The following is a 72,089-nucleotide window of genomic DNA, read 5'->3' as shown; positions in this document are numbered from 1 at the left end:
GACTCTCTTACAGTCTTCCTAAAACAACTCTTTGAACTTAGATTACTATTATTATCTTCATTTTATAGATGAAGCCAAAGAGGCTCCAAGAAGCTAAGTACCTTTCTGAAGGTAACAAAAACAGTCAATAGTATGGCTGGGTTTTGAACCTTAAAGCTTCATCTCAGAGCCCTCGCTCCTAACTTTTAAGCAATACTGTCTACTGCATGAGTATGTATAATAAAATATTGTACATACTCTTTCGTTACTTGCTTTCTTCAGACAATTTTTTAAAACTGCAGTATTACTGTGGTTAATATATACAGATCACATGAACTTTTTCTGTGAAGAGCCACACAGTAAATATTTTAGGCTTTGTTGGTCACGAGGTAAAATCAAGGATATTATGTAGATACTTACATAACAGGAGAGAAAACAAATTTCCATAAATATCTTACTAATTCAAAATATAACAATTGAGTATAATTTTTGTAATACAAGTCTTCTGATGAAAAAAACCCTGCAATTCCCTTTCAGTGGGTAACATTTTACTTAACTAGGGCTCAAAGTTTAAGTGTTCCTTAGTATCAAATTGATTGAAAATCTTTATCTGTAAAAATTCTTCTTAGTTCACTGGCCACATAAAAACAGGCAATGGGCTGAGTTTGGCCAGCAGGCTGTAGTTTGCTGACTCCTGCAGATCAAAAAAGACTTTTAAAAACAATTTTTATTCAAATATAGTTGACCTACATATGTTGGGTTTCCCCAGTGGCTCAGTGGTAAAGAATCCACTGCAATGCAGGAGATGCAGGTTCAGTCCCTGGGTTGGGCAGATCCCCTGGAGAAGGAAATGGCAACCCACTCCAGTCTTTTTGTCTGGGAAATTCCAAGGACAGAGGAGTCTGGCAGGCTATAGTCCATGGGGTCGCAAAGAGTCAGACATGACTTAGCGACTAAACACACACACATACACACACTATGTTGTGTTAGTTTCATGTGTGCAGCAAAGTGATTCAGATATATACATACATAAATATAAATATTCTCTTTTTTTTATTTTCTTCCATTAACAGAGTCCTTAGGACCCCCTTTTAATTGATGAGAGTGAAGTTGCTCAGTCGTGTCCGACTCTTCGCGACCCCATGGACTGTAGCCTAACCAGGTTCCTCTGTCCATGGGATTTTCCAGGCAAGAATACTGGAGTGGGTTATTGCCCCCAATGGATATACAAAGATCTCAGTTTTCTAGTGTTATTTTTAAAAATAATACAGAAATAAACTTGAGCTCAACCCCCAGCTATACTGTTATGAATTTCAAATTATGAAGGTATAAATTAATAATGCTCTCCTGTAATTTGTGTAAGATTAGCAGTAGCAATTCTATAATCACTGCTTTCCAGAAATAAAACCAAACCAAATAATTATTAGTTTTGTCTGCATTTATAACTATAAACAAATCCAATAATAAGGTAGGATTCCTACACTGCATTTTAGAAGACAGAGGTAATTATTAGATAGTGTATACTAAAGACATATTATGTAAAGCACTCATTTTATTAAACAGTAGTTCCCAGAATATGGAGGACAAAACTGTACAAAGTAATTTTGACAAATCAGCCAACACTTAATATTTTTATTTATAGACATTAAATTGGTTTAAAACATTATTTAAATTAAATTTATTTAAAACATTATGTTGATGATTTCACATTAAAAGGAGAATAAAAACCAATACCCAACAAACACAAGTTAAAATTACAACATTCACAGCCCTGAATAAAACATTTAATCCGTTATTTCATTACTGTTTGGTGGATTCAATAATATAAAGGAAACAAATTATGGTTTCAGATTTCAGTCTGACTTTTGAGATTCAATACATTATCAGAAAGAAATACTTTTAGAAGCATTTAATTATAATGACAAAATGTTGGCTTCTTCAGATTATGTTTTCAAAAAAGTTTTTAAATTTATTTTTAATTGAAGGATAGGATAATTACAATATTGTGTTGGTTTCTGCCATATATCAACATGAATCAGCCATAGGGATACATATGTCCCCTCCCTTTTACATATACATATGAGCCTCCCTCCCACCTCCCACCCCATCCCACCACTCTAGGTTGTGAAAGAGCCCTGGTTTGAGTTCCCTGAGTAAAAGAAAAAAAATTTAATAATGTTTCATACCAGAAATCTTTGGATTACAAGGTAAACTCTTTTTTTGGAAATATCAATTCTAGAACATTAAACCTACTAAAGTATCAAGGTACTTTAGAAAAAATACAAAACCAAAGGTCAATTTTTTATTAAAAAACTTGATTTTTAAAATGAAAATTGAAATATTACTATGGTATGAAAGTTATCTCAAAGTTATACTACTACTATGCTCAAAATATTAATTTGGAAAATAAATCTTTGAAAAAAAGTAAGTATACATGAACACTCATTTCTCCCAATTTCCTCTAATAACTTCAATGTATTTTCTCTTCTATCTAATTAAAATACTTCAGAAAGAGTCCCTTCATAGGGATTTACTAAATATTTCAACAAATTTTCAAAAAGAACAAAAAGTTGAACAATATTTTTAGGGAAGCTTCATTTACTCTTAAAAATAATTTCTACTTCACAATAGCCATAAATCAAACAATGATATCCTAATCTTGGAATTCTACTGAAATGCAGACTTTGGTGCTATACAGATCTGGTATTAAACCCTGAGTGCATCATTAACAGCTATAAAATCCTGATCAAATCATTTTAATCTTGCTGAACTTCAGTTTCTTCATATAACATGAAGTTAGAACCAACCTTGCAAGACTGTAAAAACACACTGTGATGATGTGACTTCCACTTTCACACTCAGGTGGTGAGAATGCAATTTACCACAACCACTGTAAAGAACTTTGGTATGACCGAGAAAAGTTAAATATTTGAATATCTTGCGTGTGCATGCTCAGTTGTGTCGACTCTGTGCAACCCCACGGACTGTAGCCTGCCAGGCTCCTCTGTCCATGGAACTCTCCAGGCAAGAATACTGTGGCTTGCCATTTCCTCCTCCCCCAGGGGATCTTCCCGACCTAGAGATAGAATCTGCATGTCCTGCATCGGCAGGTAGACTTTTGTTTTGTTTTGTTTTTTTTAACAACTGAGCCCCGTGGGAAGTCCCTTGAATATCTTATGGCCTAACAATTCCAGTCATAGGCACTGTGTTGTTATAGATATAAAGAGCATATCTGTAAGGGTAAAATAAAATACATCAATTTTGAAGACAGCATGAAGAAAATGCATTTCATTAGTAGCTTTTAATACTGAGTACATCTTAAAATGATAATATTTTCAATATATATACTGGGCTACATAAAATATACTATTAAAAATAATTTTATGTTTCTTAACCAACACAACATTGTAAAGCAATTACCCTCCAATTAAAAGCAAATAAATTTTAAAAATTAATTTTGTTTCTTTATACTTTTTTAATATGGCTATTAGAAAATTTTAAGTACATGGTTTGTAATTATATCTGCATTAGACAGCACTGCTCTAGAGAAACTCTTGCATCTGTATAACAGTTTTATAAGAATCTTTCTAGTTATATTATTTATGTTTGCCCCAAACTGTAAACAACTCAAATTTACAACCATGGAAGAGTATGAATGAATTTCACAAACAATGAGCAAGGGGTGAGTCAGAAAAAATATATATAACTTTTAATTTCATTTATATAAATGAAAAAACCTAACAATTCATTTTTTAGGAATGCACTGTGGAAAAAAATTAAGTGAAACAAGTACATGATTATTACAAGTTAGGACAGTGGTTACCTCCTGGTGGAGATGGAATCACAGAAACTCATTCACAGAACTTCTAAGGCAGTGTTTTTCAAAGTATTGTAATTACTGTACCCCAAAAGAGCTTTTTTAGACCTTTTTGTCCCTGTTAATCATGTTCTCACCTTACCCCTCCACATGAAATTTTAATACCCCAGTTTATGTACTATGGCTTTTTGGAGGGCCACGAACCATTGTATTGTTAATACCTAACGGTTTTTGTGGGGGTTTTTTTGCCCTCTCACACCCACCCAACAAGAACCAATTTTTACTGACTTAAAGACAATCATCTCTGTTGAGAATGCATATTTTAAACTTTTGGCAATGCTTTATTTCCTAACCTGAAGGTTGGCAAATAGCTGGGGAAACAATGGAAACAGTGAGACTTTATTTTCTTGGGCTCCAAAATCACTGCAGATGGTGACTGCAGCCATGAAATTAAAAGATGCTTGCTCCCTGGAAGAAAAGCTATGACAAATGTAGACAGCATATTAAAAAGCTGAGACATTACTTTGCCAGCAAAGGTCCGTCTAGTCAAAGCTGTGGTTTTTCCAGTAGTCATGTATGGATATGAGAGTTGGACCATAAAGAAAGCTCAGTGCCAAAGAACTGATACTTTTGAACTGTGGTGTTGGAGAAGACTCTTGAGAGTCCCTTGGACTGCAAGGAATCCAACCAGTCCATCCTAAAGGAAATCAGTCCTGAACATTCACTGGAAGGACTGATGCTGAAGCTCAAACTCCAATACTTTGGCCACCTGATGCAAAGAACTGACTCCTTGGAAAAGACCCTGATGCTAGGAAAGATTGAAGGCAGGAGGAAAAGGGAACGACAGAGGATGAGATGGTTGGATGGCATCACCGACTCGATGGACATGAATCTGAGCAAGCTCCGGGAGTTGGTGATGGACAGGGAAGCCTGGTGTGCTGCAGTCCATGGGGTCGCAGAGAGTCGAACACGACTGAGCGACTGAAATGAACGGGATCAATTGTTTGCTTGATTATAATTTGTTTATATGTACTTATGTTTTATATAGCCTTTTTATATGTATTAGGCTCCTCTGTCCATGGGATTTTCCAGGCAAGAACACGGGAGTGGGCTGCCATTTCCTTCTCCATCTGCTATGTATATGTCACAATAAAAATTAAAATTAGATAAAGTGACTTAAACTGTGTCAAGGAGTCAGTAAGAGGTGATTAATTTCCATTTCAGAGCTGCTCAAATAAGAACAGCAAGGAAATTAGTTCAACAAGGAAAGAACATGTAATCACTAATATTTTTCCCCACCTCATTCTATCTGTGTCTGAAGTGAACCTATAACTTTGGTGAAGATCAATCTCCACTCAAGGGAGCTGGCTCTAGTACAGGAAGAGTGCAGGCGTACCTTCCCTAAGAAGGAAATAAACGGGTAATGCCACTTACAATATACATAATTTCACAGTTTACCAAAGACTTTGAATTATATGTTTCAATTTCTCCTCTAAAAAATTGTTATTACCATCGGAAAATTAGAAAATTAAAGACAAATGAACTGGTTTCACCTTTAGTGTTGCTTCCAGTCCGTGCATCTGTGTATAGGCAATTTTAAAAGAGTAATCACACTAAACATTAATGTGATGACTTTGTATCTCCTTTTCACTTTAACTCTGTGTCATAAACATTCATGCCAGAAAAATCTAATTAAAAAGTTACTACAAGGACTTCCCTGGTGGTCCAGTGGTTTAGAATCTGCCATGCAATGCAGAGCAACTAAGCCTGGTGTGCCACATCTGCTGACTGCCACAACACTGACCCCAAACACTGCAACGAAAGGTCACGCATGACAAAACAAAGATCCCATGTGCTGCAACTAAGGCCGGACTGCAACCAGATAAATAAATACTAAATCTTCAAAAAAAACAAATAAATAAAATTATACTATACATCCCAGGTGGCTCAGCTGTAAAGACTCCGCCTGCAATGCAGGAGATGCGTGTTGGAGCCCTGGGTCAGGAAGACCCCTTGGAGGAGGAAATGGCAATCCAGTCCAGTAATCTTGCCAGGAAAAATCCCACGGATAGAGGAACCTGGTGGGCTACAATTCATGGGGTCGCAAAGAGCCAGGGACAACTGAGCAACTCCCATGTGGCTCAGCGGTAAAGAATCCGCCTGCAATGCAGGAGATGCGGGTCCTGGGTCGGGAAGATCACCTGGAGAAGGAAGTGGCTACTCACTCCAGTATTCTTGTCTGGGAAATTCCATGGACAGAGGAGCCTGGTGGGCAACTGTCCATGGAGTCGCGAAAGAGCCAGACACGAGTTAGCGACTAAAGAACAACAACAAACACAGGTTCGTGAGGCAGGCATTGTAAATTTACAAACTTTCAATTCGAGGATGGTTGTGCCATCATTCGATTCAAAGGTAAACCAAAAAACACGGGGTGGCCGAGGAGGAAAAAAAGGGGTTTGGACTTAACTATAGTGATTCTCACTGCATCCTACAGCCACCCCTCACTACTCCAGGACTTCATTGTCCTCTCCTGATAGTTCTTCGATTCTTTCCCTCTTGAGCACTCTCATCATCCTCCATTTAGTCTCTCCCTTTTGACAATCCTCAGAATAGAGTCTCATTCTTATTCCCGAGCGAGAGATCTCCCAACAGCTCCCCAATTTACCTGACAGCAATCTGACCTCTCAGGACACTCAAGATTCACCCCTCCAGCCAGCGGCAACCGGAAACGGAAGTTGTCACCTCGAGTTACTTACGGCAGGAAACCAGAGGAGAAATTAAACATTTTTGTGCTGGGTCACAGATTCCTGGACCAGTGGAGGTGACATGAAGCCTGCCTGAAGTGGACATTTCCCCCGCATATCTGTGCATCTGTAGTTTGGCCGAGGTAAGGGAAACTGGAGGACAGAGGGTGAGGAAGACGCGACGTCGTCTTGCTAGGAGGCCGGAACCTTTAGACGCTGCACAGAAGGAGGGCCGCGGGCATTCTGCTACCAATCAGCGGCACCGTTGTTGGAGCGTGGAATCACCCAATGAGAGGGCGGGTTGTTGCGCTGCAGTTGGCAGCCTGCTGTGGGAGGCGGTGGCGGTAAGAAGCCCGAGGCAGCGGGGTGACAGGTAGGCGGCGGCGCTGTCTTTGGGGGACGCGGAGTGCCAGATAGGAAGGATTTTCTTCTTTTCGGCCACAGGAACTATAGACGGGATCTGCCGAGGGTGGTCTGGGAAGGCGTTAGCCCTAGTTTTGGTGGTTCCGGAACCACTAGGAAATAGGTAGCCGCTTGGAAGGGTCGCGAGGAGGAGAAGCAGTCGAGGCGGGTGGAGGCTGAGCCCTGCGGGGCGACGTGGGAGCCTCGGGCGTGGGGGGCTGCGGTGGCCCTGGCGGAGACCGGAGAGAGGCGGGAGCAAGACGGTGTTGTGAAGGCTGGAGGAATTCCTTGTATGGAGCTCAGAGAGAGAAGAGGACGCGGCATTGCAAACACCTGAGAGAAATCCTAGGGTTTGCTTCTTCCTAGGGCCATTTCTCAGAGTGGGAACGCGGGTAGCGATGAAGAAAAATATATATTGGCAGTGAGATAGTTGAGACTTCATAGCTGTACATTATGTAAGCCTTGGCTGTTATTTACGCAAACAACTAGGTTGTCCCTCCTGGAAAGAGGAGGTCTTGCAACCTATTAATGTGTCTGAGTAGTTTTTTTGTTTTTTTCCCCCTGTTGGTTTGACTGTTTTCTATCCCGGCAGGCTCTGTGGGCGAAGAACCATGAAGGATAGAGTAGTCACGAAGAGCTTATCCCAAATATGGACTTGGGTTGAGAGATGTGTTAGTTTGAGATGAGGGTGGCCAGGTTCACGTTTTGTAATTCGTGAATTTATTTGTTTTAAGGGTCATGACTGACTACAAATTTTTTTTTTTCCCCAAATCTTAAGGGAAGTGGAGACGCTCGAAAATCTATAGCAGAAGGTAAGTACAACTTGGAAAATGACTAGAAAATTAGTTGGTAATTTTTTCTTTTTTTACTCCCTAAATATTGTGGACGTTAGAGACTGAAAATGAGATGGTGGTCTGATTTTTTTTGGGGGGGTGGGGAGGGAGGGGAAGTTATCTTTAAGTAATTTGCTCCCTAAGTCTGGGAAACTAGTTATGAATTATTTATTTCTTAGGTTTAAAAAGTATGTCCTTTGACCCTCTCCGATAGAGGTAAACTGTGTTTACAGATATAATTCTAAGTTTCTGTCACTCATTTGCACTTTGAAATGTAAAATTAAAGTGGAATTCCATTCACTGTATTATGGAATGACACATTACATTAAAAAGCTTGATTTTTTATAGCGCATTGGAAAGCAGTTTTAAAAGAGGCATTGTACATTTCTAAAATGTAAGCTGATTGAAATGTTGCCTTTAGCTTGGACTATAAAGACTAATGTAGTATTTATTAGCAAGTATATAATTTTTCTGAGCTTATTTTAATACTGCATCTCAGAAGAACTTTCCAAAATTCTTTTTTTTCCTATTATTGATGATTTATATTAGTATATCCCAGAAACTAAATTAGGAACTTTTTTTCCTCTAAATGTCATTTGGTAAAGAGTGTTGGATCATTAAGAGTTTGTTCTGAAATGTTTAGAGTACGGGGATATTTATCTGTTTCAGATAAAATTTTGATACTTGGTATTTCATTCTTCCTTATCTTTTGGCAAGAATAATAGTCACAAAGAACAGTTCTGCTTCTATTTTGGGTGCAGTTCTGTAGTGTAAGTACCTATGAACAAACCTCTGTTTTCATGCAGGTTATGTGTATCTTGTGTGTATATGTATGTGTTTCTTCTTATATAACCAGCCTACTAGAGATGTCTTAGAGAATGGCTGATTCTAAATGGCCAGTAGGTGTCATTGTTGAATGCAATAAAGTTGAACATTGAATAGGAAATAAGCAAGTGATTTAAGGAACACTAATCCAAATCAGAATATAATAATAATTGGCTGATTATTTATATGTGATTAGAAATTATCTTTTCTAGTACATTTCAATATTGAAGCTGTTTATAAGGGATTTGGAACAAAGGCCGTGAAGGAGTATTGTTTGCTCAAAAATGGACCTTGAAAGCCTGTTTTTCTAATCCAGCTCTTAAACTGTCTTGACAAGCAATATGGATTAGGATTGTTTGATTTTTTTTTTCATACATTTTTGGCATTCTGTAGTAATTTATTAGGTTTTAGAACGATTAAGGTTTTTAGCTTGACTGGGTTTTATAATAGAAAAATAATGCTACATACTGAAAAACTAAAATAATAAAATATGAGCAGAAAGTCTCCAAACAAGTTATCAGCTGCACAAAATAATACTTTGTTATTGTTCTTTTAATGCGGGAACAGAGGAATTTTTGTCTTTCTTTTTCTATGGCTTAGTTTTTTGATGTCCAAAATAGCTTCTTTTTACATTTTTATCTGACTAGTAGACTATGTGTTTTTTTCAGGATGATGAGCTGAACATTCATCTAAAATGTAATATAATGGGTTCTGGAGGGAGCTGGCACAGAAAACTCTAGGTTGCTTAGGGCTGCTGTTAGTACAGCCCCTTACCTGCTTATGCTTTCTGCTGTGCTCTTGCCCCTTTGTAGCTCTGCTTCTTTTGTTTGCTGTTGATACAATGTTTAAAAATACGATTGGAAAATATTTTTAAAATTTAAAAAAGCAGAGTTGGACCTAATTCAGGAATTCTCCATGAAAGTGAGGAGTTACATATATATCAGAATAATCTTAATAGTTAAAAAAAGGTACACATGCATCTCCATTATATCATCTCCACTTTGCTGAAGAATCTTAGTGGTAGGGAGAATATGAGGAAGGTAGATATATTTTGAAGGAAAAATAAATCCCCTAGATGATACGGTTTACCACAGGCTTCCACTTGAGAATCATTGATCTCATTTAAGGCTCTCCCAATGTGGTGTGAACCAGAACAGTAGTTTTAGCTTGAGACAAAGGGCTTCTAAATCTATCAATATATTATAGCTCAATAAATTTTTACCATTTATTGTCATAACTGGGATGGACTTTCTAGCCAGGAGCTAAAATTGCCAGAAATTAAAATTGTGCTGAATGTTTTGATTGGAATTAGTTTTTACTTGGCACTTAGCTCCTTTACATAAACCAGCTAATTTCTTTCATTATTCAAACCTGTTCTCTTAATGTCTCTGAAAGCTACCTAGTTCTAACACTAGAATTGGGAAATAAGAATTTGAAGTTTCTTTTTTTTGGTTGTGCTGAGTCTTTATTGCTGCACAGGCTCTTTAGTTGTAGAGATCAGGAGCTACTCTCTTAATTTTGGTGCGAGGGCGTCTCGTTACGGTGGCTTCTCTTGTTTTGGAGGGTGGGCTCTAGGGCTTCAGTAGTTGTAGAGCACAGGCTCAGTAGTTGTGGCGCATGGGCTTAGTTGCTCTGCGGCATGTGGGGATCCTCCTAGATCAGGGATCGAACCCTTGTCTCCTGAATCGGCAAGTGGATACTTTACCACTGAGCTACCAGGGAAGCCTGGAAGTTTTCTTGATGAAAGGGTTTTTCTTGCAATATTGCTATGGTATGATGAAGATATAAACTCATCTTTTGGTAAAAAAAAAATATATATATATATATAATATAAAAACTTGAAATTGTGAATGTGTTAACTTTGACACAGGATATGTTTAGAAATTCATGATTCATTCTTATAAATCCTAGATGTTCTGTTTAGGTATTTGTCTTCATGGAGACAGGTATGAGAAAAAATAAATGTGTAGACTTTATTTTTAGAGAAAGGAATAAAAAACTCAATTATGTAATATATTAAGAGGTGTGACTTTGTTTATAAAATTATAATTTCTCAGTTTGAGATACAACTGCAAAAAATGTAGTCATAAAATAATGGTATGTGGCACTTAAATTGTTAAATGGCAAAGCATAGATTCCATAATAGTTATTTTATTCTATTGCAAAATACTGAACTTCCAAAAAGGTTAGAATCAAACTTATCTATTGCTTTTATCATTATGAATCTTTGGCTTTTTTTATTGAGGTATAATTGACATTATCCATTGACCCTTGGTATTGCTTGATTCTTATTTAGCTCTAAGATTTGTCAGTTTACCTCTTTAAATTCCTTTCTACATATCTTTTTTTTTTGAAAAATGGGTGGAGGGAGTTGGATACTGAGAGAGGAGTGAAATTTATGCTTTTTACGTATTCTTTTGTACTGAGGCTTAATTTTATTTTTTAATTGACTTTTTAGAGTAGTTTTAGGTTCATAGCAAAATTAAGTAGAAAATACAGAGAGTTCCTATACACCCTCTCACACATGCATGGCTTCCAATACACCCCACAGAGTGGTGCATTTGTCACAGTTGATGAGCCCACGTTGACATCACCCAAAGTCCATGGTTTGCACTAGGGTTCAGTTTGGGTATTGTACACTGTATGGGTTTGGACAAATGTATACTGACATATTAAGACTTTTTAATCAGCTTGTATTCCTTTTATATTTCTTTTTAAATGAGAAAGAGAGTGGGGGAGGGGAAAGTCTCTTACTCTATACCTCATACTTTATAATAGTATTGTAAAACTGATAAAGTGGACATGAAGTGCTGTAAGGTCTAAAGTTAATATGAATTTTCAGTCTGTCACAGTACCTACTGTTTTATTGATTGTGGGGAGAAAAACTAAAGGGGACAATTATTTCTATTCTCCAGGGTTCTGTTGTCAAATCTCTTGTCATTTTGTACCCTCTCTCTGATGTTACTCAGCATCTAACCTAGTTGCCTGCAAGATGGGAATGATCTGCAGATTCCCTGTGAATGTGTGCTCAGTCATGTCTGCTGTTTGCAACCCCATGGACTGTAGCCCGCCAGGCTCCTCTGTCCATGGGATTCTCCAGGCTAGAACACTGGAGTGGGTTGCCATTTCCTCCTCCAGGAAATCTTCCCGACCCAGGGATCAAACTCGCATCTCCTGCTTCTCCTACGTTGGCAGGTGTATTCTTTACTGCTATGGCCCCTGGAGAACCCTGCATATCCCCTAAATACAGCATATCTAAAGTTCAGTTTATATTTTACCATCTATCTAATGTGCTGTAACTGGAACCTAGTGTTAGTCTTGACACTTTATTCATACACCCCTCATCTGAGCAATGCTAGGTTCTGTTGACTCTACCTCCTTACTGTTTCTTTGATTCCATTTATTTCTCTCAGTTTCTACAACCACTGGAAACAGTGTGAAGAGTTAGGACCTAGAGGCAGATTATCTAGATTAGAATCCCAGCTTCACCGTTTATAGCTTCAATTTCTTTGAAAAAACAGAGTTGTACAACCCAGAAACTGCACTACTGAACGTTTATTCCAGGGAAATCGAAACTTAAACTCATATAAAAACCTGTACCTGAATGTTCATAGCAATTTTATTCCTAATCTCCAAAAATTGGAAACAACCCAAATGTTTTTCAACAGGTAAATGGTTAAACAAATGGTGGCACATTCATAATATACAGCAGTAAAAAGAATGAGCTATTGATACATGCAACAACTAGGATGAGTCTGAAGTGAAAAAAAGCCACTCTCAAAAGGTTACATTCTGTATGATTCCCTGTATATAGTGTTCTTGAGATACCAAAATTACAGAGATGAAGAGCAGAGTGGTGTTTGTCAGGAGTTAGAGATCAGGGAGATGGGAGTGAGTGATTATAAAGGATCTTCTTGGTGACAGAATAGTTCTGTGTCTTGATTGTGGTGGTAGTTATACATGTCTACATCTTTCATAAAGTTGTATAGAACTACACATACACATGCACAGGCAAATGAATGCTTGTAAAACTGGTGATATCTGAGTAACCTGAGTGATAGTATCTGCGGACTGTACCAATGTTGGTTTCCTGGTATTGGTATTTTACTGTAGTTATGCAAGTTGTTACCATTGGGGAGAGGATACATGGGACCTTCTGGCACATAGTTTGGGCATGTGAGTCTGTAATTGTTTTCAAAATAAAAAGTTCTTTAAAAGGGTTGTATTAAGGATTAAATGAGCAAATACATACAAATTTCTAATTACAGTACTTGGTTCATCATAAATGTGTTATACCACTAGTATATATAAAATAGATAACAGAGACTTACTATTTAGCACAGGGAACTATGTTCAGTATCTTGTAATAATGTATAATGGAAAGGAGTCTGAAAAAGAATATATTTCTGTATATACACATCTGCATATATGTAACTGAATCACTTTGCTGTATACCGGAAACTAACATAACATTGTAAATCAACTGTACTTCAATAAAGATAACTTTTTTTTTAAAGAAAGTCACCAAGGTGACATTCTATAAAAAATAAATACATAATGCATGTAATAGTAGGAATAGCAGTAGCAGTAAGTATGGTCTAGGCACCTAATTTCCTACTAGACCTCTCACTAGGACCATTCCAACAGTATTCTTAATGGTCACCCGCCTTTGTAGGTCTTTTCTCCCTCTAGTCCATGCTACATTGTAACCAGAGTTCTCTTCCAAAGTGCCTATTAGGTATTACTCAGTACATACAAAATCCTTTAATGGCTCTCCATTGTGTTTTCACACAATTTTTTTTTTTAATTGTAGTAGAATGAAGTGTTGGAGTCAGCATGGCTTACAAGATACTATAATAGGTGAACTAAAGATAAAACCAGAAAAATCTCAAGCAGTTGTTCTCACCTTCAAGAAGCTATTGTTTTAAGTATTATCTTAAAGTTTGTTGCTGCTGCCTAAACCAGTACCGCAAGATTTAATGACTCAGGACTAAAAGATTTTTTTATGTTGCATGATTCTGTAGAAAAACTAGCCCACCAGAGGATGAGAAGCCACACTGAGAAGAACTGAAGCCCTTTAATGAACAGCCAGCTCCGTGTGCAAACATATGAGTGTGAACATCTTGGACCTTCTAACTCAGTCAACCCTCCAGGTGGATTCAGCTGCATGAGAGAGCCGAGTGAAACCAACAAGGAATTGTTGAGCCAACCTGGAAATGTTGGCACTTGCATGTTTGCACATGGTGCTGGCTGTTCATTAAAGGGCTTCATTTCTTCTCAGTGTGGCTTCTCATCCTCTGGTAGGCTGGTTTGGCATCCTTACAGGGCATTCTTAAGGTAGCCTTCTAAAAAGGTAAAGAATCTGTAAGGCTGCAAGGCCTCTTTAAGGATTAGGCTTTGGAACTTATTTAACAGCCCTTCCACCATATTCTGTTGGTCAAAGCAGTTCAATAAGCTAGTCCAAATTCAAGGGAGTGGAGAAATAGAAAAGGACCTTTCTCTCCATCAATTTAGGCTGCTATAATAAAGTACCATAGACTGGGTGGTTTAAACACCAAACATTTATTTCTTACAGTTCTTGAACTTGGGACGTCCAAGATCAAGATGCCAGAAAATTTTATGTCAGCTGGTGACCCATTACCTATATCAGAGATGGCTGCCTTCTCATTGTGTTTTAACATGTGAGAGAGCTCACTGGGGATCTTTCTTATAAGGGCACTAATCCCATTCATGAGATGCTACTCCGTGAACTAATCACCCACCCCACCAAAGGCCCCACCTCCTAATCACATTGGCAGTTAGTATTTCAGTGTATGAATTTTAAGTTCAGTCGTTCAGTCATGTCCGACTCTTTGCAACCCCATGAATCGCAGCACTCCAGGCCTCCCTGTCCATCGCCAACTCCCGGAGTTGACTGAAACTCATGTCCATTGAGTTGGTGATGCCATCCAGCCATCTCATCCTCTGTCATCCCCTTTTCTTCCCGCTCCCAATCTCTCCCAGTGCAACGCCATGAATCGCAGCACTCTAGGCCTCCCTGTCCATCACTGACTCCCAGAGTTCACTCAAACTCATGTCCGTTGAGTTGGTGATGCCATCCAGCCATCTCATCCTCTCTTGTCCCCTTTTCTTCCCGCCCCCAATCCCTCCCAGCATCAGAGTCTTTTCCAATGAGTCAGTTCTTTGCATGAGGTGGCCAAAGTACTGGGGTTTCTGCTTCAGCATCATTCCTTCCAAAGAACACCCAGGACTGATCTCCTTTGGAATGGACTGGTTGGATCTCCTTGCAGTCCAGGGGACTCTCAAGAGTCTTCTCCAACATCACAGTTCAAAAGCATCAATTCTTCAGCACTCAGCTTTCTTCACAGTCCGACTCTCACATCCATGCTTGACCACTGGAAAAACCATAGCCTTGACTAGACGGACCTTTGTTGGCAAAGTAATGACTCTGCTTTTCAATATGCTGTCTAGGTTGGTCATAACTTTCTTTCCAAGGAGTAAGCGTCTTTTAATTTCATGGCTTCAATCACCATCTGCAGTCATTTTGGAGCCCCCCAAAATAAAGTCTGACGCTGTTTCCACTGTTTCCTCATCTATTTCCCATGAAGTGATGGGACCAGATGCCATGATTTTAGCTTTCTGAATGTTGACCTTTAAGCCGACTTTTACACTTTCCTCTCTCACTTTCTGCCATAAGGGTGGTGTCATCTGCCTATCAGAGGTTATTGCTATTTTTCCCGGCAGTCTTGATTCCAGCTTGTGCTTCTTCCAGCCCAGCGTTTCTTATGATGTACTCTGCATAGAAGTTAAATAAGCAGGGTGACAATATACAGCCTTGACGTACTCCTTTTCCTATTTGGAACCAGTCTGTTGTTCCATGTCATTTCTAACTGTTGCTTCCTGACCTGCATACACATTTCTCAAGAGGCAGGTCAGGTGGTCTGGTATTCCCATCTCGTTGAGAATTTTCCACAGTTTCTTGTGATCCACATAGTCAAAGGCTTTGGCATAGTCAGTAAAGCAGAAATAGATGTTTTTCTGGAACTCTCTTGCTTTTTCCATGATCCAGCGGATGTTGGCAATTTGATCTCTGGTTCCTCTGCCTTTTCTAAAACCAGCTGGAACATCAGGAAGTTCACGGTTCACGTACTGCTGAAGCCTGGCTTGCAGAATTTTGAGCATTACTTTACTAGCGTGTGAGATGAGTGCAATAGTGCGGTAATTTGAGCATTCTTTTGCATTTCCTTTCTTTGGGATTGGAATGAAAACTGACCTTTTCCAATCCTGGGGTCACTGCTGAGTTTTCCAGATTTGCTGGTATCTTTGAGTGTAGCACTTTCACAGCATCATCTTTCAGGATTTGAAATAGCTCAACTGGAATTCCATCACCTCCGCTAGCTTTGTTCGTAGTGATGTTTCCTAAGGCCCACTTGACTTCACATTCCAGGATGTCTGGCTCTAGGTGAGTGATCACACCATGGTGGTTATCTGGGTTCTGAAGATCTTTTTTGTACAGTTCTTCTGTGTATTCTTGCCACCTCTTCTTAATATCTTCTGCTTCTGTTAGGTCCATACCATTTCTGTCCTTTATCGAGCCCATCTTTGCATGAAATATTCCCTTGGTATCTCTAATTTCCTTGAGGAGATGTCTAGTCTTTCCCATTCTGTTATTTTCCTCTATTTCTTTGCATTGATCACTGAAGAAGGCTTTCTTATCTCTTCTTGCTATTCTTTGGAACTCTGTATTCATATGTTTATATCTTTCCTTTTCTCTTTTGCTTTTCACTTCTCTTCTTTTCACAGCTATTTGTAAGGCCTCCCCAGACAGCCATTTTGCTTTTTTGCATTTCTTTTCCATGGGAATGGTCTTGATCCCTGTCTCCTGTACAGTGTCACGAACCTCCGTCCATAGGTCATCAGGCACTTTATCTATCAGATAGAATCCCTTAAATCTATTTCTCACTTCCACTGTATAATCATAAGGAATTTGATTTAGGTCATACCTGAATGGTCTAGTGGTTTTCCGTACTTTCTTCAATTTAAGTCTGAATTTGGCGATAAGGAGTTCATGATGTGAGCCACGGTCAACTCCCGATCTTGTTTTTGCTGACTGTATAGAGCTTCTCCATTTTTGACTGCAAAGAATATAATTAAGTCTGAATTTGGCGATAAGGAGTTCATGATGTGAGCCACAGTCAACTTCCGGTCTTGTTTTTGCTGACTGTATAGAGCTTCTCCATTTTTGACTGCAAAGAATATAATCTGATTTCGGTGTTGACCATCTGGTGATGTCCATGTGTAGAGTCTTCTCTACTGTTGTTGGAACAGGGTGTTTACTATGACCAGTGCGTTCTCTTGGCAAAACACTATTAGCCTTTGCTCTGCTTCATTCCCTATTCCAAGGCCACATTTGCCTGTTACCCCAGGTATTTCTTGTCTTCCTACGTTTGCATTCCAGTCCCCTGTAATGAAAAGGACATCTTTTTTGGGTGTTAGTTCTAGAAGGTCTTGTAGGTCTTCATAGAACCGTTCAGCTTCAGCTTCTTCAGCGTTACTGGTTGGGGCATAGACTTATATTACTGTGATATTGAATGGTTTGCCTTGGAAACAAACAGAGATCATTCTGTCGTTTTTGAGATTGCATCCAAGTACTGCATTGCAGACTCTTTTGTTGATCATGATGGCTACTCCATTTCTTCCAAGGGATTCCTGCCCACGATGATAGATATAATGGTCATCTGAGTTAAATTCACTCATTCCAGGCCATTTTAGTTTGCTGATTCCTAGAATGTCAATGTTCACTCTTGCCATCTCCTGTTTGACCACTTCCAATTTGCCTTGATTCATGGACCTAACATTCCAGGTTCCTATGCAATATTGCTCTTTACAGCATTGGACCTTGCTTCTATCGCCAGACACATCCACAACTGGGTGTTGTTTTTGCTTTGGCTCCATCCCTTCATTCTTTCTGGAGTTATTTCTCCACTGATCTCCAGTAGCATATTGGGCACCTACTCACCTGAGGAGTTCCTCTTTCAGTATCCTATCATTTTGCCTTTTCATACTGTTCATGGGGTTCTCAAGGCAAGAATACCGAAGTGGTTTGTGACACAAAAATTCAGTGTACAATAGTCCACAGAGAAATCAGATTATTTTCTATTTTCTTAATGTATGGATGAAAAACAACCCCCAAAATTATACAGTCACTATAAAAATGTGAAAATTTTTGTAGATTTAACAAAAATAAAAACACAATTAGCAAAGACATAAAATGGCAAGCCAAGAAGAACAGGTTCAAAATCTTTATGAAGTAGAATATTGATCATAATATGAGAGAATCAGCCTTATCAAACTTGTGCTACAGTAGTATTTCTTGGAAATTTGAAGGGGTTAATATGTAGAAAATTCACTGGTTTTTATTTGAACAGGTTTTAAATAGCTGATTTAACATTTTCTATTAAAATGTTTATTTTTCCTAACCTCCTATTTTCATATAATTTACTTTTGGCCAGTCACAATAAGTCACATTACTTTTCTAGAACATAACTCCTAAATGTTGGCAAGAAATTATAGTACTGTATTATGCAGTCTTTTCAGTGTACTGAACTATTATGAAGAGCTCTCCATCTGAGCTATAATGGTGGTGTGCTTTCACAGAGTAGATTCTTTAGTCAGTCTTTCTTCCTATACTCCCCCCCACAACTCCCCACCCCCCCCATTTCAGTGAAGATGAACACTTTATTAGCATTGAAGCATAACTGAGATGGCTTATCGGTATCTTAGACCATAGATTTGTTGCTGGAATCTCTTTCTTACCTTACCAGGTAGGAATTGTTTGGGCTGCTAGAAAGAGAGGTAAGAAATAACCATTGCTTAAATAAGATAGTAGTTAATTTCTTTGTCTTGTAAAAACAAATTCAAAAATAACAATCAAGACTGATAGAGCAGCACCATAGGCTTGTCAAGGACCAGTCTCATTCTTTTTTTGCTTTGCCATCCTTAGCATGTGGCTTCTATTTTCAAGATCACGGAATGGTTGCTGTATATCCAGCTGTCATATCCATGATCTAGGCAGAAGAAAGGAGGAAGAAAAGCAGAAGATAAAAGGGGCATACCTTTCATCTTTTAAGAAACCTTTCTAGGGATTTCCCTGGTAAGCCAGTAGTTAAGACTCAGTGCTTTCACTGCCATGGACCCGGGTTAAATCCCTGATTGGAGAACTAAGATCCTGCAAATCATGTGGCGTGGCCAAGGGGGGAAAAAAGGAAAGAGAGAAACCTTTCTATAACTCTGATCTTGATGACCAAAACTTAGTCATTTGGCCATACTCAGCTGTAAATAAGATTCAGAAATGGCTTTGGCTGACAGTATAGACTAGATCATTGCGGATGGAGCGTGGATCTATATCAGATGGGAGCTAGTAATCTTTGCCATACTTGCCTTCCTGTCTCCTCTCCTGAAGGGCTTCCCAGGTGGCTCTGATGGTAAAGTATCTGTTTGCAATGCAGGAGACCTGGGTTCGAACCCTGAGTCGGGAAGATCCCCTGGAGAAGGGAATGGCAGCCCATTCCAGTTTTCTTACTGGAGAATCCCATGGACAAAGGAGTCTGGCGGGCTACAGTCCATGGGATCACAAAGAGTTGGACATGATTGAGTGACTTAACACTTTCACTTTTCACTTTCATTCTCCTTAGTCTGCTGCTGACTGACCACTTGTTGCTGTTAAGCACTTCATTCAGTAGTCATGAACTAAGTGCTGATTGTGTGCTAAGCCCTGTCGGGAACGGGAAATACAGGTATATCTAAGACATACTCCCAGTCTGGAGAAGTTACAAATCTAGTTTTCCTGCCCTGACCCCAACCCCAAGCAATCACAGATCTCTCCTTACGGTGTTACTGATATCCTGTTCTAGTCTTTGTCTTGTGGTTTCACTCTCTTAGTCTGTCTTTTAATGACAAGTGTGATGCAGGCCAATTTATTGGTGTGGTGATGGTTAGTGCCTTTTTGTTGGCTCAAAAAATATTTGCCTGCTGTGTGGATGGAATTGAAATTTGGGGGAGAATGGATACATGTATATGTATAGTTGGGTCCCTTTGCTGTTCACCTTCAACTATCACAACATTGTTAAAAAAAAAATTGCCTGCTTCAAAGACACAAAGATATTTTGCTATAGGTTTTCTTGGTTTGTTTACTTTCATTTTTAGATCTACATTCTATTTGGAATTTTGTGAATTGTGTAAGGTTAGAGATCATGATACAATATTTTCTATAGGGATATCCAGTTGACCCTGCATCTTTTATTTAAAAGACTTTTCCCAAATGCACTGCAATTTGCCTTTGTCATAAATCAGACAATCCTACTTGTATGTGATTTTCTAGGCTTTACTTTTTCATTGGTAAGTTTTGGTTACTATACTTGTACAGTTAATTACTGTGGCTTTATAATAGGTTTTAATATTTTGGAATAGAGTCCTCCAGTTTTTGTTTTTAAAGGTTGCCTTGGTTATTCTTGGCTCCTTGTATTTCCATAGGGATTTCAGAATCAGCTTGTCAGTCTGTCTTTTAAAGGAGAGCAGTGGGATTTTAAAGGAAAGCAGTGGGATTTTGATTAAGATTGCTTTGAAACTAGAAATCAGTTAGGGGAGAACTGACGTTTTTACTGTGAGCTGCCAAACTGTGAACATGATACGGCCTTCAGTTTATCTCTCAGCAATGTCTGCTTGTTTTCAGTATACTGGTCTTGCATATCTTCTGTTAGACTTTTCTCTCTCTTTTTTTTAATGCTATTGGAAGTTGCATTTTTATTTGTTTAATTTCTTTTTTTTTTAAAGTTTTTTGGCCATGCTGTATGGTATATGGGATCTTACTTTCCCAACCAGGGATCAAACCCAGTGTCCCCTGCATTTAGAGCGTGGAGTCTTAACCACTGGACCGAGAAAGAGAAGTCCCTGATTTTGGCTTTAATATCTTCTTTGACTCATAGATGTTTAGAAGTATAATTTAAAATTTCCAAGTAGCTGAGGTTTCTTTTGGTTTTTATTTATTCAATTTAGGTCAGTCACTCAGTCATGTCCGACTCTGCAACCCCCATGGACTACAGCACACCAGGCTTCCCTGTCCATCGCCGACTCCGAAAGCTTACTCAAAACTCATGTCCATTGAGCTGGTTATGCCATCCAACCGTCTCATCCTCTGTTGTCCCCTTTTCCTCCCACCTTCAATCTTCCGCAGCATCAGGGTCTTTTCAAATAAGGTACGTCAGGTGGCCAAAGTATTGGAGTTTCAGCGTCAGCATCAGTCCTTCCAATGAATATTTAGGACTGATTTCCTTTAGGATGGACTGGTTGGATCTCCTTGCATTCCAGGGGACTCTCAAGAGTATTCTCCAACACCACAGTTCAAAAGCATTAATTCTTCAGTGCTCAGCTTTCTTATGGTCCAACTCTCACATCCATACATGACTACTGGAAAAACCATAGCTTTGACTAGACGGACCTTTGTTTGCAAAGTAATATCTCTACTTTTTAATAGGCTGTCTAGGTTGGTCATAGCTTTTCTTCCAAGGAGCAAGTATCTTTTAATTTCATGGCTACAGACACCATCTGCAGTGATTTTGGAGCCCCCCAAAATAAAGTCTCTCACTATTTCCATTGTTTCCCCATCTATTTTCTATGAAGTAATGGTACTGGATGCCATGATCTTTGTTTTCTGAATGTTGAGTTTTAAGCCAACTTTGTTGCTCTCCTCTTTGGCTTTCATCAAGAGGCCCTTTAGTTGTTGTTCAATTTCTGCCATAAGGTGGTGTCATCTGCATCATTTAGTTGCTAAGTTGTGCCCAACTCTTACGACCCCATGGACTGTGGCCTGTCAGGCTCCTCTGTCCATGGAATTCTCCAGGCAAGAATATTGGAGTGGGTTGCCATTTCCTTCTCCAGGGGATCTTTCCGACCCAGGTATTGAACCCCAGGTCTCCTGCATTGCAGGCAGATTCTTTACCAACTGAGCTACGGTATTTCTCGCAGCAGTCTTGATTCTAGCTTGTGCTTCATCCAGCCTGGCTTTTCGCATGATGTACTCTGCATATAAGTTAAATAAGGAAGTGACAATATACAGCCTTGACGTACACCTTTCCCAATTTGGAACCAGTCTGTTGTTCTATGTCCAGTTCCAACTGTTGTTTCTTGACCTGCATACATATTTCTCAAGAGGCAAGTCAAATAGTCTGGCATTCCCATCTCTTTCAGAATTTTCCACAGTTTATTGAGATCCACACAAAGGCTTTGGCATAGTCAGTAAAGCAGATATAGATGTTTTTCTGGAACTCTCTTGCTTTTTCTGTGACCCAAAGGATGTTGGCAATTTGATCTCTGGTTCCTCTGCCTTTTCTAAATCCAGCTTGAACATCTGGAAGTTCACGGTTCACGTTCTGTTGAAGCCTGCTTTGGTGAATTTTGAGCATTACTTTGCTAGTGTGTGAGATAAGTGCAATTGTGTGGTAGTTTGAACATTCTTTGGCATTTCCTTTCTTTGGGATTGGAATGAAAACTGACCTTTTCCAGTCCTGTGGCCACTGCTGAGTTTTCCAGATTTGCTGGCATATTGAATGCAGCACTTTCACTGCATCATCTTTTAGGATTTGAAATGGCTCGACTGGAATTCCATTACCTCCTAGATTTGTTCGTAGTGATGCTTCCTAAGGTCCACTTGACTTCATATTCCAGGATGTCTGGTTCTAGGTAAGTGATCACACCATCGTGGTTCGTGGGTCGTGAAGATCTTTTTGGTACAGTTCTTCTGTGTATCCTTGCCACCTCTTCTTAATATCTTCTGCTTCTGTTAGGTCCATACCATTGCTGTCCTTTATCGAGCCCATCTTTACATGAAATGTTCCCTTGGTATCTCCAGCGGATCTTCCTAACCCAGGGATCAAACCCAGGTCTCCCGCATTGCAGGCAGATTCTTTACCAGCTGAGCCACGAGGGAAGCCCTTTTATTTATTAATGTTATTTTAATTATTGTTGAAAGTTAAGTCTCTCAGTCATGTCCAACTCTTTGCAACCACGTGGACTGTAGCCCACCAGGCTCCTCTGTCCATGGGATTCTCCAGGCAAGAATATTGGAGTGGGGTGCCATTTAATTATTATTAGTTATTGTTAATTATGTGCTTCCCTGGTGGCTCAGTTGATAAAAGAATTCGCCTGCAGTGAGGGAGACCTGGGTTCAGTCCCTGGGTTGGGAACATCCCTTGGAGAGGGGAACGGCTACCCACTCCAGTATTCTAGCCTGAAGAATTCTGGGACAGAGGAGCCTGGCAGCCTACAGTCTGTGGAGTGGCAAAGAGTCAGACATGACTGAGCAATTATTGTTATTTATTAATTATTGTAGTTAAAGAACATACTCTGAATTACTCATTTTTCCTGTCATTTGCCCTGTTGTGTTTTCTTGTTCGGTTTTGTTTTCCTCAATAGAGAGCCTAGTATCTATATCCTTAACCTAGAAAGTCTGTCAGAGACCAGTCTCTACAGAGCTTCCCAGCATAGCTCTCAAGTCTGCCTGCCTGCACTGCTTCAAAATCTGGCAAATGTCTCGATGGTTCCAAATTCCCAAAGTTCAAAAAGACAGAGTCTCCTTGACATCAAATGTCTCTTCCCAAAGTGTTACCAATTTCTTGTATATCTTTCTAGAGACATTCTGTTAGTCCTTTTCAAGTTTTTTCCCCATGGCAAAACTTCTCATGAAATAAAAGATTTCATGCAATAGCCCAGTGTGTAAGAGATGAAAAGTCAGCTGCCATTCTTGGAGTAGGAGGTTTCCCGATGCATCTTCAGTTTGAAAAACTTCATTTAAAGTGGTAATGTCATTTAACTTCAAGAGAATTTTATTGCAGTATTCCTTGTATTAAAAAAGTATTTTGTGATGAACTATTTAAAAATGTTAATTTACTTTTGATGTTTTAGATTCTGAAGTTGTGATGAATTTTGAATCAAAGAAGTAGAGTATAATGTGGTCAGCAACTGCATAATAGCAGTTATGACTTTATGAGAAGAAAAGTATACTTTAAGCAGTTTCAAAATAATTTTTAATGTTTTTGTGCCAGAACTTCAAGTAATAGCATTTTCTGTATTCTTTCTCAAAATGATTAACTTTTCAGTCTGTGAAATTCATGCAAAATTGTAATGTAGCTATTTGTATTTATTATTTAAGCTCTGTTTTATGCTGCACATTAAATTTTTATTGATTGTTACGTGTGTGTGTAAGATCACTGTAATGTTTCAAAAATTGGATTTATAGGCTTTTTGACTAGGAAGTAATTTATTTTTGTAGATAATTCAGGTTAAGCTCCAGAAATTTTAAATAGCTTACTCTAAGTCTTTACAGATGTTTAATGGTAAATTTCAAAGTAAAACTCAGACTTTTCTCCAAATCTGATGTTTTTAAAATAAGTTTGATAATGTTATTTGAGTATCTCCTGGTTATTATAGAAAACTTAAAAATAATCCTAATTATTTTTAAATTAGGTACACTGTATTATAAATGTATTTTCCAAATTATTCTTTCTCCTTTATTTTACATTCTTGATAATATTCTCTCTCCGTATTTCACAGTTTTTCATTTTCATTTTTTGTAGAGTTGGAAAATATTTAAGTCTCAACAAATGAATTCCACACTTGAACTCTGCTGCATTCCTGTGCCACCTCCTCCATTAGAACACTGATCTTACAACAGAGGTAAAATCATAGAATTTAACTTTTTAAAGGTTAAAGAATGAAGTTCCCATAGTTAGACATGTTGGAATTTTTGGTGATTTTTGGTGGGTAGCTTCTATTTACAAAATGTTCCCTTGGTATCTCCAATTATTTTGAAAAGATCTCCAGTCTTTCCCATTCTATTGTTTTCCTCTATTTCTTTGCCTTGACCACGGAGGAAGGCTTTCTTATCTTTCCTTGCTCTTCTTTGGAACTCTGCATTCAAATGGGTATATCTTCCCTTTTCTCTTTTGCTTTTCGCTTGCCTTCTTTTCACAGCTATTTGTAAGGAGTTTTTACCTAGGAGACTTGAAATAATCGCATCTTAATTATTGCCTTTTAATTTTACTTTTGAAAGTGTTTCCTTTTTAATTGTTGTCTTTAAAATTTTTTGTTTCCTAAACTTTGCAGCTCTTAAATTATTGAATTTACTCAGCATAATTGTATTGTCTGACTACATCTAGATCAATGCTGTTTATGAAATTTCTTTAATAATGTCTGTATTCTACATCTGTGCTTCTAATATGGGAGACACTAGCTACATGCTGCTACTAAGTGTTTGAAATGTGGCCAGTGCAAGTAAGGAATTGGTGGGGTTTTCTTTAATAGTACAGTTTTTTTGTTTTTTTTTTTCTGATTTTTTTGGCCATGCCATGTGGCTTGTAGGATCTTAGTTCTGTGACCAGGGATCAAACTGAGACCCTCTTCTGTGAAAGCTCTGAGTCCTAACCACTGGACAGCCAGGAAATTCCCAGGAATTGATTTTTAAATTTTATTTTAATTAATTAAAACTGGACAGTGCAGCTCTAATGTTTTACTTAAGTTTGGTATTTACAATAATAGCATGTGTTAAGTGCTTTGTTTCATACTTATACCTTGAAATATGTAGGTAGTTGTTGACTTTGTTTGAAAATTTGCAATAACAAAACCATTTTTTACTGTCATATGTCACCCTGATAATTGTATAGCTTTATTTATCCAGTGGTTTTGGTCCTTTAGAAATCCTTGAGAGCCTTTAGAAATCCTTGAGAGCAGTTATCATCGTTTAGCTCACTGCTGTCTGTTAACTTATTTAATCTTTAAAAAAAATTCTTTGACATAGATCATCCCCATTTTATAAATGAGGGATTTGAGACCACAGATTAGTTAAGTAACTTTCTCAAGTTAATATAACTTGCAGGTCATGGAGCTGGAATTCAAACTCAGGCAGTCTAGAGCAAAAGGCTGTACTCTTTATAACCAATTGGCCATCCTGCCTGTTATATCCTGTTAGTCGCTCAGTTGTGCCCGACTATTTGTGACCCTGGGGACTGTAGTCCACCAAGGGGCTCTGTCCATGGAATTCTCCAGGCAAGAATACTGAAGTGGGTAGTCATTCCCTTCTCCTGATCTTCCTGACCCAGGGATATGAACCCAGGTCTCCTGCATTGCAGGTGGATTCTTTATCATCTGAGCTACCAGGGAAGCCTAGTTCTCTAAATTGTCAGTTTCTAAAGAAGAATACATATACTGATGATCAGCTAAGACACATTATATATCTGTGTAGGTAGTGAAGAACTTACTGTACTTGTACAAGTATTGTGAGTTTGCTTTCTGACAAGTAGTTATTGACCTCTTTAAGATCATATTTCAGCATTTTATTTTTTTTTGTTTTGTTTTATTCAGATCTTGCCAATAAAGGTTGCCATTGCTGTGGTCGCCAAAAAGATAATCATTTTCTGTGATACACTTTTTAATTTGTTTCATACTCTGGAAGTGAGGCAGTATGGGCCTGAATTGATCTGCATGCTAGAATATCAGCTTGATTTTTGCTTTTAAATATAGCTTTTATATACCAGGTGATGGGATGAGTGTAATATGCTGCAGAAGAAATGATTTTCAGGATTCTGTATTGTCTGTTTAAATAAAAAGAGGACTTGCAGTATGTTAATAACTATGTTCATAGCCACCTCTAAATGCTAAAAGATGCAGATTCAAGTTAGAAGACATATATTTAAATTTTTCCTTTGTAACCTACTGGTTACAAAAGAAGGTACTAAAATATATTTATAGGATTTTAGATTTAGAAAGTAACTTATCATTGTAGCGACCTGAAGCCCAAAGGGTTTAAGTTATTTGTCCAAGATCGTATAAGCTTTGTGGTTCATTGATTCAGCAAATAGACATTAAATACCTGTTATATGTCTGCTGCTGCTGCTGTTGCTAAGTTGCTTAAGTAGTGTCCGACTCTCTGCGACCCCATAGACGGCAGCCCACCAGGCTCCCCCGTCCCTGGGATTCTCCAGGCAAGAACACTGGAGTGGGTTGCCATTTCCTTCTCCAATGCGTGAAAGTGAGGGAATAGTTATTGTGGGACAGCAGTACAGGCTGGAACAGAATCCCTGGTGTGAAGGTATGCATGAAGCGATAGAGACACTGAGAAGTGAATATCGTGAGAACATAGAAAGCTCTGGGGGGAGAAGTATGAGCTGTAAAACAGGGACAATTACAATTACATTTTTCAACCATACATTTTAGTAGGTATTAAATTCAAATTCCAGCTCTGCCATTTAATTTGCGTTGCCATGTGTGGATCACTCAAACTTTACACTTTAATTTTCCTCTCTGTTAGATGGGGATAACAGCTATTTTATAGTACATAGTATCCTGAAGATTAATTATGTACTGCTCGTAGTAGATACTTATACAGTGTTTACCTTCAGTTCAGTTCAGTCGCTCAGTCGTGTCCGACTCTTTGCGACGCCATGAATTGTAGCACACCAGGCCTCCCTGTCCACACCAACTCCCATAGTTCACCCAAACTCATGTCCATTGAGTTGGTGATACCATCTAGCCGTCTCATCCTCTGTCGTCCCCTTCTCCTCCTGCGCTCAATCCCTCCCAGCATCAGAGCCTTTTCGGTGAGTCACCTCTTCACATGAAGTGGCCAAAGTCCTAGAGTTTCAGCTTTAGCATCAGTCCTTCCAAAGAACACCCAGGACTCATCTCCTTTGAATGGACTGGTTTGATCTCCTTGCAGTCCAAGGGACTCTCACGAGTCTTCTCCAACACCACAGTTCAAAAGCATCAATTCTTTGGCAGTCAGCTTTCTTTACAGTCCAACTTTCACATCCATACACAACCACTGGAAAAACCATAGCCTTGACTAGATAGACCTTTGTTGGCCAAGTAATGTCTCTGCTTTTCAATATGCTCTCTAGGTTGGTCATAACTTTCCTTCCAAGGAGTAAGCGTCTTTTAATTTCATGGCTGCAATCACCATCTGCAGTGATTTTGGAGACAAAACAAGTAAAGTCTGCCACTGTTTCCACTGTTTCCCCATCTATTTCCCAAGAAGTGATGGGACCAGATGCCATGATCTTAGTTTTCTAAATGTTGAGCTTTAAGCTAACTTTTTCACACTCCTCTTTTACTTTCATTAAGAGGCTTTTTAGTTCCCCTTCACTTTCTGCCGTTTAAGGGTGGTGTCATCTGCATATCTGAGGTTATTGCTATTTCTCCCGGCAATCTTGATTCCAGCTTGTGCTTCTTCCAGCCCAGTGTTTCTCATGATGTACTCTGCATAGAAGTTAAATAAGCAGGGTGACAATATACAGCCTTGACGTACTCCTTTTCCTATTTGGAACCAGTCTCTTGTTCCATGTCCAGTTCTAACTGTTGCTTCCTGACCTGCATATTGGTTTCTCAAGAGGCAGGTCAGGTGGTCTGGTATTCCCATCTCGTTGAGAATTTTCCACAGTTTCTTGTGATCCACACAGTCAAAGGCTTTGGCATAGTCAATAAAGCAGAAATAGATGTTTTTCTGGAACTCTCTTGCTTTTTCCATGATGCAGTGGATGTTGGCAATTTGACCTCTGGTTCCTCTGCCTTTTCTAAATCCAGCTTGAACATCTGAAAGTTCACGATTCACGTATTGCTAAAGCCTGGCTTGCAGAATTTTGAGCATTACTTTACTAGCATGTGAGATGAGTGCAATTGTGTGGTAGTTTGAGAATTCTTTGGCATTGCCTTTCTTTGGGATTGGAATGAAAACTGACCTTTTCCAGTCCTGTGGCCACTGCTGAGTTTTCCAGATTTGCTGGCATATTGAGTGCAGCACTTTCACAGCATCATCTTTTAGGATTTGAAATAGCTCAACTGGAATTCCACCACCTCCACTAACTTTGTTCGTAGTGATGCTTTCTAAGGCCCACTTGACTTCACATTCCAGGATGTCTGGTTCTAGGTGAGTGATCACACCATTGTGATTATCTGGGTTATGAAGATCTTTTTTGTACAGTTCTGTGTATTCTTGCCACCTCTTCTTAATATCTTCTGCTTCTGTTAGGTCCATACCATTTCTGTCCTTTATCGAGCCCATCTTTGCATGAAATATTCCCTTGGTGTCTCCAATTTTCTTGAAGAGATCTCTAGTTTTTCCCATTCTGTTGTTTTCCTCTATTTCTTTGCATTGATCGCTGAGGAAGGCTTTCTTATCTCTCCTTGCTATTCTTTGGAACTCTGCATTCAGATGCTTATATTGTTCCTTTTCTCCTGTGCTTTTTGCTTCTCTTCTTTTCACAGCTATTTGTAAGGCCTCCCCAGACAGCCATCTTGCTTTTTTGCATTTCTTTTCCATAGGGATGGTCTTGATCCCTGTCTCCTGTACAATGTCACGAACCTCCGAACCTCCGTCCATAGTCATCAGGCTCTCTATCAGATCGAGTCCCTTAAATCTATTTCTCACTTCCATGTATAGTCATAAGGAATTTGATTTAAGTCATACCTGAATGGTCTAGTGGTTTTCCATACTTTCTTCAATTTAAGTCTGAATTTGGCAATAAGGAGTTCATGATGTGAGCCACAGTCAGCTCCCGGTCTTGTTTTTGCTGACTATATAGAGCTTCTCCATTTTTGGCTGCAAAGAATATAATCAGTCTGATTTCTGTGTTGACCATCTGGTGATGTCCATGTGTAGAGTCTTCTCTTGTGTTGTTGGAAGAGGGTGTTTGCTATGACCAGTGCGTTCTCTTGGCAAAACGCTATTAGCCTTTGCCCTGCTTCATTCCGTATTCCAAGGCCACATTTGCCTGTTACCCCAGGTGTTTCTTGACTTCCTACGTTTGCGTTCCAGTCCCCTGTAATGAAAAGGACATCTTTTTTGGGTGTTAGTTCTAGAAGGTCTTGTAGGTCTTCATAGAACCGTTCAGCTTCAGCTTCTTCAGCGTTACTGGTTGGGGCATAGACCTGAATTACTATGATATTAAATGACTTGCCTTGGAGACGAACAGAGATCATTCTGTTCAGAGATCATGTACTGCTCATAGTAGATACTTACACAGTGCTTACTTTAGGACCTTATTACCTGTCTTTTTGAAATGAAAGAAATGAAACACAGGTTTAAGTATAGCTGGTAAGGGCGTATGATGGTTTAAACATAGTTAGAATGATGTCCAAACTTCCAGTTCAAAGATAAATAGGTCATAGGTATGTAAGGGCTTCCCTGGTGGCTCAGATGGTAAAGCGTCTGCCCGCAGTGCGGGAGACCCGGGTTCAATTCCTGGGTCGGGAATATCCCCTGGAGAAAGAAATGGCAGTCCACTCCAGCACTCTTGCCTGGAAAATCCCATGGATGGAGGAGCCTGGTAGGCTACAGTCCATGGGACCCGCAAAGAGTCGGACACGACTGAGCAACTTTACTTTTACTTTTTAGGTATGTAATGGACACATAGGGAACATAGTCAATAATATCGTAACAGATTTCTGTGATGAGGGTTGGTAACTGGTCTTATTGCAGTGATCTTTTCATAATATATAAAAATATCTAATTGCTGACATAAACCTGAAACTAGTATAATATTGTATGTTAATTATAACTCAATTAAAAAAAAAATAAACATAGCTAGAGTTAGTGACCTAAAGCTTAGTCTGGCTCCGGAGTGTGTGCTCAGTATGTGTCCTGGGAATCCTTTAAGTGGATCTGTGGAGTTAAACCTATTTTTCATATTAATACTAAGATAGTATTTGACTTCTTGTTCACTATCATTCTCTGGTGAATATACCTTGAAGATTTCTAGCAATAGATTGGGTGCAGAGGTAAGTATAAGATTTGCAGAAATTGTAAAACAGCACTATTCTTGTCACTATAGTTTTTGTTTTGGAAAAATAAAGTTTCTTTTAAAAATGTTATTTGTTAACATGTAATGGGCTTATATAATAAATTAATTTAATGGGTTTGTGTAATAAACTTGAATTTAGTGAATTAATAAACTTGTAAAATGTAGGGGTGAAACTGTCAACTGAGACAAAAAATTGAGTCTAAACCACTACATTCTATTTCCTGTCATTAAATCAGGTAAAGTTCAGAAAGTAGCTAATACAGTGTTTATACTTAAAAGGCTTGCTGATAACTTGCTTTCTTCTCACTGTCAAGACACTTTTTTTCACATTTTTTAAATCAAGATTTATATTGTCTAAATATGCTTTTTAGCAGCCAGGCAAGTAAATTTTGAAATATAAGTAATCATTCATATTTGGTGTTTTGGGAATTTAGCTTTGTGTATTCATTTATTCAGTTATCATTTCAGTTGATTTAAGTAAAACCACATAGGGTTGAATTGTTAACTGAATTTTTGCCCCTAAATGTTACTTAAAATGTCTACAGAATATCACAGTATAATACAGTTTTGCAGTAATAATTTTCTCAGCAGAAGATTGCCTGACACATGGCAGTTAATTCAAAGATGGCAATATTGCCAGATCTCTGTCTCTAATTTCACACCTGAGCAAGGTTAGTATGAATGACTCATACATGTAGGAGAATATCTGGCTGTCAGAAGTTTCTGGATGATTTTGAAAGAGGCTCTTAGCTTCCATCTATATTTAATTTGGAAAAAAATAAAATTATTAAGCTTAGTTAAACAGAAAATACAGAAGATATTTCAGGATTTGTTATGACCAAAAATAAGTGTCATTGCAAAGCTGCTAAATAAATTGAGTTCATGAGCACAGATAACTAAATCAGATGTTTGAGTGCCTGCTGTGTGCACACTTCTTGTCCTTGTGAAGTACAAATTCTAGTGGGAAAGCCAATAATAAGTAAATAATTGGAACATTGTATGTCAACTATGCCTCATTAAAAAAAAAGATTATTTACAGATTTTGCTAAAATGATATGAAGGAAAGGACAGAGTGTTAAGGGTTGGAGGGAAGAGCATGAAGAGGCAGCCAATATAAATAGAGTAGACACAGGGACTTCTCTGAAGAGGTTAACATTGAACAGCCATATGCCAAGAACTAGGAGAGGGTGGCAAGTGTAAAGAGACTAAAGGTGTCCAGAAATGTAAGGGATAATTTTTAAAAGCCTTGTGGGATTATGTGGATAAGCTTGTGCTCTTATCCTTTAGTTAAGCCTTTTGTTTCATTTTAATAAAGGGTTATTTCTTATTTTCTACTTAAATTTGTTAATAAACTATTGTCTTAAAATTAGTATCATAAAATCAGGGAAGTATGGTGTTTTGGTTATAGTTATTATTAACACCACTGTATTCTTCTGTCTTAAGTTAATTAACTTGCAGTCACATTAAAAAAAAACAGTATTGATAGAAACCAAAGTGATTTGACAGGGCAAATTTGTTTTTATGGGAGATATCATATAGAAATTTAACATGATAAATTTAACTTGGATGTAATACTTTGTTTTAAACTGAAGGTGGTCGTTAGGATTACTTGGGGAACTTTTTCAAACTGTGTATTCTGGGCCCTGTATCAGTTAGGGCTTCCAGTGCAGTATATATCAGATTAAAGTTTTGTGTTTCTTTCAAAAAATAATATTTGATTTTCTTTTTAATTTTAAAAGCTGTTGATGTTTTTTGTAAAAAATTTGAAAATTTTTTGATTAATTGTAGTTGCTTTTTGTTGTCTTTTTCTATAGTCATTGTAGTCAAAGTATAGATATTTCCTAAAACATAGAAATAAATCGTAATTTAAGTAATTTTCAGTATTTTAAATATTTATCTAGAAACTTGTTCATTTTAATGTTTTTTAAGTATTTGTGTGTATGTAGCAGTAGCTAGTTTGAAATGATGAAAAAGAATCACAGTGGCAGCAAGAAACTATAAACTGTTGACCCTTGAACAACACTGGTTTGAACTCAGCAAATCCACTTGTACTCAGATTTTTTCAGTAAATAGATGCAGTGCTACACAGTACATGGTTGGTTGAATCTGCTGATAGGGAGGGCCAGCTGTGGGAATTGAGTAGCCTTGGATTTTGGTATCCACAGTGGATCTGGAACCAACCAACAGAGAAGATTTTACTTAAGAATCAACTTAATTTGAATGTGTTGATCTGTATGAAGAAAACACAGAATTTATACAAGCATGAAAAAGAAGATTTTTAATAAAGAGCAGTGCTATGCTTCTGTATTCGATGACTCAGTGATGTGAGGATGTCATTTGAAATTGTAAATTTAATTCCTATGAGGATGGAGTATAGAAAAGAAACTTATCAGTAGAAGTCTAATATTTAACTGGAAGAATAAAGCAGGCAATAATAATGAAATACATTTTTAGGAAAGAATTAATATGGGACTTGTATTATTATAAAGTGTTAGTCATTCAGTCATGTCCAACTCTTTGTGACCCCATAGACTGTATAAAGTGCATTATAAAGCCACAGTAATTAAAATATAGTTCTGGTATAAAATTGGGAATAATAGCTCATAAATAGTTCCAAATATATGTGGGACTTTTTGTTGTTGTTCAGTCTCTGAGTCGTGTCCGACTCTTTGTGACCCCAGGGACTGTAGCACGCCAGGCTTCCCTGTCCTTCACTGTCTCCCATCGTCTGCTCAAACTCATGTTCATTAACTTGGTGATACCATAAGGGTATGGGAACTTTCCTAAGATACCATTATTAAAGATACCATTATTAAATATAAAATAATTGATCATTCCTTGATTTAATATCATCCAGTATTAAGTAATAAGTCATACAGTAAGTCATGTTTAACCTTTTCCAGTTATGTTAAGCTCTTTTTTAATGTTTGAATCAGAATCCAAATAAGATTTATATTTTGGTTATTGATTGTTTGTAACATCCCTTTTAGTCCACTCATTTTCCTCTTGCAGTTTATTTGAATAAATCCGTCAGCCTATCTTAAAAGCATTTGCTACTTGAAAATAAGGAGCATTTCTTACTCCTTTTCGTACTCCTTGTTATAGTGCATTATATATGGATATTTAGGGAATGTTGGGGGGAGTAGAAAATCCAGTTTCTTTTTTTTAGATAGAAATTTATTATGAAATGTGACACATTCAAGAAATATTGTCTTTTTCATTTCAGTTGCTTTGGAGACATTTCCCTCCCTGCTCAAGGAATTTCTTTTTTCTTTTGATTACCCTTTTGAGTCATAAATTAAAAACCCAAAACCTTTTGTTGTCTGCCTCACGTAAAAAATAATACATATGTATTTTTACTTTTTTGTAACTCAGAGTTACACAGTTAGAATATCCTGAGTTAATCCTTCCCTTAGAGGTAAACACTAAATAATTTATATATTTTTCCTCCCAGCTTTTTACATTTATATAATTTTTGATAGAATTATAACTTATATACTATTATACAACTTGCTTTTTCTACCTGGACATTTTTCCATTTTAGAAAATATAAATCTGCCTTCTTCAATGGCCTTATTTTGTATAGTGTGTATATATGTATATGTTTATCATCATTTTGCTGTACATATATGACCCTTGATTTCTAACTTTTTTACCTTTGTAAAAATCTGTCCCATTGTGTATCCTATTGTGTATAACTTATTCCAGTTGTATATTTAGTAAAAGCAGGGCTTCCCTTGTAGCTCAGTCGGTAAAGAATTTGCTTGTAATGCAGGAGACCTGGGTTCGATTCCTGGGTTGGAACATCCCCTGGAGAAGGAAATGGCAACCCACTCCAGTATTCTTGCCTGGAAAATCCCATGGACACAGGAGCCTGGCAGGTTACAGTCTACGGGGTCGCAAGAGTCTGACACGACTGAGCGACTAAGCACACACACTAGGCATGGACTGTACCTTTGTCTTGGGTAATGTGCAGTTTGATTTTACTTTGTAAACTAGCTTTTGTTACTTTTTACTTTGGAATATAGTTGTTGGGGAAAATATAAAAGCATTAGGAAATTAGGTTTCAAACGTATCATTAAAGATAGAACTTCTTTATAAACAGTTTTGTTTTAATTGAACACTAGTCTGAAACTGGGGCTTGCCCAGTGGCTCAGCAGTAAAGAATCTGCCTGCGATGCAGGAGCTGCAGGAGACACAGGTTCGATCCCTGGGTAAAGTGGGTCCCCTGCAGCGAGTGGGGCAAGGCAACCCACTCGAGTATTCTTGCCTGGAGAATTCCATGGACAGAGGAGTCTGGCAGGCTTCAGTCCATGGGTCGCAAAGAGTCAGACATGACTGAAGCTACTTCCAGGAAGGCAGTCTAAAAGTAAGCCTCCTTATCTAAAATATGCACTAGATGAGTTTCTCCTTAAATGAAAGGCACACATCATTACTTTGATAGTTTCTGTAAGTAACACTGTCCTCAAATTCAGTGCTTTTTTTTCTTTCTTTCTTTTTTTCTTCCAGAAAAGAGGAATAGAAGGTAGAAGAAGATGCTGGGATCTGAACGTGGTGTTGTGGAAGAATGGTTATCAGAATTCAAGGTAAATTGCATTGAGGATGAGAATGTGTCATATGATTCTGTATGTTGTAATTCAGTGTATATATTCATGTATATGTTCATGGAGAAACTGAAACAAAAATTATAAAGTGAGAATGGCAAAATATAAAATAACTTGTTTCTGTAATTGCACCTCTTTAAAAAGACACTAATGTGAATAATTGCAAAAGACCCTGATGCTGGGAAAGATTGAGGGCAAGAGGAGAAGAGAGCAACAGAGATGGTTGGATGACTTTACCGACTCAGTGGACATGAGTTTGAACAAATCTGGGAGATAGTGAAGAACAGGGAAGCCTTCTGGGGTCACAAAGAGTCAGACATGACTTAGTGACTCAACAACAACAACAAATGTGAATTATGGCCAGAAGATAATATGTAAAAATGAATCTAGTTGTTAGGATTGATAAGGTGATATATTCAATAAAAGAAGGGAGGCCTCCAAGCTTTAATAAGACATGGAAATCAAATTTATGCCTTATGTTTTTATTTCCTGTGATTAAAAATCACTAATTTTACTAAAAACTATAATTTATCAACACTATAGATATAAGTGTTTTGTGAAAATAAAATACAGGAATTGAAATAATCCCATGCTGTTTTTTTTTAAGACTAAAGTGACTCATTTCAGCAAAGCTTGTGTAATACGTGATTTCTAATCATTTCTCCTGGTTGACTAGTTAGAAGAATTGTATAACATCCTAATTTATTTGTTTTATTAGGTCATGATTATTTCATGTTATTTACTTTTCTTAGTTGACTCTTATTTTTGAGAAGGACTCATATAAATTTAAGTTTTTGACTTCTCAAATATTAAGTTCACTTTAAGTTTCCTTTGATGTTTCTTTTAGGCATTACCTGACACTCAGATCACCAATTATGCGGCAACTTTACACCGGAAAAAAACACTGGTACCAGCCCTGTATAAAGTTATTCAAGACTCAAATAATGAGGTAGGACAGTTTATAAGAAAAATGATTTTATTGTACTATATAAGAAATACGTGTACTAAAACACATATATGTAAGTTTTGTAGTTTTCGTTTTTTTTGTTTAATCCTTCCAGTGGGACTGGAAAACTTTCTTTCTGCTTTTTTTCATTCTGATAGTTGCTTTGGCTTTCCCCATGACCTCCCTCTCCATATTTTTTAATGTTTTGACTAAATTTGTTACGGTTGAGGACAGTACATTTTGATTCTTGGTTTGAGTGACCGCCATCTTAGGAGAGTATTTATTTAATTTAAAACTTTACTCTGTTTCCTGTTTTGGAATGTTTCCTTTCCTAGAATCTAAATTTTAGCCATACACGGTTTGAGATTTATTGAAGTATGGTTTGCAGTCCTTCTATTGACAGTATAGAACTCTGTGTAATCACTCTAATCAGAGAATTCAGTCAAACTGGTAGTGTGAAATGATGCTGCTAGTAAATTTAGCTTGAAAATTACCAGAGAAAGCCTAAATAATCACAGTCAATAAACTTAGAGTAAGAGTTTGCTGTTGTTTAGCCTTGTGCTAGAAGGGGAAAAAAGTGCAGCTATTGACTCTATATGTTAACTTATGCAAAATACACACATTATCTTTCCATTAACATAATAGTATGACATACAGTTTTATCACCACTGGATTCATGTATGCTTTAAAATGAAATGAAAGGAACACACAGGAAAGTAGCTTCTTATCTTCCCAGATACAGCCTCCAAGAGTGCCTCTGCTGTGTACTGGAGTGAGTTTGAAGAAGTTCAGGTAATCATCTCCTAACCAGCAGCTTAACTTAAAGTGCATCTTCATTTTTGTCCTATCACTAAAAGCTTGCTTATTGACCTCTTTCTTTCCTATCTCCTATCTCCTAAACTTGGCTCTCAGTTGGGCTTGCATCTGTTGCTATTTGTAGCAGCAACCGCAGGACTCATTTGCTTCTTTTTCTCTTGCTGTGTATTTTTGAATGTTTTGTAACTTTAGGGATGGTAATGGACACATATGCATATCTTGGTCAGGAGTTTTCAGAATTCTGTGTGAATATTGAATGTATGTATTCCCTTGTTTTGTCTTAACATTAAGCTTTGCTTATTAAAATATATTTGTTTCATGCTTTCTTTTTAAATTGTAAGTTCTTCATGGGCAGGGGTTATATATTTTTATATCTGTTTATATATATATGTATGTTAATTCCCTATAATGTAGTATTTTATCACTAGTAAATATTGATTAGAAGAATAGTGAAATACATGGAGAGAATTCCTTGGCTGAGTTCTAACCACTGGACTGCCAGGAAATTCCTATAGAAGTTTAATATTCCATATCATGGCTAACCTGTACTATAACTCATTTAATCCCTAGACCAACGTGTTACTTTTTCTGCTTTCCCTCCTTCCAGATCCCTTACTTACTGCAGCAGTTCTGCTTCTTCGACTTCCAGAAAACCATTGACCCTACTGCTTCTTTATGATTTAATTATTATTCTGCCTCCCTGCAAATGTCTCATGTCCCTCTTTTCTTAGCTACATTTTCGTGGTCCATCATTACAATCATTCCCTTGCACACATTCTCAGCTCCTTTGCTTCTCATTCCCTTAATTCATATTCTTTGGGCAAAATCTCAACACTAGATAAAATCCACCCATCCATCTACTTCATGCCTGTAACTGAGCAACTCAACGTACCTGGAGAAAACAGTTTTTGTTGACTTTCTCCACTTAAATGCAGGACTGAAAATTAAAAATGAGCATATAATATTTCATTTTACACTTACCCACTGTTCATTTTATTCCTTCCTTTTCCGCACACTTACCATCCTTCCTCATTTTCAGTTTGCTTTCTGTGTCCTAACAAAAGAAGGAAATAGTTGGAAACTATTTTCCTACTCAAATCCGCCGCTCTGCCAGCATCTCTAGTCAAACTCTCCTGCTATTTCTGCTGTTCAGTGGATGAAGTGTCTCAGATTGTATCAAAAACTCTCTCTTCCACTTAGGCCTGGATCTCATCTTCTCTAACCACCTCAAAGATTGCTCCTGCAATTGTCTGCTCTTTTTCTTCTGTTGTTGATTTTTTTTTTCCTTTCTTGATGAAAAGAATATGATAAACAACAATATTCTATTTTTTAAAAACCTTTGATTTGCCTCCTATTTTATTACCTATACCATTTTTCTGTTCTCCTTCCCAGTGAACTTTATAATATTGCTATTCAGCCTCTGCCTACTTGTGCTCATTTCCTCTCCTCATATTTTTTCATTACCCACTCATATTTGGATTCAGTCTCCATTATTCCGCCCCAACTGCTCTCAATGCATTCATCATATGGCATGCCTGTTAGTAATTATCATGTCAAAATTATTTGCTAAGTTTGAGGGAAGTGTAAGTTATTCTTAACATCTTTTGCTGTAGGTGATAGCACCATTTAAGTACAAGTGTTAGTTGCTCAGTAGTGTCTGACTCTTTGCAACCCCATGGACTGTAGCCCACCAGGCTCCTCTGTCCATGGAATTCTCCAGGAAAGAATACTGGGGTGGGTTGTCATCCCCTTCTCCAGGGTATCTTCCTAACCCATGGATTGAACCTGCATCTCCTATATTGGCAAGAGGATTCTTTATCATCTGAGCCACCAGGGAAGCCCCGTCTACCTATATTTCTGTCTATTTATTTACTTATTTATATACTGTGCCACATGGCATGTGGGATCTTAGTTCCCCAACCACGGATTAAACCCATGCCCTTGGCAGTGAAAGCACAGAGTCCTAACCACGGGGACTGCCAGGGAAGCACCTTTCCCTTTTTCAAACTCTGTGAGGAGGTCATTTCTGATACTGAGAAACTGAGAACATGATGGCATGATACATATGCTTGGAATTAAAGACTTTAACAGTACATTGGCAAGTTTTTAATAGTCTTATTTTGCAGTGGTATCTGATGAAAATTTACTGGATTGCCAGTCACTTCCCCACCCTCCTTTTAAACAACAAAAGTACTAATTTTGGTTAATCTATATTTCTTTTCAGTGCTTATTAAAATACAGTCTCTACATGCTAATGTACTTGCTACTGAGGATAGGAAATAAGGTCTTTATAACATAGACAAATCATAATAGTACCACAGCCAATGACATTTAGAGAAGGCAATTTTAGAGTCTTACTAAAGAGGAAAGTAGGTTTAAAACATGGACATATATTTTTAATACATAAATTTATGAAGACAACAATGTTTAATTCCCCTAAAGAGCTGAATGTTGTCAGTACTTTAAAAAGTTACCAGCAGTTGGCCATTTTCAAAAGTTCATTACTTCATTATTGGTACTACATAGACTGTACTGCTTGAAATTAAGCAATTCTCACCTCTTCCTCCACCTGCTTTCTGGTATAAGAAGAGTTGTATAGTGAAAACATCTGTGTCAAAATATCTGAATTCTGGTATCTTTCTCCACCACTAATTTCTGTGACCTTGGACAAATTGTCTGACTGGTCTAGACTTCAGTGTAAGGGGAGAGTTGGCATGTTTTTTAAGATTTTAAATCCTATGATAGTGATTTCATATAAAGCATTTGGTGGTTAGTAGACTAGAAAGTGTAAATTTTTTCTGGCTTTAGAGTTCTTAAGAGTTAAGCTTAAGTCATCTAAATAATATTAACTGTACCATCAATATAGGATTTGTTGACTTGAATTTACTATTGTGAAAGTAATGACTTTATTCTGAAGTGTTAGATTATTAGAAACATATATATCTACATTCAAGCAGTTACAAGGGTGTATATGTATTATCATTTAGAATAGAAGTGTATAAATTATTGAATTATTTCTTTTTTAAAGCTATTGTTACATTATTATATGTAAAATAGATAACTAATATGGACTTACTGTATAACACAGGGAACCCTACTCAATAATTCTATAATGACCAATATGAGAAAAGAATCTAAAAAAGAGTGGATATTTTGTTAAAATGTCTAATTTGAAAAAAAGAGTGGATATTTTGTTAAAATGTCTAATTTGAAGAATGTCTCTCATGACAACCATTAACAGTGAATACTCCTCCTTTAGTATGTTAAATGATACCTTTGACCTAGTCCAGTAATTTTTTTCCTGTATTACACCTAAGCTCATCCTTTAGTCAGTCACTCAGTTGTGTCAGTCAGTCATGTCTGACTCTTTGTGACCCCATGGACTATAGCCCACCTGGTGGAGTCGGTAGCCACTCCCTTCTCCAGAGGATCTTCCCAGCCCAGGGATTGGGTCTCCCACACTGCAGGCAGATTCTTTACCTTCTGAGCCACCAAGGAAGCCAAAGCTCATCCCTTAGGTCTGTCAAACTTTAACAAATTTATTTAAATACAATTCTGTGAGCACTACTGAGGGCCAAGATCGTATGTTTCATCCTTCTTAAACCACGAAGCTACTTCCTGAATCTTACAGTTTGAATGATGTAGGCCCTCTCTAAATTTTAGATGGTTAATAAATACAAGAAAAGGATTCAGCAAAATAAAAAGAGTGTATGTATATGTGTAACTGATTCACTGTGCTGTATACCTGAAACTAACACACCTTGTAAATCAGATATACTCCAATAAAATTTTTTTAAAAAACAAAAAGCTGGTGTTAAATTTTAATTTAAGCATTATTTTATAGTTTCCTCTCAGTGTTTTATCTGCATTTTAAGATCATAGGCAGTTTTCTATAGTCTAGCAGTTTTGTGAAGTTATTCTAGCAACACCATTCTAAATTAACAGTACAAGTTTAGGAGGAAGGAAGAGGTTTATATAAACTGCTCATTTTCTTCTTAAGATTATAAAGTTCCTTATATCATATTTTGTGATATTATACGAAAATTATCAGGTTAAACATTGGAAAGGCTATTTCTGTATACTTCCTCCTTTTCAAAGTCTTTCCAATAAATACAATTAGCAAGACTTTAAGTCAGTCTTAAAATATAAAAGTAATCTATTTTACTTATATGTCTTTAAATGAAAAGGTCAGTTTTCATTCCAGTCCCAAAGAAAGGCAATGCCAAATAATGCTCAAACTACTGCACAATTATACTCATCTCACACGCTAGAAAAGTAATGCTCAAAATTCTCCAAGCTAGGCTTCAGTAATACATGAACCACGAACTTCCAGATGTTCAAAATGGTTTTAGAAAAGGCAGAGGAACCAGAGATCAAATTGCTAACATCCGCTGGATCATGGAAAAAGCAAGAAAGTTCCAGAAAAACATCTATTTCTGCTTTATTGACTATGCCAAAGCCTTTGACTGTGTGGATCACAATAAACTGTGGAAAATTCTTCAAGAGATGGGAATACCAGGCCACCTGACCTGCCTCTTGAGAAACCGATATGCAGGTCAGGATGCAACAGTTAGAACTGGACATGGAACAAGAGACTGGTTCCAAATAGGAAAAGGAGTACATCAAGGCTGTATACTGTCACCTTGCTTATTTAACTTATATGCAGAGTACATCATGAGAAGTGCTGGGCTGGAGGAAGCACAAGCTGGAATCAAGATTGCCAGGAGAAATAGCAATAACCTCAGATATGCAGATGACAGCACCCTTATGGCAGAAAGTGAAGAAGAACTAAAGAGCCTCGTGATGAAAGTGAAAGAAAGAGGGGAGTGAAAAAGTTGGCTTAAAGCTCAACATTTAGAAAACTAAGATCATGGCATCAGGTCCCATCACTTCATGGTGAACAGATGGAGAGACAGTGGAAACAGACTTTATTTTGGGGGCTCCAAAATCACTGGAGATGATGCCTGCAGCTATGAAATTAAAAGATGCTTACTCCTTAGAAGGAAAGTTATGACCAACCTAGTCAGCATATTAAAAAGCTGAGACATTACTTTGCCAACAAAGGTCCGTCTAGTCAAGGCTATGGTTTTTCCAGTAGTCATGTATGGATGTGAGAGTTGGACTATAAAGGAAGCTGAGTGCAGAAGAATTGATGCTTTTGAACTGTGGTGTTGGAGAAGACTCTTGAGAGTCCCTTGGACTACAAGGAGATCCAACCAGCCCATCCTAAAGGAGATCAGTCCTGGGTGTTCATTGGAAGGACTGATGTTGAAGCTGAAACTCCAGTACTTTGGCCACCTGATTTGAAGACCTGACTCATTTGAAAAGACCCTGATGCTGGGAAAGGTTGAGGGCAGGAGGAAAAGGGGATGAGAGAGGATGAGATAGTTGGATGGCATCACCGACTCAATGGACATGAGTTTGAGTAGGCTTTGGGAGTTGGTGTTGAACAGGGAGGCCTGGCGTGCTGCAGATCATGGGGTCACAAAGAGTCGGACACGGCTGAGCGACTGAACTGAACTGATTTAAAATATTCGCTAGCATTTAGATGTCCAAATATTATGTATTGCAAAGTGCCTTTATCTACTAAGTGGTATATAATTTGTTTAAATCACATGCATTGGAGAAGGAAATTCTTGCCTGGAGAATCCCAGGGACAGGGAGCCTGATGGGCTGCTGTCTGTGGGGTCGCACAGAGTCAGACACGACTGAAACGACTTAGCAGCAGCAACAGCAATCTAAAGTTGAGATTCAGTATTTCAGGGAGAAATATCAATAACCTCAGATACGCAGATGACACCACCCTTATGGTAGAAAGCAAAGGAGAACTAAAGAGCCTCTTGATGAAAGTGAAAGAGGAGAGAGAAAAAGCTGGTTTAAAATTCATCATTCAGAAACTAAGATCATGGCATCCGGTCCCATCACTTCCTGGCAAATAGATGGGGGAACAGTGGAAACAATGACAGACTTTATTTTTTGGGGCTCCAAAATCACTGCAGATGGTGACTGCAGCCATGAAATTAAAAGATGCTTGCTTCTTGGAAGAAAAGCTATGACCAACCTAGACAACATATTAAAAAACAGAGACATTACTTTGCCAACAAAGGTCCGTCTAGTCAAAGATAGTTTTTCCCATAGTCATGTATGTGTGTGAGAGTTGGACCATAAAGAAAGCTGGGTGCTGAAGAATTGATGCTTTTGAGCTATGGTGTTGAAAAGGACTCTTGAGAATCCTTTGGACAGCAAGGAGATCAAACCAGTAACTCTTAAAGGGAATCAGTCCTAAATATTCTTTGGAAGGTCTGATACTGAAGCTGAAGTTCCAGTACTTTGGCCACCTGATGTGAAGAACTGATTCATTTGAAAAGACCCTGATGCTGGGAAAGATTGAAGGCAGGAGGAGAAGGGGATGACAGAGGATGAGATGGTTGGATGGCATCACCAACTTGATGGACATGAATTTGAGCAAGCTCTGGGAGTTGGTGATGGATAGGGAAGCCTGCTATGCTGCAGTCCGTAGGGTCGCAAAAAGTCAGACATGACTGAGTGACGGAACTGAACTGAAAGTTGAAATTTAGTTTATTTCCAACAATATCATTTGACATTCTTTTCTTCCAATCGAAACTTCTGAAAATGGAAGATTGTAAGAGTTGGTAAGAACAGAAAAAGAAACTAACTGTAAACTAGTATATTAGTTAAAGGACTGATTATCTAAGAAGTTAAATTAAGTACCGTGTGTTGAAAGAGATGTTGATATTATATGGGCATGAAGGACTTCCTATAGTTACAGAACTGGTCAGTTCAATGTGTAGTCTCTGTATAAATAGAGGTTGAGGTTTTGGTTGCACTGATTTCGAATAAGCAAAAATTAATATTGAGAATTTATTTTTAAAATACAAGTATATGTGCCTTAAAAAAATACAGCCAAAAGAATGGAAATAGCTAATGCACTTTATTTTCTTTTTAGCTCCTGGAGCCTGTCTGCCACCAGCTGTTTGAGCTCTATCGTAGCTCTGAAGTTCGACTTAAGAGGTTCACACTGCAGTTCTTGCCAGAATTGATGTGGGTGTACTTACGGCTTACAGTTAGCCGAGACAGACAGAGTAATGGTTGCATTGAAGCACTTCTGTTAGGAATTTACAATTTGGTAAGTGGAAAATAATAGTTGGAAAATGTCAAATATTTTTTTTAAGTCCTCTGAAATAATACTTACAGAATAGTTAGAGGAAAAGAAATTTAAATGTCTGTTGAATAACTTATTTGAATTAATTAAATTGAGTACATAGGTGTTCAGTGTATGCTAGTAACGCATTTTATAAAGTAGGAAACTTATAATTGATGAAATTATTAATGTATGGCTTATTTTTCTGATTTTTAAATTGACTAATATTTGTAATGCCTTGCATTAAAAATTTTTAATTTATTTTTAATAATCATTTGATAAAACATTATGTATCTGATACTGTATTGTTCATGAAGTTGTTTTCTTTTAAGGAATTCTTAAGTACCTTAAACATTCTGGGTTGTGTTTTTTCTCATGGTGTCCTGTTTAGAACATTGGTGTTGAAATTCCAGCCCTTCGAATTCTTATATTCTGTGTATTCCCTGTAAACAAACACTCTGCATAATAAAACTATGTTTGTAGATGAGAGGTACCTCAACTAAAGTACTTCACAAAACATTTGAGTCTACAAAAAATACTCTGCACCCGTGCCCATTTCTCTTAAGCATTATCTCTTTAAAAATCATTGAAGAACATTTCCATCACTGAAATGTGAAGGAAGAAGTCTAGCCTTTGAAGTCACTTGTATTTTGTTTAAAAATAGGCCCTGCCACTTACTGGCTGTTTTAAATCTAAACAAGTTACTTAATACCTTGATTTCAGTTGCCTCATCTGTAAAACAGAAATAAAACATTGATAGTAGTATTAAAAGCGATTTCATCTATCATCATGTCTCTAGTGCTTAGCACAGGTGCTTAGTAAATGTTTATTGATGTTAGTTATCGTTTGTACTGTTTGGTATAATAAACTTCAGTGGTGGAACAAATAAAGCAAAAAATTTGGGGATGCCTGACAAGTTCTTGACAGTACTTGTTGGTGCTATGGTTTAATTATCTTTTGGTATCTTAAAAATAGTGTACTGTTTTAAAACACTCAATTATGTATCATAAATGTAACCTCGGGTTTCTGTCTTCTTTTAAATCCCTTAATATCTTTGTTCTCTCATCTCTGTGGTTCTCAATTTTTATTACCACCTTGGATTTCTTTCGTATATTCATTTCTCTTTTTTCTTCTTTTCTCACCCCAGCACTTCTCCCTTGCTTCAGTAGCCTAACACCTTCTCCACAGATAATACATGGATAAAAATCAAAAGTATTTGACTTAATTTGAAATTTAGGGATAAAAATTAAAATTTTATCCCCTAACTTAAATCAGGCCCATTCATCTTAGCGGAGACTTTCTCTGAGACACTGGCTCAGATGTGGTAACTAGTTTGACTACAGAGTAGGTAAATGATTTCTCTAAGGATTTTTAAACCACTTTCCTGCCAAAATTAGAGGTATGGCCATTGTTCACATGCAACTGATACTCTCCTGTGACATGTTAAACTCAGAAACTGGTTCTCAAGGAAAGTTCTTTTGGGTTTGTGTTTTGGTAATGATAGTTGTTTTTTATTGTTGTTTCTTCCTTTTATGCTGTACAACCACTCATCTCTCTGACCACCTTCCTTCTAGGTCTACTAAGGGTAGTCTGTCTCTGGGTTTTATGCCAGTCATGTATACTAATATCATTTTTAAAAAAACAGATTAAAATAAGACAGTAGACAAAAGGATTGATGCAGGAGGGGCATTTCACCCCTCTAATTGCTGGTGTCTGTAGGCAGGTTTTTACTGATACCTGTAGAAGACTGGAGGTGCCAGAGACTGTAGAAATGAATGCCATGACTTTTTCAGTGAAAGAAAATGCTTTTTAAAAATCACAGGGATGTTTCTGTTGTTCAGTAAAAACTATTAAGTATGAACTTATGATTAATCACTTGGACTAGTACCATATAATTATGTTAATATGTAGCTTATTTCAGGTCATTAATTTATTATTGAATAATTTAATTGTAAGATTTTCTTTTAATAAGTGTAGATTTCTTGGCTAAGACCTTTAATTTCAATCTTTTATATGGGAATTCTATTTTTAGTTTTCTGAGGAACCTCTATACTATTTTCCACAGTGGCTTTACTAACTTACATTCCCACCAGCAGTGTAGGAGGATTCCATTCTCTCCATACACTCTCCAGCACTTGTTATTTGTAGACTTTTTAATGATGGCCATTCTGACTGGTATGAGGTAGTACCTCATTGTAGTTTTGATTTGCATTTCTCTAAAATTAATGATGTTGAGGCTTCCCTGATAGCTCAGTTGGTAAAGTCCACCTGCAATGCAAGAGACCCTGGTTTGATTCCTGGGTTGTGAAAATCTGCTGGAGAAGGAATAGGCTACCCACTTCAGTATTCCCTTGTGGCTCAGCTGATAAAGAATCTGCCTGCAATGCAGGAGACCTGGGTTCAGTCCCTGGGTTGGGAAGCTCTCCTGGAGAAGGGAAAGGCTACCCACTCCACTGTTCTGGCCTGAAGAATTCCATGGACTGTATAGTCCATGGAGTTGGAAAGAGTCAGATACGACTGAGTGACTTGCACTTTCAGCATCTTTTCATGTGCCTACTGGCCCTCTGTATGTCTTCACTGGAGACATGTCTATTAAGGTCTTCCCTTTTTTCGATTGGGTTGTTTGTGTTTTTGTTCTTGAGTTATATGAGCTTTTGTATATTTTATTTGTAACATTTGCAAATATTTTCTCCTATTCTAAAAATGTGGAACACTTCACAAATTTGCATGTCATCCTAGTTAGGGCTATGCTAATTGTCTCTGTTATCTTTCCATTAATCTTTTAAACTCAGCTAGTTTCTACTAAGAGATATGATAACTTGTAATCTCCCTGGCTGTCCTACCAATTTATCATGAGGATTTATATATGTGCCTATTTCATGTCTTTGTTGTCATGGTATTTTTGATTAATTGTGTTATATCTCTCAATGTCTCCCAAAGGACGTCAGCTACCAAAGTGTACAAATTTGCTAATTGGTTAAAGATACACAAGGGTAATAATATTTTTATTACCATTTCTAAAAGTCTTCTTCAATCGCCAATTATATATTTGTTAAATTAAGAAAGCAATTATTATTTCTTTTAATAGAGTTGTGTGACTATTTCATTATCTGTGAATTTTCTTTTTTTTACCATAGGAAATTGCTGATAAGGATGGAAACAATAAAGTTCTGTCTTTTACCATCCCTTCCTTATCCAAGCCATCAATATACCATGAGGTAAGTAAGATTGGAGAGGTAAAATCTTTAAAAGTTATCAATATATTGAGCAAAAGTCAGTTTCATACTAGAGATAAATTATTCCTAACACATCTTTAGCAGATTTGTTTCTTTAAATGTAGATGTTTGTTATTAGTGATATAAAGCTGAGCTGTTGTCAAGAGAGATAGAAATTACTTATTGGAAAATCTTCCTCTAGTTCTGGTTTATTTCTTTTTTATTCTTCTACCAATATCATCACTGGTCTTTTTTATTATATGAATTTTTAGAAATATTCCTTTAAATTTTTTAAGTCGTCCATATTAATTAGAAATGATCTATGTTAGATTGATTTATTTTTTATTATTTTTTAGGAAAATAACTACTTAGAAGAATATTAACACAGTAAGAATATTAACACAGTACATTTAAAGTACTCTGATTGATGCATTCTAGATATTCATTAACCTTATACTTCTGATTTTTCCAGTATTTATTTGGTTGAAGATTGTGAGAACAATGATAATTATGTAGATAGATGGCTCCTATTGACCTGAACTCCTGCCTGCTCTCTTTAAGGATAGGATATATGTTATGAATCAAGCTTCTCGTCTGTTGGGCCTTTAGTGCATAAAGTTGTGAGGAAAGCATTTAAATTAACTAATTCACTAGTAGTCTAAAAATTAGATTCAATTTTCTTAACAGCAAGCAGTATCCAGTTGCTTCATAGCTCAATGCAGCTATTTATTTTTTAATTAATTCCCCTGGGACTTTGTCTTTTGTTGGAAATAGAATGCCTCTTACTTAACCAAGGCTGATTTTAGCATAGAACATTTCTAAATATTAGATTTTAACTCTTCTGTGTATCAAGTTATAAAATGGAGGGTAGTGAGACATTTACAAATTGATGGTTCTAACTTTAGAAACATGAAATCAATTATATCACTATTAAAGAGACTTTTGATCGTAGTATTTATTCTTGTTTTTATTATGCAATTATAACTCCCTACACCTTGCTTTCTTAATGTAAGATTAATGAGAGTACCAGCCTCTGTGAAGTTAGACAAACCTGCAGGTTTGAATGTATAGTCCCCAAGAGTGCTCTGAGTTCTGGAAACAAACAAATTAAAGTTGTTGCATTTGTAATCTTTATTCTTTTAAGCAATTTTTCTTATTCTGTGTCCTAAATATAGATTCATTCCATAATATTTCAAAAACCAAAGTGGTGTATTTTTAGTTTTATATATTGTATATATGTTTTAAAAGGAGCTATAGAACATATATAATTGAAAAATTGAAGAGATTTTGAAAGAGAAGAAGAAATGGTCTGAAATTACCTTTTGTTGAAGCAGAATTAAATGTTCTCATGTTACAGATTTTTATTTTATTTTAAAGACACAGTCTCATACTTTACCTTGTTTTTATAGCCCTCCACGATTGGATCCATGGCCTTGACAGAAGGGGCATTATGTCAGCATGATCTCATCAGGGTTGTTTACAGCGATCTTCATCCTCAGAGGGAAACATTCACTGCACAAAACCGGTAATAATCAAAACTGTAGATATTAAAATTGTTAATTTACACTTAATACTTAGCTATAATTACTTTGGTTCACATTTGGTATGGGAAGAGACATGTTGTTTTCCAGAATTGTGTACCATTTTGCAGTCCCACCAGCAATGTGTGATAGTTGCAGTTTCTCAACATCTTTACCTACTCTTTTTTTTCCATCTTTTTGATTATATCTATCTTAGTGGGTATGGAAAATGGTATATCATTGTGCTGTTGTTTTTGCTATATGTTTTACCTTTTTGTACAGTCAGCTATGTCAGAAATACACACTTTTTTTTTTCCAAGTTAAACATGCATTAGGTCTAGAGTTTATTACGAAAAACTGCAGTCTCTGGCTCCCCATCTCTTCCACTTCTCCTTCCCTAGATGTAACAACTTTTAACCAGTGGTTCTCAACCAGGGCACTTCTGCCCCTTCAGTGAACATTTGTCAGCGTCTGGAGACTTGTTTGATTGTCACAACTGAGTGGGAGGGAAGACTGCTACAAGCATCTCAAGTGTAGAAGTCAGGGGTGCTGTTCAGCATCCTGCCACGCCTGGACTGGCCCCCGACAACAATCACTTATCTAGGCCAAAATGTCGATAGTGCTGAGGTTGAAAAATCTTGCTCTTAATATTTACCATCTTTGTAGTAATTTACTGCTTTAAAATTTTTCACTTTGGGGCATTATCTAATAACTTATCTCTATGAAAGATAAAAACTTAGGTTGTTAACTCTCTTCGTCCTTTCTTCTCAGTATAGTTGTCTTGTAATTCTGGAGAATTCATTATTTAAATTTCTCATTATTATGAATGATTTTTTTTTTTTCGCCGTGCTATACAGCATGCAGAATCTTAGTTCCCCAACCAGGGATTGAACCCATGCCCCCTGCATTGGGACTGTGGATTCTTAAACCACTGGACCACCAGGGAAACCCCTTGAATGAACATTGCTCATCAGAACTATTCGGAGCTGAGCTTTGTGACTGGTTACTTTTCCTTTCCTGCATATCTTTTTGTTTTCCTTGAAGTTCATCTTTGACCTTTTGTTTTCTTTGTTTACTATGTGCTTTGTAATTTAGCCCTGTAAATTTTCTATCAGTTTTCTACGTAGCCTTCCAAAACTTTGTTTATACCAGTTATTTTCTCAATTTTATCTTCCTGAAAAAGGAGCTCCCAGAGCCTTTTTTGACTTACTGCAGTCTGAACTGTGTTTCCCTCTTTGCCTGGTGTATACTTGTTATCTTGGTATTTCCTCTCACTATTACCCTGGGAATTCCCTTTTTCTTTTTCCTGTGTGGATGGATCCACTGTTTCTTGCACCCTAGATCCTCATTCTTTGTTTCTAGTATTCTGAAATTCCATGTGATATTTCTTGGTATGGGTTTATTTCCTGTTTGTACTGAGCAGTACAGTACATGGGCCTTTTTGATTTGGAAACTCATGTCCTTCAGACTGGGAACTTTGCTTAATTATTTTTTGTTAATTAGTTTAGCCTTTCCATCTTCTCTAGTGTTTTATTATTTGTCCTTTATTTATTTGGTCTTTTATTATCTTTCTTGTGGAGCTTTTATTATTTGGAGCTCCTGTTGTGGCACTCTTTCCTCTTCCATTTGCCATATCTTTTTCCTTTGGCTTCACTTTCTATGATATTTCCTCAACTTCATTCACCAGTTCTGTTCCTGAGTTTTTAATTTCTGTCATCATATTTTGTATATCTGGAAGAGAATTTGATGACCCTAAGAGGAAAGACTTAAAGATACAGACAAAATACATCATATTTTGTATATTCTGAATGGTCTTCTAAAATAGTTCCTATTTGGATTTTTGTTGTTTTTTTATTTTTGAAACAGCATCTCTTTTTTTAGAATATTAATGATAATTTGCTTTATTTAAAGTTTTTTTTTCTCTTTTATGTTTATTGTGTCCTCCAAATTGTGTTCCCCCACCCCCATTTCTTTATTTTGACCTCATTTTCCTATTAATAAAGTTCATCAGATGTCTATAATCCATTTTCCCCTACTTATGTTTAAGAGCTGGAAATTTTAAAAAATGAGAAGCTATGACCATGTTGGTAGGGGCTGATGGTGTATGAACTTCCCAACTTCTCACTGGGCCACTCATTTGGGGAACTTCCCAAGTCCATATCTTTAAGTCTTTATTCTTAGGGTGGCCAAATTCTCTAAAGAAAACTCTTCTAGTTTCTTAATCAGAGGGCTGCTAGCATTCTGATGGCCAAGTGGGGAAGGAAAACTTGAGGTGTCAGTATCCAGTAAGACCTATTTTATTTAAGTTTTCTATTTTCAGTATCTTCCCATCCTCCCCACTCCAACCCAAATCACACTTGTGCTTGGTGGTTCCATGGTAGAAGTTTCTCTTTTATCCTTTCAGAAAATAAGTCTTCAATTTCATAAAATAAATCTTCAATGAACCTCGCAGCATAGAGAAGGAGAAAGGATCTGAAGATGTGAACTGCTTCTGTGTCATACTTTGAACTCAATTTTTAACTTTTCATTTTGAAATAATTTCTGACTTAAAAAAATATTTCAGAAGTAGCGCAAAGACTTTCAATATACTCTTCACCACCTATGGCAAGCTTTTTAGAAGTATTGTGTTCCTGGGTCCTGCCCTCAGAGATTCTAATTGGGTCAGTCTGTGTTGAGACACAGGAATATATTATTCCAAAATGTCCTTAAATAACTGTAATGTGCATTCAGGTTTAGGAGCCACTTTCTTAGTGATTGTACAGATTAAGAAAGCATTCATTTATTCATTCAATAAAAATTAATTGAGCAATAATAATGTATTAAACACCGTGTCTGACACTAGAGTTAGAGATGAGTAAATTAGGGTCTCTGTCCTAAAGTTGCATATTACTGAATGGATAAAACAGAGGTAGAGACAGAGAACTGATTTAGTGAGATAAATACTGTATTAGAGCTATACAGATGAACAATTTTTGTTTGTTTTAGTTGGGAGAATTAAGAATGTCTTTATGTCTGAAATTAAAATTTGAGCCAGGATTTGAAACCTTAGTAGGAGTTTTCCAAGTGAAAAGTGTTGTAGTAAGAAAGGGTAATATCAGTTAAAAAAAAAAAAAAAAAGCAAGGTATTATGAAAGATTATGGCATTATTCATGGAATGATATAAGAAAACTGTTATCATATGGTGTATGTGGTACACAGTGGAGGGAAATAAGGTTGGAGAGGTAGGTTGAGGGTGGATTTTTAAAGGACTTTTTATGCCTTGATGAGTTTGGTCTTTATGATGCAGTCAGTAGTAACAGTAGATTAGTGCAGATAGGGGAGTCATCTATTCAAGCATGATGGGGGATTTTTGAGGAAGAAAATATAGATGGCAGTAAGTGGTATGACCTTTAATAAGGCAAATGGAAATAGGGAAATTATTGAGGATATTACAATGATCTGATTGAGAAATAATGAAAATCAATATTAAGGCATTGTTGTTATAACCATCCAACAAAGAAATCATTTACTACAGTCTATAAGTAGAAATAATTATTTGTGATCTTTTTCTCCTTGTTTTTGTTTTTTCTAGGTTTGAAGTCCTGAGTTTTCTCATGTTATGTTATAATTCTGCTATCGTGTATATGCCTGCTTCATCTTACCAGTCTCTTTGCCGAATGGGCTCCAGGTAAGCAGAATACTTATCATTCTTTCATACATTTTTATTGAGCATATTCTCGCTGGTAGGCACTGTTCTAACCCCTGGTGATATAGCAGTAAACAAAACTCAGGAAACTTATCTTCCTATAAGAATTTTCTATCATTCCTCATATATCATGATTTCTTGAAAGTATTTCAGTATTAAAGAAGTATTTTGTAGCTCAACATCAAGCTAAGCCAAGATGATTTAGGTTCAAGGTGGTTTATTGGTATACTTGATCACTGCCTGGATGCCAGTTTTTATAAATCACTTTGAGTGTTTTGAATAAATAGTCTTCTGTATAGAGAAAGTAAAGAAATGTGAACTTTTTCCTTACTGTATCTCACAAATAACTCTCTTCTTTGGATGAGATTAGCAATAGCATCAATTATGTGTATGTCTCATTTATATTTGTATATTCTAATCTTTACCAAACCAGAATTTCTAATAATTTGAACAGACCTGAGCTAAAATTTTTATTTCCACTATTGAAAAAAAATTGATATAAATAGGTTTGGAGACAGAGGAGGGGAATCTTAAATACAGAAGGAACACTCAATTTGTCCTGCCCAGTTGATTTTTATTTGAGGAAGCGCAAATAAAAAGGGTGAGCCTTCTCTACCCCCTGAAAGTTAAATGCTATGTTAGTTTTTCTATTGCCTCATAACAAATTGCCATGAATTTAGTTGCTTAAAATAGCATACATTTATTATTTCAGTTTTCTGTGGGTCAGAAATCTAAGTGTCACTTAGCTGGGCCTTCTGCTTAGGGTATTACAAGCTGCAGTTAAGATGTCTGCTGGAGTTGCCATCTTACCTGAGGTTCATTTGAGGAATTATACACTTATCTTGGCAGAATTCAGTTCCTATAGTTGTAGGACTAAGGGCTTGAATTTCATACAGACTGTCTGCTGAAGGCCAGCATCAGTTCCTTGCCATGTGAGCCTCCCAACTTAGGCAGCCTACAGCATGGCAGCTCACTTCTTAAAGCAGAGGAACAAGAGATGATACACTACAGTCTTAGGTTATATAATCACATAATCATGTACATGTATGCATGAAAATCATATCACCTTTGCCATGTTACAAGCAAATCACAGGTTCGCCCATGCTCAGGAGGAGGGGATGACACAAGGGTGTGAATACCAGGAAGGTATCATGAGGATCAGCCCCACATGTCCCACCCCCAACCACTACTACAAATGCTTTGCACAGGTTCATACTGGTGTATTACTGAAAAGAAACTGTGGTCCTATTTATAACAAAACTCACTTTTGCTAATTGGAGGTAGGCCAGTCTAAATTAGCTGTTAATTTGATTTATAGATTTGTAGATTATTTTAAAGTGTTATTATTTCCACTTGTGTATAATAACAAGATTAATGACTAACAAAATTCTTGTCTCTAATCTACATGTTGTTTGTTTTTTTAAAACTTTTAATTTTGTATTGGGGTATAGCTGATTAACAAACAATGTGATAGTTTTAGGTGAACAGTGAAGGAGCGCAGCCATACATATACATGTGTCTATTCTAACCTAAATGTTCTTATCAAGAGAGTATATTGTTTAAGCACTTACTGCATATCTACAGATAAATTTATTTATAGATGACTATTTTTGGCTCAACTAAACAAATTCGCTATATCTCTAATTGGTAACATTTACATGGCATCTTACAGAGTTCCTTAATAAACAAATGATGATAGCATTTAGTAGTCCTCAAACTTTTACTCACATATCCCTTAATGAATTTTGAAAAACTTTATAGCCTTTATACACTTTTAAGTTAACATTTAAATTTTTTATTCTTTTTCAAAAAGTTGTAAATTATATGATTTCCAGCATGTAAATATTAATATAATAAAACAAATAATTGTTAATTGTTATTTTAAATGTATATAATGTAAATACACAGTGATCTAATTGATACCATCATCTATATATGAAATAAATGAAAAATAGTCTTTCCTTAATAGTCTTTCTCCTTAAAACTGAATATGTATTGAACGTTATCCACATAAATTTTATCCTAATATAGTGCTGTTATACTTAAAGGTCTTTTATTGATCAACTAATTATAAACCTCTGCCACAAAGAAAATATGTAAATTAAACATATAAAAATATTTCCAGAGACCAAAACGCACTAAACATTAAAAAATTTCTTCTGAACTCACCATTGCAGTTATTCTAATAAATTAATTTATTAAAATAGTAGAGGTATGTAACATCTCTGCTAATTATTAAACATAACTTTTCTGGAAGCATATTTTAATGAGATGGAAAATAGAGGATAGTTTATGACACTTTAAATTTTTTGAGAGTTCTGTATCATCCACTAATCCATCCTGATAAAATTTGGGATGTGTGAAAGTTATGCATTTCTTTTGTGAAGAGGGAGAAGGAGGATTATGAGAGAGATACCTATTTGTTGCTTTGAGGTCTTGCCTGGTGGCTCAGATAGTAAATAATCTACCTATAATTCAGGAGACCCAGGTTTAATCCCTGGGTTGGGAAAATCCCCTGGTGAAGAGAATGGCTACCCACTCAAGTATTCTTGCCTGGAGAATTCCATGAACAGAGGAGCCTGGTGGGCTATAGTCCGTGGGGTCACAAAGAGTCGGACACGAGTGAGGAGCTTTCACTTTTTCATTGCTTTTATTGCTGTAGTCCACTAGAATGTGTGTTTTGTGAGAGCATAGATTTTTTTTTTTAATCTTTTTACCTATACTGTATGCATAGGCCCATGATAGTGACTGGCACATAACAGGTACTTAAAAAATATTTCAGTAAGTGTTGAATATGTGAACTTATAAACACAAAAATATTTTGTTTAATGAATCAGCAAATCACACTTAAGTAATGTATTTTCCTAGGGTTTGTGTCAGTGGGTTTCCACGGCAACACGAAAAACAGTGGAAAGAACTCTGTGGTCGAATAGTGTTGGATGCCGAATTTATGGTGCAGCTTCTCACAGGAGTTTATTATGCCATGTAAGTAGGTGTACTGTGAAATTGTGTGGATTCTTCCTAGTCTTTGAAAACTTAATATTTCCCTTTTTCCTTATTAGTTTCACAATATTGAATATTTTGTTCCATGATGGACCCATTATCTTATTTTTCTAATATGAATTTGTTTTAGTAGTTTTAAATCAATTATACTTTTTATATCTGCTCTCTCAACAACTTTCTTTTTTTTTAATTTATTTAATTGGAGGCTAATTACAATATTGTATTGGTTTTATTGTGTTGGTTTTGCCATACATCAACATGAATCCATCACGAGTGTACACGTGTTCCCAATCCTGAACCCCCCTCCTACTTCCCTCCCTGTAACCATCCCTCTGGGTCATCCCAGTGCACCAGCCCCAAGCATCCTGTATCCTGCATCAAACCTGGACTGGTGCTTGTTTTTTATATGATATTATACATGTGTCAGTGCCATTTTCCCAAATCATCCCACCCTCTCCTTCTCCCACAGAGTCCAAAAGACTGTTCTATGCATCTGTGTCTCTTTTGCTGTCTCGCATACAGGGTTATCGTTACCATCTTTCTAAATTCCATATATATGTGTTAGTATATTGTATTGGTGTTTTTCTTTCTGGCTTACTTCACTCTGTATAATAGGCTCCAGTTTCATCCACCTCATTAGAATGGATTCAAATGTATTCTTTTTAATGGCTGAGTAATACTCCATGGTGTACATGTACCACAGCTTTCTTATCCATTCATCTGCTGATGGACATCTAGGTCGCTTCCATGTCCTGGCTGTTATAAACAGTGCTGCGATAAACAGTGCTGCGATGAACATTGGGGTACACGTGTCTCTTTCAATTCTGGTTTCCTCAGTGTGTATGCCCAGCAGTGGGATTGCTGGGTCATAAAGGCAGTTCTATTTCCAGTTTTTTAAGGAATCTCCACACTGTTCTCCATAGTGGCTGTACTAGTTTGCATTCCCACCAACAGTGTAAGAGGGTTCCCTTTTTTCCACACCCTCTCCAGCATTTATTGCTTGTAGACTTTTTGAACAACTTTCTAATATTCAGTGCTGTATTGTTAACTATAGTTAGCATGGTGTACATCATATACCCAGGATTTTATCTTATAACTAGAAGTTTGTGCCTTTTGAACCAACCCTTTTGTACCCTTTTTGCCTGCCTCTGGCAACCACCAGTCTTTTTGTATCTGTGAGTTCAGTTACTCTTTTTTTGTTTTGTTTTGTTTTAGATTCCACATGTACATGAGATTATACAGCATTTGTCTTTGTCTGACTTAATTTCACTTAGCATGATGCCCTCAAGATCCATCCATGTTGTCACAAATGGCAGGATTTCCTTTTTTTTTTCTTTTTTTCGGATCATGTAGCATGCAGGAGTTCCCCAACCAGGGATCAAATCCAAGCCCCCTGCATTGAAAGTGTGGAGTCTTAAGTCCTAGGATTTCTTCCTTCTTTTAAATGAATAACATTCTATTGTGTGTATGTAATTGTATATATAATATGTATGTGTATAATAAGTATGTATACACGTATATGTACGCACACACCTTATCTGTGTGTTTGTCTAACACATATTTGTTGTTCAGTTGCTCAGTCATGTCCGACTCTTTGCAACTCCATGAACTGCAGCACGTCAGGCTTCTCTGTTGATAGCTATCTCCCTGAGTTTGCTCAAACTCATGTCCATTGAGTCAGTGATGCCATCCAACCATCTCATTCTCTCTCACCCCCTTCTACTCTTGTCCTCAATTTTTCCCAGCATCAGGGTCTTTGCCAGTGAGTCAGCTCTTTGCATCAGATGGCCGGAGTATTGGAGCTTCAGCTTCATAATCAGTCCTTCCAATAAATATTCAGGGTTGATTTCCTTTAGGATTGACTGGTTCTATCTTCTTGCTGTCCAAGGGACTCTGAAGAGTTGTCTCTGGCACCACAGTTCAAAATGTCAATTCTTCAGTGTTCAGTTTTCTTTATGGTCCAACTCTCACATCCATACATGACTATTGGAAAAACCATAGCTTTGACTATACAGACCTTTGTTAGCAAAGTGATGTCTCTGCTTTTTAATACACTGTCGAGATGTCATAGCTATTCTTCCAAGGAGCAACGCGTCTTCTAATTTTTTGGCTGCAGTCATCATCCACAGTGATTTTGGAGCCCAAGAAAATGAAATCTGACATTGTTTCCACATTGTCCCTGTCTATTTGCCATGAAGTGATAGGACCGGATACCATGATCTTAGTTTTTTTAATGTTGAATTGTAAGCCAGCCTTTTCACTCTCCTCTTTCACCTTCATCAAAAGGCACTTAGTTCCTCGTCACTTTCTGCCATTAAAGTGGTATCATCTGCATATCTGAGGTTGTTGATATTTCTTCTGGCAATCCTTATACATACTTACATATACATATATGCCATATTTTTTTATCCTTTTATCTGTTAATTTACAATTAGATTGTCTCCATGTCTTGGCTGTTGTACATAATGTTCCAGTGAACATGGGGATACAAGATATCTTTTTGAGATAGTGATTAAGTTTCCTTCCAAGGCATAATAGAAGTGGAATTGCTGGATTATATGGTAGTTCTATTTTTAATTTTTTTAGGAATCTCCATTTTGTTTTCCATAGTTGTTCCACCAATTTACATTTCTACCAGTAATGTACAGGGTTCCCTTTTCTGCACATCCTTGTCAACATTTGTTATTTCTGGTCTTTTTGCTACTAACCATTCTCACAGATGTGAGATTATACTAATTTGCATTTCCCTAGTGATTAGTGACGTAGAGCCCTTTTTTATGTACCTGTTGGCCATTTGTGTGTCTTCTTTGGGAAAAAGTCTGTTCAATTATCTGCCTATTTTTAATTGGATTACTTGGTTTTTTGTATTGACCTGTATGAGTTGTTTATATATTTTTTGTATTAACTCCTTGTCGTATATAAATGATTTGCAGATATTTTCTCCTGTTCCAAAAGTGCCTTTTCATTTTGTTGATGGTTTTCCTTGCTGTGCAGAAGCTTTTAGTTTAGTGTGGTCCCGCTTGTTTATTTTGCCTTTGTTGCCTCTGCTTTTGATGTCAAATCCAAAAAATGATTGATGGGACCAATGTCCAGCATTCATCTTACAAGCAATAAGGGGCTTATTGCTTTTGTTTTCTTTTAGGAGTTTTGTGTTTTCAGATCTTACATTGAAGTCTTTAATCCATTTTTAGTTGACATGTGATAAGAGAGTTGTCCAGTTTCCCTCTTTTTGCATGTGGCTGTCTAGTTATCCCAGCACCATTTATTGAAAACACTATCCTTTCACCTTTTTTATATTCTCATATTTAAATTAATTGATCATATACATTTATGTTTATTTCTCAGCTCTCCATTCTGTTCCTTTGATCTATATGTGTTTTTATGTCAGTACCATACTGTTTTGATTACTAAAAGCGTTTTGATACAGTTTGCAGTTAGTAAGTATCATGTCTCCAGGTTTGTTGTTCTTTCTCAAGATTGCTTTGGCTGTTCATTGTCCTTCTTGGTTCCATATAAATTCTAAATTCCATATAAATTGTTCTGTTTCTATGAAGAATGTCACTGAACTTTGATAGGCATTATATTGAATTTGTAGATTTCTTTGGGTAGTGTGGACATTTTAACAATTTTAATTCTTTCAGTCCTTGAGCATGGAATATCCTTCTGTTTATTTGTGTGTTCTTTAGTTTCTTTCATTGAAGTCTTATATGAAAACCATAAGTGTACTGTGTTCAGGTCTTTCACCTCCTTAGTTAAATTTATTCCCAGGTATTTTTTATGCAATTGTTAATGGAATGGTTTTCTTAATTTCTCTTTCTGATAGTTTACTAGTAGCTTCCCTGATAGTTGGTAAAGAATCAATTGGTAAAGAATCCACTTGCAATGCAGGAGACCCTGGTTCAATTCCTAGGTTGGAAAGATCCACTGGAGAAGGGATAGGCTACCCACTCTAGTATTCTGGCCTGGAGAATTCCATGGACTGTATAGTCCATGGGATTGCAAAGAGTCGAACGCGATTGAGCAACTTGACTTTACTTAGTGGGATGGTTTTCTCAATTTCCCTTTCTGATAGTTTGTTGTTAGTGCATAGAAATGCAGTAGATTTTTGTATATTGTTTTTATACCTACAACTTTACTAAATTTGTTTATTCTAACAGTTTTTTTTGGTGTATTCTTTAAAGTTTTCTATGGTTGACTCTGCACAATGAGTGGGTTTGGGTGCCAGTTGCAGAGTTGAAAATCTGAGTATAACTTTATAGTCAGCCCTCCATATCCATGGCTTCAGTCAACCACAGATTGTGAATTACCGTAGTTGGTTCTTATTGAAAAGAATTCGCATATAAGTGATCTTATGCAGTTCAAATTCATGTTGTTCACGGGTAAACTGTCTATATATTATATCTTCTGCAAACAGAGACAGTTTTACTTCTTTTATTTTTTATTTGCTTGAACTTCAGCACTGTGTTGGATAAAAGTGGCAAGAGTGGGCATCCTTATCTTGATATTAGAGAGATCTTGTTCTTGATCATTTGTCACTGTTGAGTAGTTGTTGACTATGAGCTGGTCATATGCAGTCTTTATTACACTGTAGTACATCTACTCTGTACCCACTTTTTTGAGAGTTGTTTTTTTATCATGAATGGGTTTTTTATTTTGTCAAGTGCTTCTTCTACATCTGCTATTATGATGAAGGACTTATCTTTCATTTTGTTAATATGGTGTATCACTGTTGATTAAATTATAGATGTTGAACCATCCTTGCATCCCAAGATAAATCCCACTTGATCATGGTATGTGATCAGTTGTTGAATATAGATTGCTAATATTTTGCTGTGGATTTTTGCATTTATGCTATGTTTCTCAGAGGTATATTGGCTTGTAATTTTCTTTTCTTATAGTGTCCTTGTTTGTTTTTTGTATGAGGGGGATGCTGACCTCGTGATATGACTATGGAAGTGTTCACTCTTGGAAGAATTTAAGGATTGATATTATTTCTTTATATGTTTGGTAGAATTCACTCATGAAGCCATCTGGTCCTTATTGGACCATCTTTTACTTATTGGGAAGTTTTTGATTAACTGATTCAATTTCCTGTGGGTACAGTGATAGGTGTGTTCAGATTTTTATTTCTTCATGATTCAGTCTTGGTAGATTGTATGTTTCTAGGAATTCATCCATTTTCTGGATTGTCCAGTTTGTTTACATAAAATTATTCATAGCCCTTTCAGTACTTTTAAAATATAACTAGTCATTAAACTGAAGTCTAAATACTGTCACATAGTTCATAACCCAGATTTTCAGGAATTCAAATAGATAACCCAAAATATCAACACATGATAAAATCCAATTATTTTGAAGAGATATCTGTGAAATATTTTAAATGTTAATATTTAAATTTTTCTTTTTGTTCTTGTAGCCAAAATTGGGATAGTTTAGAAATGCATGATGCAAATATTAATGTAAAAATCTTGTTACAGAACCAGAATAATAGGACTTGGAGCAATAAAAAAGATTGTTATTGAAAATGAGAAATACTTGCTAGAGACTGTAATCTGGTTCTCTATAGGTATAATGGACAATGGGACCTTGGCCAGGAAGTCCTTGATGATATCATCTATAGAGCTCAACTAGAACTCTTTTCTCAACCACTATTGGTAAGTTATTATATTTACTTTTTGTTAAACTTTCCTGTGCCTAAAAAGGATGCTGCTGCTGCTGCTAAGTCGCTTCAGTCGTGTCCGACTCTGTGCGACCCCCATAGACGGCAGCCCACCAGGCTGCCCCGTCCCTGGGATTCTCCAGGCAAGAACACTGGAGTGGGTTGCCATTTCCTTCTCCAATGCATGAAAGTGAAAAATGAAAGTGAAGTCGCTGAATCATGTCCGGCTCTTAGCGACCCCATGGACTGCAGCACACCAGGCTTCTCCGTCCATGGATTTTCCAGGCAAGAGTACTGGAGTAGGGTGCCATTGCCTTTTCTGAAAAAGGGTACTGCTGGTATAAAATTCAGTATGTAATGTATGAGGCAGTACTAATCATTGAGGGGGAAAACAGGTTTATTCCATACCAACAATTGAAAAGGACATAAAATTGTTTTATCCTCTTATTTTACAACATAGCAAAATAAAGTTCAAATAAATTAAAGAATTAAGTGTCTTGAAATCCTTTAAGAAAAGAAAGAAGAAAGGCTATAAATAAATATTTGCTCAAATTTCTGGAGAAGGAAAGGCTATCTATATTTAAGTGACTGAACACATCACCAAAAAAGGTTGATTTTTTTTTTTTAACTACATAAACATCTAAATTCTAAACCATCAGTTTTTTGTTTTGTTTTGGAGGGGGAAAGGGGGCATTCTTTTATTTTTTGGCCATGCAGTGTGGCATGTGGGATCTTATTTCCTTGACCAGGTATCAAATCTGTACCCTCTGCTGTGGAAGCACAAAGTCTTAACCACTGGACCTATAGGGAAGTCCATAAACCATCAGTTTTTTAAAACCAAAATTAATATGAGCTAGTTATCAACAGGCATGACAAAAAAAGCAAGTTAATACTGAGTTTTACATAAAATTTCATACTCTTCCACAAAATAACTGTATCTCCAAAAGGTAGATGATCAATCAAAAACTAAATTTGAACGTCCAGTAGTAGGGTGAGGAAGGCATTTTCTGTGTTACCAGTAATAGTATGACATAACTCTGCACATCCTTTTGGTAACGTATGTTTGTTTTCTTTGAGCTACTATCCCATCTTTACCAACATTTCCCAAGAAATTACTTAAAAAAATTTTTTAATGTATTGTGAACACTAGATCAAGGTTTGTTTTAAATGCAAAGGAATCTGAACTCTAAACATTATTTTACAGCAGAGAATCATTAAGTTATTTACTTGATGAAATTATTTATTTGAAAATTAATATTAAGGAAACATGCTAGCTGTGTTAATGGTAAAGTAGTATATAGCTATTTTTTTTTTTAATCTAGACAAGACAAAGGAAACATAACAAATGTTAATAGTTGTCTAGGTGATTCAGCTGTGGATAGTTTTTAGTTCTTTGCAATTTTCTGTATTTTCTAAACTTTTTCTAGTATTTTTAGAGTTGTATTTTTTACATTATTTATGTATTTTTACTTGCAGCAATTTAAGGGTATAATTTTTGAGTCATTTTTTCATGTCTTTTTTATAGTTTAAGCTAAATATAAATTTATTGAAGTGACATTTATATTAATTCTTTCATATTTGAATTTTCTTTTTTCCTCATGTCAGCATCCCTAATTTTACCCTAAAGTTTACTGTAAAAAAAAAAAAAAACAGATTGCATAGGGAATACCCTGACAGTATTAGTTAGGGCTCTGCTGTCTCCCTGCCAAGGGCAAGAGTTCCATCCCTGCTTGGGGAACCAGGATCCCACAAGCTGCACAGTGTAACCAAAAACAAAAAACAAGTGGACAAGAAGATAAAAATTACATCTTGATAATAACACCTTGCATTTGCAAGACTCTTTAAATTTATAATTTTATCCCTGTAAGTCTTATAAATTAAGTAGAAGTGGCATTTCCAAGATAGGTAAAGAGATTCGTAATCTGTAGTTCTAGAATAATCCTTTATTGCTGTGGGTCTCCAAGGGACCCAGTAAATGACATCCCTTTTCTCTGTTCAAAAATAGAGCCAGATGATAAATAGATAAAATAGTTGGTAGATAGAAAAACAAGTACCATCTTTATTGCTGATTAAGGTTAGATTGAAAGACTTCACTCCCTACCCTTTAGTCAAGATGTTGAAACAGCCCACTGGAGAGAAGGTTTGAGTTGGGAGAGAAGGTTTGAGTTGGCAGAGCAGGCAGGGGTATCCAGCTTGCTGCATTTCACTTGTCCTGTCCACGTGGAGAGTGAGGGAGAAAGATGGTCCTCTAGCTCAAGATCTTTGCTAGGTCAGCACTACTCAGTCAGAAAACATGGAGCAGCCAATGGCTATTACTTTCCAGCCAGATACCTCACTCTCCTCCACAGAGGGCAGAACTTGGCGGAACAAAGTGCCAGATGTGTTTAGAGAAGATGTCTCCTCATGAAAACAAAGCTAATTTTTTTATTGTAAATTAAATTTTGCCTGTTGTTTATCATCTGAAGAATCAGAAAGAAACTTACTCCAAATTTTCTTGTATCAGGGTTCAAATGTTTAAAACTCTTTGGAATGTATTTTCTCCTTGAAAGCTAGCAACTTCAGAGTTCATGAGGGTGTGTGACTCATATTTTTAAATGAATTCTCATCTTAGAAGCCTGCCTAAAAGAATACAGACCAGTGGAAATATAAAGATTTCTGACACATTATATTTTTCTATTTTGTAGAGCAACTTTTAAATACATACTCAAGAAAGTATGGAAACATGAAATGTACAGTAAGCATAAATTGTATATTGAATGTAAGTACATGTAGACTTATCATTTTAGGTTGCCAATGCCATGAAAAACTCATTACCTTTTGATGCTCCTGATTCTTCACAAGAAGGCCAGAAAGTACTTAAAGTTGAAGTCACTCCAACAGTGCCGAGGATTTCTCGGTCTGCGATTACAACAGCTTCAATCCGTCGCCATAGATGGAGGAGAGAAGGTGAATATAAAGTCCCTATAGCCCACTAATGGGTTAAAGTAAATTTATCACTGTTTTTACAGACTATATTTACACATGATATTATAGTACTTTATGTAGTTAAGTAAAATTGTTTAGTTGTTAAAAATAGCACTAGAAATGTGGTTTGTATACCTGAATTCATTTTAATATAAATATGTATATATATTTTATAAAGTAGAAAGATGTCATTTAAACTGCTCTCTGAATGTTAAAACAGAAAATAAGATCAAGTTAATTTTTTTTAACTAGTAATAACAATAGAAAAGAAATTTCTTTAAGCCTGTTTCCGAAAAAAGGTACCTGTATGAGCAGTGTGGGAGAAAATTATATAACTGGCCAAACTAATGGTATAATACAAGCTATACATAAAATAACTGATTTTTATCTTTCTTTTCCTTGTTTTGTAAGTGCTGAGTCCAGCAGTATTTCATAGGCATATGCTACTTGAATAGTTAAGCTGTCTTGCCTAAGAGAGATTAATTGCCATTTTAATGATCTCTATTTTTTTCTCCTATTCATTTGCAAACCTCACATTGTTCATCTGCTGCCTTATGTGTGTGCATGCTGTGCACACACATGTAACTATATAAATAATGTTTGTGTTTATGTCATATCCATTTATACATTCTCTTATCTGCCTGGGTCAAAATGCTCAGAAAAGAATAGAGCAGCAAAAAAGCACTAAAATTTTATATGTTGAATCCCAGATGGCTTTGACTTCTCAAACGAGGCTGACTCGAGTATTCCTGGCTCCCCGATCCAACACGGCTCCACTGACCTAGGGATCAAACGTGTGCAAGAGGGGGAGGTGCTGGTGCACAGGACTCCTGAGCACGGCTCACCGGAGCCCAACTCAGCAGCAGCCACAACAGAGGGTAGGACAGAGATGAGGAGGCAGAAGTCAGTGAGGCAGTTGCTGGAGAAGGATCCTGGCTCTCTGTCCCCAAGCAGAACATCTTTCCATTCTAGTGTGTGTTTCCACTACCCCAGGGTGTAGTAGACTCTCCTTGCAAAGCGCACCCCCCCTATATGCTAGCACCAGGTCAGGTACAATCTTTAGTTACCATTTGTGCTGGCCTGGAGTCTGCATCCCTGTGTATTAAAGAGCAGCTTGGCATGGCTACTAACAAGGGAGAGGCCTGTCTCCAAAAGGTCTGCAAATGCTTGGGATTTCTTCATTACTGAGCATGTTTATCCTAACATCAGGAAGGGAAAAATGCACCCCATGGACCTGAGCTTTATTATTCAATGTGTATCAATTTCATTTAGTTGATAATGTATTATTCGGAAAATAGGTGAGAGTTTTAAAGCTTTAATACATTATCTTTGAGAAATGGGACTGAAATGGAGCTGGCTAATTTGTCTCTAGTCCCAGGGTGGCCAATTAACAAAAACTTCTTATCTCTTTGACAGAATAAACCAGTATTGATTGGCTTCTTATAATCTTCAAATCAAGTTGCCTGGGTCTGAACTACTGACATCTTTCCTCTATAAATGTACTCTCCTGGTGCACACTACATTTTTATCATTTATTGTAAATAATGCTTATCTTATATAGCTCCCAAACAGAAGTGAAGTGTATTATTTAGAAGTCGTAAATCCTAGTAGATCCTTGTTTATATAGTATGGGTATCTCAAATGAGAATTTTTTTTTACCCCTCCACCACCACCACAGCCACGACTGTTATCTATAAAAGAACACTTGTCTCTGATAGGAAAGTATTTATTTGCTGTTTAACATGTGATGCCATAGAAATCGGTTTTATAAAAGAGGATACTGTAGCCTAACAGTTTTTTCATTATTTAATGTATTGCTGCTGTGGAACTTGTATACTAATTTATGAAATATAGCAAGTAGTTTTAAAATAGGTTACATATTTCTATTTATTCCACCTTAGGAAAATCTCTTGCTCTTTGGTGTGTTAAAAATTTGAGCATGCTCAGTAAGAACCTAAATCTACCTTCTGTTCCCTTGCCCATTTGCCCAGAGTGACCTGACTTAACAGTGTTGCATGTGCATGATCTAGGGACCCAAAGAAGTTGGTACTATGAAGAGAACCATGTGAAAGATACAGCCTTTCCTTTTCATTTTTTCTGTACCTCTTTATGTTATCCCTGGGAGTCAGTTGTATCTTGTATAAGGCGTAAAAATAAGTATATGAATAGATGTCAAATTCAGAGTTGGCCTAAATTGGTCAACATCTGTTTCTCCACTTTCTTGGTGACTAAACGAGCCACTTGAAGTGGATCTACTGCCATTGTTAGAATATTGGAGTATCCATGCTAAATGTAGTACAGTATTCACTAACATTGATGAAATTTAAGTATGGGATTGGGTAGAATCATTTCTTCCTATTAATCATAAGTCATACACTTTGAAAAAGGAAAAAATAGTAATTCCTTTAAAATGTCCTATTAAATGTTAAAACATCCTGTTTTAATATCTCCTATTACTGATAAAATTTCAGTGAAGGTGGGATATAGCCATTTAGAAAAGGAATGAGTCCCATTAGTGTGTTTGAAATTTCTCAAGTTATTTTTCCTTTTAATCTAGTTTAATTGTAGCTTAAAATCAGTAGTAGTAAAAGCTAATTTTTAAGGAAAAGCAACATAAATAGGAAAATTCATTAAAAATCCTTTTGGTTGTCTCATCTTTGGATCATGAATAGTATTATCACCCAAGGAGAAAATTAGAAAGGAAAATGTTATTAGACATAATAGCCTTTTTATTCCTTGAGGTTTTTTAGACAGATATATGGAAATTATTAAAACTAATGGAAAGTTTTGGTAATTCTGAAGTCGGCTGGAGCTTTTGGTTTAGCATCAATAATTGACCTTCTAAAAGAAAACAAAGGGAATTTCACCTGGCATCTGCAGTGGTTAGGACTCTGCTCTCTCAACTGCTGAGGACCTAGGTTCAATCCCTTGTCAGAAAACTAAAATCCCACAAGTCATGTGGTGCAACCAAAAGAAAAAAGAAAACATGTTTTCTAATGGTTTTAAAATAGTTTTACAGTTAAAGTTGTATTTATTACGTGTTGGAATTGAAGGGAGAATTCATCACCTATCTTTATCCTTATTGTTAAGTAACGTTTATGACTTTTAAAGCTGTATTTAAAATTATTACTAAACTGAGGACCATGCTTGTGATTAAAGTATGTTCAGTGTTCCACCATACTGAAATAGCATTTCTTAGTATATAAAATATCAGTAGGTTCTCTTGCATAGTGGTTTCTACATTGTCATATCTCTTTTATGGCCATATTGCTTGGGCATCAGATCTGCATGTGGCAAAATTCAGAAGCTAGCACTAAGTCTCTCAGTCTCTTTTCCTAACCATATGTATAGCCAATGACATATTTCTGTTCACTTCTAGTTTTATATTACTGATATTAATTCTGAACCAGTAACTATCTTTTCCTGAGCATTGTGGAGTTCTTCATAGTAATTATAAATAAATTGCTTAGATGTCATATAAATATAATTTTAAGTTTTTATTTTGATGTACACTATATACTGTTCTTGAGGAAGGGGTTGAGAGAAGTGGTGTCAGCTGCATTTTCATATGGCTTTGCATGATGAATAAAGATTACTAAACTGCTGGATATAACAAGAAGATGCCTTTTGCTTTAAGGATAGCCTATTTCATTCTTCTTTTGAAGGAAAGAAATAACTAATCCATATGAGAAAATATATTTTTCCAAGTACTATGTTAAATAAAGATTGTGTTTAAGTATTTTGTGTATATTTTACTTAGGTAACTTGTATCTCAAAGTGATATTTTTTTGGATTTCTGTCCTAACAGTTTACCTTAGCTAAAATATTGATATCTGAATGTAGATTTAGACTGAACTTTCTTACAATCTGGTAAACATATTTTAAAGGTAGCAAACTTCTGTCAGTTTTTGAAAGAAGCAAATGTTCTATTTTCTAAGAGAGTGTTGATCATACTTTCAGTAAAGGAATCGGGCTTTCTGGAAACCCAAACTGAATACATGCTGCTTTTCTTACAAAATCCCAAGATAAGAATTCTTTTGTTAACTGCAGTTTCTGCATGAAACTTAATGGAATACTATAAATATTTTGTGATCCCAAAATAATATATCTCAATATTTAAAATCTAAAATATTATATAAATATATAATATAAAATTATTATATTATTTATTATACTATAAAATAGTAAAAAATTCGTCCTCAGTATCCTTGTTGGTTCTTACCTTTGTTCTCTGATAATCAAATATTTTCACATTAATTGATTAAGAAAATATGGAAACCAGTGAGTAGGCATGTTCATAAGGTAAAATATGACTGAAGTTACTAGAAGCAATGTAGAGTTTTTAGTTTAGAGTTGGAAAATGTACTAGTTCCATGTTAAAGATTTTAAAGCCATTTAGAAGCAATTAGCTTTTAAATATAAAATTTCATAGTAGTTAAAAAGGGTTTGGGGATGAGTTTTTGACATTATTCTGGGTGACTGAAATTAGAAGGGTCTCCTATTTTATGATAGGTTAAGGAAGATAGGAAAATTTTTGGTTTTTTTAGACAGATATGCTCACCTCAAATTGACAAAGTGTGTCATAAAGATTTATGATCACTGTGTATTTTACCTGCAGTTGTGTGTCTAAATATTGATATTAATAGTATGCTAGACTTGTTTGTGAATAGTTTTACATAAGCTAGCCCAGTTAAAGCTAAATGAACAGAATAAATAACACCAGAATTCTGTATAGATTGAGGCTCCTTCCCCTAAATTATTTAGGGAAAGTGTTTAGCAAGGGTCATTGCTGACCTATAGCAAACATTACCTAGGAGAAAAGGTCAGTTGAGTTGTTATTCACGGCTGCTTTTTATTTAATTTAGCTATTGCTGAGTCTGTCTGATTTGTTTTTTAGGTGCTGAGGGTATAAATGGAGGAGAGGAGTCGATAAACCTGAATGATGCAGATGAAGGATTTTCATCAGGGGCTTCCCTCAGCAGCCAGCCAATTGGGACCAAACCATCCTCCTCTTCTCAGAGGGGAAGCTTAAGGAAAGTAGCAACTGGGCGTTCAGCCAAGGATAAAGAAACAACTTCTGCCATCAAATCCAATGAGAGCCCTCGAGATTCAGTAGTTCGCAGGCAGTATGTACAGCAACCAACTGATCTTAGTGTAGATTCAATTGAGCTGACACCGATGAAGAAACACCTGAGCCTGCCTGCTGGCCAGGTGGTGCCAAAAACTAATAGCATTAATCTAATCCGGACAGCCAGTGCTTCCTCAAGTAAATCATTTGACTATGTAAATGGCAGTCAAGCAAGTACCAGCATTGGGGTTGGCACTGAGGGTATTACTAATTTAGCAGCTAACAGTGCTAATCGATATTCAACTATCAGTCTACAGGAAGACCGGCTAGGTCAAGCTGGAGAAGGTAAAGAGCTCCTCAGCCCAGGAGCTCCCTTAACCAAGCAGTCTCGATCCCCAAGTTTCAATATGCAGCTAATATCCCAGGTGTAGTCTTGATATCCTCTCTCATCTTTCTGCTTATCTTCTAGACTGAACATTTCATTGTGCAAGAAGACACTTCATCCCACATTGTGAAAACATTGGTCATCATAAACAGATCTGATTTAGTTTAGGTATCTTCATACTGTATTTTGTATGGAAACAGCAATAAGGTTTTCTTTTCTCTCTTCCTCTATCTTCTCTTCACCTCCCTTGTAAGCGTGTTTGTGAAGCAGTAGAAAATGTTTGCGTTTTCCACACCTTCATTTCTCCTTGGGTGATGTGCAATCCATCGTAGGCTGATCGGTCCCATTTCAACACTGTGAGACTGAGGTTATGTTAGAGGAAATGGTGTATATGATCCCTATGAATGATACTTTGGCTTTTGTTTTTAAAAAAAAAAACGGGTTTGTTCTCATAATCTGTAGAACTATGAAGATAACTGGATCATATTTTTTCTCTCTTAACCAGGAGTGCCTCAGAGATTCTGCTATGACTTTGGACTTCTCTGAGTCTGTGCAATCATTTTCTTGAGAAGCATGGGGAAAGGTGGTAGACTGCTGCACTTTTTCATTAAAATGAGGGTGGCTCTTTTTTTCCCCCATCTCCTTTATCTCGAGGATACAATGTTCAGTTACTGAGGCATTTGAATCAAGTTGTGGCCACCTCTGTTGGAGGACAGGGCTCTAAGTTGATTGTGTAATAGATAATGCACTTTCTCAATGGCTCTATAGTCATTATTAACATGTCTTCCCTCCTCCCCACAGGGACATAAGGTCATTTCTGTCCTTTGAGTTTGAACAGCTAATAAATCAGAGAATCCAAGGGGCTTGTTCTATTTCCCAGGAATGATTGACACTTCGGTGCTGGGGTTTTATGGGGGGAGGGGGCAGTTTCTGTTTAGCTTGTGTGGGATTGTTTGTGTGAGGGGAAGTTTTGATTTTTTTTTTTTCCTTTTCCTTTGTGAGCTGATGATGACTGAAGTAGAATAAGTACGTCTTCAGGTAAAGAGAGGGATTTCTCAACCCACTTTCTATGATGTCAGACTATTGGAGAAACCCTTTCAGCTGCTTTCTAGATGTACCTAAATTCAGTCAGATATTTTGGATTAAGAAACCTGAAGTCCTGATAGGTCATATACTCCAAGGAAATACATCAGGGACAGATAATTGGCTGAAAACACTGATGCTTCAATGTGACACATTTTTATAGAGCATTTCTACCAGGGGGTACTGACTTGATTTCTCCTACAAGGACCACACTGCCTTTGTGTTTAATGTAATGCAATTTGTGTACCTTCTAATCATATATCTGCAAAAGTTCTCATTTTTATAAATCTTTGAAATCATGCCAGTAAGCTAGATGTTGAATGTATGTAAGTAGCATTTGGTAACTGTGCTAAGAGGCTATGAAAATGCATTATTGGTTTTTTTAGAAATTATTTTTTTTTTAGTTCTGATTTGGTTGGATAAGATTTCATTATGAACTCATCTGGGCCCCAGGCTCTAATGCTTGACTGAAATAGAAGAAAATATATTGGTTTTTGAAAATCAGTGTATTGTGACTTGAACTGCTATACATTCTTCCAGACAATATTCAGAGCGATGAATGCTTTGTACATTTAGACATTCTTATTTTATTATTGTAAAAGAAAAATAGACTGAATTTACAGAAGCAAGTATTCTCCTAATTAAGTTTGAAATATTACCTCTACTGATTAAAATTCCAATAGATTTTGATAAAATAACCAGAAAAATGCTTCTCATTTTTTCACACCTTAAAATCCAGCCCCTTCCTTTTTATTGTAAGAGTTTTTTATTTTGGGGGGTTTTGTAAGGTACTTTCTGTTAGAATCTTTATGAAAACAGTGAGATGCTTGTTTGAATTTGGTGGTGTGTAATATTTTTCAGCTCATATGAAAATGGAAAACTAGAACCTGAACTATTACCTATAACATTGCCAAAGTCTGAAGAAAAGCTAAAAGTTGATAGAGATTTATTGATTTGTGTATATATATGTGTGTGTATATATATAGTGTGTATATGTATATATCACAAAGACATATTTTAGATATCTTTTAATTTAACTAAGGGATGTCAGATAAATGAATTAAAAGCCAAATAAATGAGGTGTAAAGATATATAACATGATAAGGAAAGCAAAGTTTTGGGTATGAAAAGAAAAGAGCATTATACTTAACAGGAGGTGAGATCTTGGCTGGAGATCAGTCACTTTATGGTAAAACTGCCTGGTTGACTTAAGAGGCTGAAGGGTTGTTTTTAATTTAGCAAGTTGTGCATTTATTGGCACCTAAATCTAGCATGCTTTTAGCTATAGCACAAAAAACCCCCAAATAATACCAAATTACAGCAAAAACTATAAAAGACATAATAAACTCTCCCTCTGATTTGTTAGAAATCTTACATTACACTTGAAAAGTTGGTTTTGAAAAACTTTCAACTTAGAGGATTTCATATATCTCTATGTGTGTTCATATATATTTTGTACATACACATACCCATTAATGTTTCATGACCCTCTAACATTTGTGTTCCATTCTTTTAAGTGGTATAATTTGGCCCC

The 72,089-nt window shown here is 36.6% G+C and overlaps 2 protein-coding genes and 1 pseudogene across 3 annotated transcripts in view; 1 reads left to right on the top strand and 2 right to left on the bottom strand.

Moving 5' to 3' along the window:
- NDUFB3 (NADH:ubiquinone oxidoreductase subunit B3) overlaps window positions 1–6,710 on the bottom strand; it is a 10,508-nt gene extending 3,798 nt beyond the window's left edge. The window contains exon 1 of one of the 2 annotated variants that reach the window (XM_052660968.1): window positions 6,553–6,710. In XM_052660968.1, the coding sequence (XP_052516928.1) occupies window positions 6,553–6,667 (115 nt within the window). In that variant the 5' untranslated portion in view covers window positions 6,668–6,710. Of the gene's footprint in view, window positions 1–6,461 lie in introns of both variants that reach the window. The other variant, XM_052660975.1, reaches the window with a different exon arrangement.
- A 28,268-nt stretch (window positions 6,711–34,978) lies between these two features.
- HYCC2 (hyccin PI4KA lipid kinase complex subunit 2) lies at window positions 34,979–69,518 on the top strand. Its single transcript, XM_052635662.1, has 11 exons — window positions 34,979–35,031; window positions 35,897–35,998; window positions 43,779–43,958; window positions 47,111–47,191; window positions 48,598–48,713; window positions 52,280–52,375; window positions 55,262–55,378; window positions 60,963–61,050; window positions 63,842–64,001; window positions 64,730–64,897; window positions 68,917–69,518. Exons 1-11 carry the CDS (start codon window positions 34,981–34,983, stop codon window positions 69,516–69,518), a joined length of 1,761 nt encoding a protein of 586 aa, XP_052491622.1. The 5' UTR covers window positions 34,979–34,980.
- On the bottom strand, window positions 46,673–46,772 carry LOC128044019 (uncharacterized; annotated as a pseudogene).
- Window positions 69,519–72,089: the final 2,571 nt, after the last annotated feature.

The sequence above is a fragment of the Budorcas taxicolor genome, chromosome 2 (genome assembly GCF_023091745.1).
Source record: "Budorcas taxicolor isolate Tak-1 chromosome 2, Takin1.1, whole genome shotgun sequence".
Classification (NCBI taxonomy): domain Eukaryota; kingdom Metazoa; phylum Chordata; class Mammalia; order Artiodactyla; family Bovidae; genus Budorcas; species Budorcas taxicolor.
Note: the sequence above shows the minus strand (reverse complement) of the source record. Positions and strands in the feature narration are given on the sequence as shown.

Excerpts from the sequence above, each read along its gene's own strand:
- HYCC2 (XM_052635662.1), top strand. The coding sequence starts at position 34,981 with ATGCTGGGATCTGAACGTGGTGTTGTGGAAGAATGGTTATCAGAATTC. Across the intron at positions 47,192-48,597 it reads AGCCATCAATATACCATGAG|CCCTCCACGATTGGATCCAT; the intron begins GTAAGTAAGATT and ends TTGTTTTTATAG. Across the intron at positions 55,379-60,962 it reads ACAGGAGTTTATTATGCCAT|GTATAATGGACAATGGGACC; the intron begins GTAAGTAGGTGT and ends GGTTCTCTATAG.